We start from the raw sequence: 72,089 nt of genomic DNA, 5'->3' as shown, positions 1-72,089 counted from the left end.
ATGATGCTGCAGCAGAATCCGAGTCAAACTACAAGTCCAAAGGTGTTACATCACCTCCACTTGGGCCCATTGGCCTTGTACGACCTAGATTTAGTTTTAGGCTGCCTTGGGACGTCCTCCCACCTCCTTGGCCGCCACCCCTTGCTCCTATATAAGTAGATCCATCTAGTAGCTTTTCCTGGGGATTTGTTTAGTTAAAAGTTAGCCATTGCAACTTCGTGTACTTCGTTTGTGTCCAACGACCAGACCAAGACCGCTTACGGATCCCCACCATTATCAATACCTCATATATATTTGCAATATTCAGATTGCTTTATCATATTCTTGCTCGTTCTTCGATTGCTTGCAGGAATAGACCTTCGTGGTCAGGCTGACCGTGCTTCCGGCATCATCAGTAACCTCAGGAGATTGGTTTAGCGATTGCTAAGGCGCAACGTCGTGCACGTTTGTAGTCGGATCGTCAAAGTCGTCTCCACCAAATCGATAGTTATCATCTCATCGAAAGATCGGGACACCCCCGCCTCTATCAAGTGGTATCAGTAAAAAAAAGTCAGAGAAAAAAAAAAGAAAGGAAAAGAAAAAAAGTGTGAGAAAAAAAAGAGAGAAGAAAAAAAAACAAAATTCGGATCTATCTAGACTCAATCTCGTAGTTGAATTCGGATTGGAATCTGTTTTGCGCACTGTTCAGTAAAACAGGTGTATCTTCCTCATACGAAGTCAGTTTTGGCTCCGTGAGTACTCAAATTGAAGATAGCGACGAGCCGCATCTAAATAGTTGCAGAAGCTAGTTCAATATTTGACACCTCAAAATCGGCTTCTAAATAGGTCTTTTTGCCCTCCGAAGTTCGTGAACACAACTTGTTCCAATTTTTCAGGCCAGTTTTAGAATTCTTTGACTCCTCATATCAACTCGGAATTGAGTGATTCTTTTTGCATTGGAAAGCTTGAGTTAGTAGCATTCTTTGAAAGAATTTATCAGAAAATTGTCTCAAACTTTTCAAGAGGAAAGCTGGAGAGAGAGTTGTTGTATATCTTGCTTGGCAGTTGTTTTTCATCATTATCTTCACTGCCGTTGTGATCTTCACTTATATCTTGCTGTCAAGAGCTACTTAGTATCCTTCATTGATGCTAGTTGTGCTACGCTGTGACCTCATTAGTGTTCTAGGTTCGCGTCTCTAGTCCGGTCTAGCCTAGGACCAGCACAGTACCGTCGTTGAGCATTTATTCAACATTGCATCTTTGAATTGATTATTGCTAATCTTTTGCTATCATATATAGCCAACCCAGCTGCACATATTTCTACACCGTGTATACGTACGCTCCCCTGGCAATCGCTTTACTCAATATTCGGAGTTACTTGACACCGCTGGTTGCCGATCACCACCTGCTGCATGGTAAGAACTTGTAACACATTGATATTTGCTTTACTGTGAGCGTTTTATCACCACATCCTAGTAGTTATAGGAACATTATTTTTGGGTTTTGTTTCTTGTTCTACTAATCATGACAGGATCCAGAGTCAATTCATGGGCTTTGTCGATCGCGGGAGCCGTGCCACCACCTTTGCAAATACCACAACCGTCACGAGAGGTGCACAAACATCCAAATGCACATGATCAGGTTAATGTATCTATACCACCATTTAATGGCCGTTTTAAACCTGCTTTATATATTGAATGGGAGTTCGACATAAAAAATATATTTGCTTCCCATAATTTCGATGAACATAAAAAGGTTAAGGTTGCGGTTGGTTCTTTCACTGGTTATGCTTTGGTTTGGTGCAGTGAATATTGTCGGTTACACCCTGATTATATACCTACTACTTGGGATGATTTGAAACTTGCCATGCGACATACTTTCGTCCCTGCTTATTATACTCGTGACATGATTAAGAAGTTGCAACACTTAAAACAAGGTAGTGAACTGTAACAAAATATTATGATGATTTACAAACTACCTTGTTGCATTCCTCTTTAGAAGAAAGTGAAGATGATTTTATGGATAGATTTTGGGGAGGATTAAACCGTGATATTCAAGAGATACCAATTCATGAAGAGTGTTATCCTATGGACCATTTGTTTCATCTTGCTTGCAAAGCTGAACAGGAAATAAAACGACGTGTTGGCCACGAGGAGAACAAGCGCACGGTGCACATTCCAAGAGTTGATATGATTGTTCCTTCAACTACTAGGCATACTATGACAACCACATCCGTTGTTGTCAGGACTACACCACCTCCACCATGTGACACATCGCCCCCGAGAGTGGCTACATCATCTGAGTTGATCATAAGAGGTAATGACAAAGGTACTGATCTTCCATCTCTACATGAGAATCATGAATGCCTTGTCAATTTGAATGCACCATCTGATGAGCTACCCACTACTTTGATCACACCACCTATTTTAGAGGACTACGTTGATAATTTGACTTTGCCATGTGATCAAACAACTGAAATACCAACAATTTTGAGTGCACCCATTGAATTAACTATTGATGCAAAAGAACCAATGTTTAATCATTTTGATATGACCTCTAATCTTGGTGATGATTCTGTGTTGAATGACTTATTGCATGTTTGCTTATTTAAGCATGTTGTAGCATGTAAATTTGATGCAAGTAAGGTTTATTCACCAATGTTGGGATGGTTTAATGATGAACATTGTCAATCTTTTGAAATGAATAAGAGCTTCACTTATATGTGCAAACTGAGTTGCAATATTTTCATGCCTTCTACTTCTTGTGCTAATTTTTTGGCTTTAGATTTTATGAACTATGCAAGTTACTCATCTATTCATGTGTCATATATGCAAAAATCAAGGGAAGTAAAAATTGATGACATATACATATACACCATGTACACCTTGTCTCTTTTGTTAGCCACATTTCAGATTAAGCAACGCCGAGGACGGCTTTATTTTCAAGAAGGGGAGGATGATGAGGACATGACTACCTTGGATATGACCAAAAATATTGCATATATGCATATTTGTCAGGTGATTTCTAGTGCAAACTATTCAATAATCTATTTGTGTTATCCAGAACAAAAATACTTCACACACTTTTGTGTTTTGTCTAATTGCAGGTGTATGGGACATTTGTACAATCCACATATGAAGATAAGGAAGAAAGAGATGTTTATTTGCTGTCCAAAAAGTTCTCTCACGTCACTTTTGGCCCAAGAGAAGATAGAGTCCAAGTCTCTCACGTTCTGGATTCAGATTCGGACTGCACAGACATACCTGACTCAAAACGCACACAAGTTTTTCATACGGACTCCGAATTGGGTGATTCTTTTTTTGTTGGAAACTAGATTTCGTGCACTTTCCAACCCAATTAGAATCACCTTCAAATTCGTCCGGAGCGTTAAGTTGTGGACGAAACAATATGATGCTGCAGCAGAATCCGAGTCAAACTACAAGTCCAAAGGTGTTACATCACCTCCACTTGGGCCCATTGGCCTTGTACGACCTAGATTTAGTTTTAGGCTGTCTTGGGACGTCCTCCCACCTCCTTGGCCGCCACCCCTTGCTCCTATATAAGTAGATCCATCTAGTAGCTTTTCCTGGGGATTTGTTTAGTTAAAAGTTAGCCATTGCAACTTCGTGTACTTCGTTTGTGTCCAACGGCCAGACCAAGACCGCTTACGGATCCCCACCATTATCAATACCTTATATATATTTGCAATATTCAGATTGCTTTATCATATTCTTGCTCGTTCTTCGATTGCTTGCAGGAATAGACCTTCGTGGTCAGGCTGACCGTGCTTCCGGCATCATCAGTAACCTCAGGAGATTGGTTTAGCGGTTGCTAAGGCGCAACGTCGTGCACGTTTGTAGTCGGATCGTCAAAGTCGTCTCCACCAAATCGATAGTTATCATCTCATCGAAAGATCGGGACACCCCCGCCTCTATCACTCCTGAGGGGAGGGACAAGAAAGGGATTATGGGCATCTTATATTTTTTTAGTCTGTAAGCCTTCGGGCCTTCATTAAATTCAGAACTTGTAATCCCCTTGCTCATGTTTTTCATTTTGTATGAACTGTACCTGTACGGGATGTTTTTAATGAAAAAAGGATGTTTGCTGGGTTTTTCTTTCGTGGGGAACCTGCGACAAGGAGCGAATCCTCGTTATTATTTAAGATAAATGTTTTTTGCCCGGCAACAGGCCTTGCTGTCCCCCCACTTTGCTCGACCATTATCGCGCCCTTGGCGGAGGCAGGGATGAAGTGGGCTTAGGCTCCTCGTTCCATTTCCTTGCTGTCGCGACTACAACCAAATCCGGACCTAGGGGATAATACTTGGGTACAGAACAAGGGGAGCATGGTAGCCTAGAAATAAAACGAGGTTTCACATATCCCAGATCCATATCGAAATGCATGATAGAGGATAAAAGACTTATCTGGATCTGCAGCCCCCGGCAACCTTGGCTTGCCGCGGTTGGATCCTTGTACTTGCAGCCCCCGGCAACTTTGGTTTGCCGGGGTCGGGACGCCGATCCGTTCCCTTTCTTCCAAATAGCTCGGCAGAAGTGCTCATGTGCCCTGCGAACCAAAGAGGACGGAAAAGAACAGAGAGACTAGCACTCTACCTCCAAGCTAGGGCCGCTAAGCACTATCAACCCTAACCGAGGGAGAGACTCGACCTAGCATGCATGCTATAACTTAGGGCGCCAGCGCTTCGTTTATTTATGCTTAGGGTCTGCGCCTAGCTTTGTACAAAGGGTTACATGACGATGTAGGGCGGATCCCTATGGGGCCGATCTTTCACGTTTGGAGTGGATCCTATTGGGAAACATGAAGAATGCGCGGAAAACACAAGGGAAAACACGGGGAAAAACGAGAGAATCACTCAACTGACAAGTAATCGATCACACAAGGGCTAGATCACCGAACAAATAAGGTAGCACAAGATTCAAAATCAACAAAGGAAAGATACAAAGGTAGTCGTTCTTCTCCGCTAGGAGGTCTTGATTGTCTTCCCTTGAAGGGGTCTTGAATCCGCTTGGGGGATCTTCTCCGAAGAGGTCGTGAGCTCCGAGGAGAAGTAACCAAGTGGATGAGCAAGGCTCTCACACAAAATATGAGCTAAACCAATGCTAACCCTAAAACGTACGGGATGAGGGAGTATATATAGTCAAAGGGGCAAAGGGGTACATGGGTCACGGCCCAAAGGAGCTGCGCGCAGGCAGAGGGCGTCGGATGTCCGGGCGACGGGCCGGATGTCGAGCGCTCACGAGGTGCCGGATGTCCAGGCTAGAGGGGCCGGATGTTCGGGCCAGTGGAGTTGACTCTTTTGTTCACTGGATGGGCGACGCCGGATGTCCTCTCGGAGGGGCCGGATGTCCGCGGCTTAAGGAGGCGCTGGATGTCCGGGGCGAACGCCGGATGTCTAGGCTGACGGGGCAAGCTTCTGTGCTCCCTGGACACTAGTGCCCGATGTTCGGGATTTAGGCTGGATTTCCGGTGGGAGCCGAATGTCCGGGCGGGGCGCCGGATGTCCGGTTCCTGTAGCTTTTTCTGCAGATGCCGGGCCTTGTGGATCTCCAGGGGCCGGATGTCCGGTGCCTGGAGGCTGTTCTTTCCTTCTTCAATTGGTTCTCTTCTTCCATGGACTTGGGGTCTTGACCATCTTCATGTACATCCTCGGGAGGGTCCTATCTCGATTGAGGTAGTAGCCATATCTCGAGAGGATCATATGAGATATCATTAAGGAGAGAAGTCACCTCGGTCTTGAGAGCTCTAGCTCGTGCTCTAGTCATGGATCCTCTTGGTGCTTGGTGAGATGATGGAAGGTCCATGGGGATGACCGAAGGATGCTCCGCATCATCTCTCCCCCCCCCTTGGGAAAGATCCGACCTCGGATCAAAATCCTCATCACCATGGTATGGGGAGAGATCGAAGACGTTGAAGATGTCGCTCACGTTGTACTTGTCGCGTGGTAGATCGATCTTGTAAGTGTTGTTGTTGTAGCGTGCTAGCACCTTGAAGGGTCCGTCGGCTCGAGGGAGAAGCTTGGACTTGCGTTTGTTGGGGAAGCGATCCTTGCGAAGGTGTAGCCAGACGAGGTCTCCAATGTTGAATATCATGGGATGCTTGTTGACGTTGACCTTGGTCGCGAGTCGTTGTACTTGGCGCTCGATGGTGTGCCTTGTATCTTCATGCATCTTCTTGATGTAGCTTGCACGGGCGCTTGCGTCGAGGTTGGTGCGCTCTTGTATAGGAAGAGGTAGAATGTCCAATGGGGACAACGGGTTGAAGCCGTAGACGACCTCGAAGGGGGACTTGCCGGTCGCCAAATGTCTTGCACGGTTGTAGGCGTACTCGGTGATGGGTAGACACTCCTCCCACTCCTTGATGTTCTTCTTGATCAACACGCGAAGTAGAGTGGAGAGTGTACGGTTCGTCACCTCCGTTTGGCCGTCGGTTTGAGGATGGTATGCGGATGAGAACAAGAGCTTGATTCCGAGCTTCGCGCATAGGGTCTTCCAAAAGTAACTCAAGAGCTTGATGTCGCGGTTGGAGACGATTGTCTTTGGTACTCCATGGAGATGCAAGATTTCTCTACAAAAGAGATTTGCAACGTGTGAAGCATCGTTTATCTTGTTGCAAGGGATGAAATGTGCCATCTTAGAAAATTGGTCCACAACAACAAACACGGAATCCTTGCCATTTTGAGTTCTAGGCAAACCAAGTACAAAATCCATGCTAATGTCTTCCCAAGGTTGATAAGTAATAGGAAGAGGCGTGTAAAGACCATGGGATTGAGCTTTAGACTTAGCTTTGCGACATGTAGAGCATCGAGTGGTGAAGCATGAGACGTCACGGAACAGCTTGGGCCAAAAGTAGTTCTTGGAGAGCATGGCGAATGTCTTGTCGCGTCTGAAATGTCCCATGAGTCCGCCTCCATGAGCCTCTTGCAAAAGGAGAAAACGAAGAGAAGACTCGGGAATGCATAGTTTGTTAGCTCTCATAAGATAACCATCCGTGATGTAATATTGCTCCCAAGATGTATGCGTCAAACATTTAGCATAAGGAGTCGTAAAAGACGGATCATTAGCATACAAGTCTTTTATGTGCTCAAAGCCAATAATATTCAACTCAAGTTTAGTGACAAGCGTGCATATGCGTGAAAGTGCATCCGCAACTACATTTTCCTTACCCTTAATGTACTTGATCACATAGGGGAAAGATTCAATAAATTCACTCCATTTGGCATTACACTTGTTTAACTTAGTTTGACCTTTTAAGTACTTAAGCGTTTCGTGATCGGTATGGATGAAAAACTCATGAGGTCTAAGATAATGTTCCCAAACATGTAGCACACGCACTAAAGCACACAATTCTTTGTCATAGATGGGATAGTTAAGTTGAGCACCGGAGAGTTTTCACTAAAATATGCAATGGCTCGTTTTTCTTGCATCAAAACTCCGCCAATTCGGGTACCACTTGCATCACAATGAACCTCAAAAGTTTTGTCAAAATTAGGCAAAGAAGGAATTAGAGCATGAGTAAGCAAAGACTTGAGCTCATGAAAAGCGATGGATTGCAAAGATCCCCAAACAAAAGGAGCATTCTCCTTACTCAAGGCATGCAAAGGAGCGGCAATAGTGCTAAAATCTTTGACAAAGCGACGATAAAAACCTGCTAGACCAAGAAAACTACGCACTTGTTGCAAATTGGTGGGTTGGGGCCAAGTTTTAATTGCTTCAATTTTAGATTCATCAACGTGGACACCCTTGGAAGATACAACAAAACCCAAGAAAACCACTTTGTCAACACCAAATGTGCACTTTTTCATGTTTGCATAAAGACTTTCCTTGCGAAGGGTTTGTAAAACAGCCCTAACATGGTTAAGATGTTCTTTCATGGTTTTGCTAAACACAAGAATATCATCGAAGTAAACCACAACAAAGACTCCAATATAAGGGCGAAGCACGTAATGCATGAGACGCACGAAAGTACCGAGAGCCTCCGATAAACCCATAGGCATAACTAACCACTCATATAAGCCAAATTTGGTTTTGAAAGCAGTTTTCCACTCATCACCCTCTTGTATGCGGATTTGATAATAGCCACTTTTAAGATCAATTTTTGAGAAAAAGTTGGCTCCACTAGGTTCATCAAGCATATCATCTAAGAGAGGAATGGGATGCCTATATCGAACGGTAATAGCATTTATAGGTCTACAATCGGAACACAAGCAGAAACTTCCAACGGGCTTAGGCACAAGTATAACCGGAACGGCACAAGGGCTTAAGCTTTCACGTACATGACTGTTGTCGATAAGTTGTTGTACTTGCCGTTGAATCTCCTTGATTTCTTCGGGATTGACACGGTATGGGGCTTTGTTTGGAAGTGGCGCGCCGGGCATGAGGTCGATTCGATGCTCAATGCCTCGTTGAGGAGGTAGACCCGGAGGTAGCTCATCGGGGAAAACATCCTGGAATTCCTGCAAAAGAGATTGAAACACTAAAGGTAGCTCGTGAGAGGTGTTAGTTCTTGGTTCTCCATCCTTGCACACAAGGACAAAGTGCATCACACTCGATGGGTTCTCACACACTTCTCTCATCTCACTTTTTGTTGCAAATAGTATTAGGTTTTTCTCTCTAGGCGAAGAGGCGCTCAAGTTTGGCTTGTGGCTCTCACTCACTTTTTGGTGGATCACTTTCTCACTCTTCTCTTCACGATGGGTGGCTTGCTTGTCGGCTATTACTTGACTAGGAGACATAGGTCGTAGCACATATTCCTTCCCTTTGATCTTGAAGCTATAGTGATTGGTACGCCCATTGTGGATGACACCACGGTCGAATTGCCATGATCGACCAAGAAGGAGGTGGCAAACGGTCATTGGGACCACATCACACTCCAAAGTGTCCTCATATGCACCAATTTTGAAGGAGACTTGGACCGTATGCTCAACTCGTATAGTGCTGGAGTCACTTAGCCATTGAACATTGTAGGGGTGCGAGTGCTTCCTCTTTACCAATTGAAGCTTGGAGCATACTTCTTCACTTGCCAAGTTGTGGCAACTACCTCCATCGATGATGACCTTGACGGACCTTCCATTGATGTCGGCCTTGGTGTGGAAGATATGGCATCGTTGGTCTTCCTCTTGTTGATGTTGAAGAGTCAAGACCTTGGGGACAACAAGAGCGGGGCTCGTATCTTCATCACAAAAGACTTGATCATCTTCATCCTCGTTGACGCGCCGGTGCATGGCCACTTGCTCAAGAGCTTCCATCTCCTCATCACTCATGGAGTCATATGTGCCATCGTCGTTGAGGATCATGGTGCGCTTGTTTGTGCATTCATAGGACTTGTGGCCTCGGCCGCCGCAAGTGAAACACTTGAAGGAGCTTGTCTTGATGGTCTCATCGGTCGGAGTAGATGATGAAGCACACAGCTTGAAGTTGCTTGTAGTAGGAGGAAGACGACTTGAACTTGCCGAAGTTTTCTTGTAACTTGACTTTTCATCGTTTCTTGGAGAAGGCTTGGTTGATGTCGAAGTTGGAGTAGTTGTTGAAGCTTGGTTATTGGAGAAACCATAGGTCTTGGATGAGTACTTGGCGTACTTGAGGTCATCTTGCACTTGACGTTCCGCCTTTGTAGCTTGATGCACGAGCTCAATGAGGTTGGAGTAGGGTTGGAAGTCGGCGATCTTCTTGATGGGATGATTGAGTCCATTCAAGAATCGTGCCATTGTTTGCTCATCATCCTCCGTGACATTGGCTCGAATCATGGCAATCTCCATTTCATTGTAGTATTCTCCAACACTCTTTGTTCCTTGCTTGGTAATGAGGCAAAGGTGTCCCATCTTTCGATGAGATGATGGATATCGCTTTGGTGGAAGTCAACTTTGACGATCCGACTACGAACGTGCGAGAACGTCGCGCCTTAGCAATCGCTAAACCAACTCCGAGAGGTTATTGACCACGCCGGAGCACGATCAACCTGACCACGAGGGTCTGTTTCCTGCGAGCAAACAAAGAACAAGCAAGAAACTGAGATTGCAATCTAGATATTGCGAATATAAGATGAAAGCTTTATTGATCAAAGGTGGGGTTCTGTGACGCCTTTGTCTGGTCGTTGAACACAAACGAAGTACGCGAAGTTGCAGCTATGGCGAACTTTAATCTAAACAAATCCCAAAGTCTAAACGGTGCCCTAAGGGCTGTATATATGGAGGAAGAGAGGGGGAATTTCGTGGCCCTTGGTGGAGGGGTCCGAAATCAACCCTATCTCTTGTTTCCCCACACATACGGACTCTAAAAATAGCCTATACTAATGTATTTCAAAATTACATGGGCCTGGCCCAATAAAAATGTGACGCAGCACCTATAATAGCCTCTGGACGAAATTTATGAAGTGGCATCTTGTATATTTCGTCCAAGGCTTCATGCACTCGTTATGGTGGCTTCAAAGACCTGAAATCATCACTTGTAACTTCGTTCTTGTTCCCCTTGCGCATGCCATCATCTCCATGCTTTCTCTTGCTCCAATGTTCTTCCTTCTCCAAGCTAGGCCCTTCATTTGTAATCAAAACAAATGTATCCAATTTAGGCAGCATCATATTCTCATGAACATTAGAATCATTACCAAGAAACGAAAGTACCTGGTAATTTAGTTGGCGTGCGCGAGCTCTAGTAATTGGTCCAGTGTATGTTTAGCATCAAAATTAACGTTCTCCGAAGATGGAAGAGGCAACAAATCAATAGTTGCACGAGGTAGGAAACCATACACAACTTCAAAAGGGCACATCTTAGTAGTAGAATGCAATGAACGATTATAAGCAAATTCAATATGTGGAAAGCATTCCTCCCACATTTTCTTATTATTCTTCAAAACAGCCCTAAGCATAGTAGACAATGTTCTATTGAGTACTTCAGTTTGTCCATCAGTTTGGGGGTGACAAGTAGTACTAAAAAGCAGTTTAGTCCCCAACTTAGCCCATAAACATCTCCAAAAGTGGCTAAGAAATTTAGTATCACGATCTGAAACAATAGTATTTGGCACACCTTGCAAGCGAATAATTTCACGAAAGAACAAATCAGCAACATTAACATCATCATCGCTTTTATGACATGGTATAAAGTGTGCCATTTTCGAGAATCTATCCACGACAACAAATATGCTATCCCTCCCCTTCTTTGTTCGAGGTAAACCTAAAACAAAGTCCATAGATATATCCTCCCAAGGAACACTAGGTACAGGCAAAGGCATATATAAACAATGAGGATTGAGTCATGACTTAGCTTTTTGACATGTAGTGCAGCGAGCAATAAAATGCTCAACATCCCGTCTCATCTTTGGCCAAAAGAAATGTGTAGCAAGTACGTCCTCCGTCTTCTTCATGCCAAAGTGTCCCATTAATCCTCCTCCATGCGCCTCCTGCAACAACAAAAGATGAATAGTGCTAGCTGGAATACATAGCTTGTTAGAAACACAAATCCATCATTAACGATGAACTTGTTCCACATTCTTCCTTCTTTATAATTCTGCATTACATCTTTAAAATCAGCATCATGCACATATTGATCTTTGATGGTCTCGAAACCAAATATTTTGAAATCAAGTTGTGAAAGTATAGTATAGCGACGAGACAATGCATCAGCAATAACATTTTCTTTTCCCTTCTTGTGTTTAATGACATAAGGGAAAGTCTCAATGATATCGTCATCAATATCAGATTTGGTGGCAAATAAACATGCACTTTTCAATTTAATTTCAGAAGCAACACTAGATGGTTTATTATTAGGCTTCATTTGTTGCTCAAATTCTTTTGCCACAATCTGATTTTCACTCTTATTCTTCTCCTGTTTTGCTTTATTAGCTCTATTAATATCATCTTTCAAAATAGAATCAGGAGTCATAGGAAGCAAAGTAATATTTTTATCCTTATGAACAAGAGTATACTGATTGTTTCTACCATGGTGTACAGAATTTTTATCAAATTGCCATGGTCTACCAAGTAATAAGGAACATGCTTGCATAGGTACCACATCACAATCAACATAATCAGCATATGTAGAGATACTAAAATGAACATGAACAATACGTGTTACCTTAACCTTGCCGCTGTTGTTGAACCATTGGATGTAGTAAGGATGTGGATGTGTCTTGTGGTGAGAGAAAGCTTCTCCACCATCTCCATGCTAGCCAAGTTGTTGCAGCTACCTCCGTCTATGATGACGCGCACAGAACGTTCCTTCACAACTCCCTTGGTATGGAACAAATTGTGCCTCTGATTTTGCTCAGCTTGTGTGACCTGCACACTCAAAACACATTGAGAAACTAAACATTCATACATGTCAGCGTCTTCAGGAGCCATGTATTGCGTCTCATGATCAGAATAATCTCCACCATGTTCTTCACGTGTAATAAGAGCCAAAGTCTCCTCATCATAGTCACTAGCAGACTCATATCCACCATCCTCCGTAGCAATCATCACACGCTGAGATTTGCATTCTCTCGCATAATGACCTCCTCCCTTACAACGACGACAAATAATATCACTTGTGTGCCCTGTTGATGCCATGGAAGAAGAAGAACTCTATGCAGGCCTGGCAGGTGCGCTCTTGGCAAATAATGGTGGTTGTGCCTGTTTTCTTGTATCACGGCTGGAGGAGGCACCTGATTGAGGTTCTGGTGCAGTTGAAGTAGAAGATGCACGCGGTGTCCCTGATGAAGGTCGGCCTGCAAAAAAGTTAGTTCGCACCAATGCTTGTCGATCCTGCACTTCACGTTCAGCTTTACAAGCAAGATGGAATAAACGAGTGATATTAGTATACTCCTTATAGTCTAGAATGGTATGAATCTCTCTATTTAATCCACCCAGAAAACGTGCAAGCATAGCTTCATTCTCCTCAACAATACCACATCTAATCATGCCAGTTTGTAATTCCTGATAATATTCTTCTACAGAATTTTTCCCTTGTCTTAAACACTGCAATTTTTGAAGAAATTCACGTTGATAATATGGTGGAACCCAACGCGTACGCACAACAGTTTTCAAAGTAGCCCAAGTAGTTGGAATAGGATATAATCTACAATATTCAGACCACCATACACATGCAAAACTAGTGAATGCACAAACAGCAGCAGCAACCCGTCTCTCCTCGGGATATTGTAAACATGTAAATCGTTGTTCAGTTTCTAACTCCCAAGTAAGATATATATCAGGAACATATCTACCCTCAAATGGTGGAATATTCAATTTCAGTTTAGGAATATGGACATCATCTCGTACCTGAGGTGGTGGTGCAGGCCTACCATTGCAAATATTTGCATGTGGACGACCTGGTGGTTGTGGTGCAGGTGGTTGCACGTAGTTCTGATTTTGATCAACCTCATCCTCGTAATCTCCCACACAATCATCCTCCTCTGCATCAGCAGCAGGAGCCATAGAAGTATCAACAGCAGCACCAACAGTTTGGCCAAGCGCAAGAGGGACACGGCTCGCTCGGCGGAGGTCTGTTTCGTGACGTGGAGGTAGTCGTTGTTGTTGTTGTTGGAGAGGTGCGTTAGGTGCAGCAGGTGGTGGTGGTGGAAGATGCCGAGCAATTCATTAAACTTGTTATCGAGCTTTGTTTCGAACGTCTTCTCCATGCCATCTATCTTCTCCATGGCCTCTTCAAATCTGTTTAACACATCTTGCACCCGTCCACTCATCATTTGCTGAAATTTATCATGCAAATCCTTATTCCTCATGTTCTCCCAGTCAGTCTCGTCGGCTTGTGATCCTGGCATGGTTAGCAGCAATAGAAATACACAGAATATGATCCTACAGACTACTAACAAGAGGTGGTGGTGGGTGTCACAAATCTGTCAAGCAAATCTCAAATTCTTACGAGTTCTTACCCAGCAGCAGGCGGTGATCGGGAACAGTTGTAGTCAATACTCTCAAAGCTTGGATAGAGCGATTACCAGGGAGAGTCAAACGCACGACGTAGATGTATGTGGAGCTGGGAAGGCTTATAATATGGTAGCAAAAAGGGTCAGCAATAATCAATTTGGAGATGCAAAGTTGAATAAACGCTCAACGACGGTACTGTGCTGGTCCTAGGCTAGACCGTGCTAGAGACGCGAGCCTAGAACACTAACAAAATCACGGTGCTGCACATAAACAAGGGAAAAGCACACTCTAGAAAAAAAATTCGTATTTTTTTTCGCTGCTCTTTTTTTGCGAAAAATCAATATAATGGTGAGTGTCTCAAAACTCTTCCCAGGTCAACCTGACAGGATGGGCACGAAATTTTTTCGACCAATTTTTTTTTTGACTGTCCGGACCCAAAAACTTGAAACGGGTCAAAAAAACTTTCTATAACGGCGACTGTCTCAATACGCTTAGAAACACCTAAAAATAGGATAGCCAGAAATTTTTTCGACAAGTGCGTTTTCGGAAAATTTTGGGCCTAAACGGAGGGTGGTTTCCGGAAAGTGCGTTTTTCGACAAGTGCGTTTTTCGACAAGTGCGTTTTCCGAAACCTACTCCGGCAAGGAAACATGAATCGGAAACTAGATGAATCTCGAAAACAAACCTAATATGCAAGGAACTCGGATTGGTGGTGGTATATGGACACGGATTGGTGGAGGTATATGGATACTGACTCGGAGCGGTGGTTGTAGGTGGCAGGGGCGATGATAATGGTGCAGTGGCGGTGTGACAACTTATGACCAGAACTCGAAACTCTAAAAGACTAGACGCTAAGACCAGCAACTAGACACGATGATGCAACCGCAAATTCAACAAAGCAAAACCCTAAAAATATTATGCAAAGGCTCAGATTGGTTCGGATATGATAAACTAACCCTAATTTTATTTTGTGGCTTTTTTGTGGACTATAGGTATGAAGAACAGACTCGATCTAAACTACGAAAAACTGTAAAATCTCACCGAGCAACCTAGATATCTGATACCACTTAATAGAGGCAAAGGTGTCCCGTCTTTCAATGAGATGATGGATATCGCTTTGGTGGAAGTCGACTTTGACGATCCGACTACGAACGTGCGAGGACGTCGCGCCTTAGCAATCGCTAAATCAACTCCGAGAGGTTATTGACCACGCCGGAGCACGATCAACCTCACCACGAGGGTCTGTTTCCTGCGAGCAAACAAAGAACAAGCAAGAAACTGAGATTGCAATCTGGATATTGCGAATATAAGATGAAAGCTTTATTGATCAAAGGTGGGGTTCTGTGACGCCTTTGTCTGGTCGTTGAACACAAACAAAGTACGCGAAGTTGCAGCTATGGCGAACTTCAATCTAAACAAAACCCAAAGTCTAAACGGTGCCCTAAGGGCTGTATATATGGAGGAAGAGAGGGGGAATTTCGTGGCCCTTGGTGGAGGGGTCCGAAATCAACCCTATCTCTTGTTTCCCCACACATACGGACTCTAAAAATAGCCTATACTAATGTATTTCGATATTACATGGGCCTGGCCCAATAAAAAGGTGGCGCAGCACCTATAACAGCCTCTGGACGAAATTTATGAAGTGGCATCTTGTATATTTCGTCCAAGGCTTCATGCACTCGTTATGGTGGCTTCAAAGACCTGAAATCATCACTCGTAACTCCGTTCTTGTTCCCCTTGCGCATGCCATCATCTCCATGCTTTCTTTTGCTCCAATGTTCATCCTTCTCCAAGCTAGGCCCTTCATTTGTAAGCAAAACAAATGTATCCAATTTAGCCAGCATCATATTCTCATGAACATTAGAATCATTACCAAGAAACGAAAGTACCTGGTAATTTAGTTGGCGTGCGCGAGCTCTAGTAATTGGTCCAGTATGTATAGCAGCAGGGGCTGTGGGTGTAACAATGGTATTGATGTCCTCATCACTTGGGGAGTTGTAGCTTCTTGAACAGATCGCGGTTGTAGTAGGTTGGCACAAAACATGCTCGCATGACATCCTTCATTTGAGCCCAAGTGGTGATTGGAGGTTCACCTCTTGCTTGTCGGCGCTCAAGGACTTGTTCCCACCATATGAGCACATAGTCTTGGAACTCAAGTGATGCCATAGCGATCTTCTTCTCTTCCTCATTGTTGTGCAAACGAAAGATTTTGTCGACCTTCAATGCCCATGAGAGGTATTCTTCGGGATCATTGCTTCCATTGAACTTGGGCATTGTGAATTTGAGCTCGCCATAGCGTTGCTCTTCATTGTGTTGTTGGCGATGGTGATGATGACGCCCTTGACGCGGAGGGTAATAATCCTCATGTTGCTCTTGGCGTGGAGGAAGTCCATGATCCACATGCTCTTGTTGAACTTGAGGTTGAGGTGGGGCTTGACGAGCTTGTGGAGGAGCTTGAGGGACTTAACGTTGCATGCTCGGTTGATAGTTCCTGATGCGGAGCATCCGTCCATCATCCCCATGGACTCTACATCGACACATCCAACCCCACGAGGACCCATGACAAGAGCTAGAGCATGTGCTTTGGAAACCGAGGTGAACTCCTTCCTACTAGACTTGCTTATGGACACAAATGGAAAAAGTCTACTACCTCACAAAAATACGCTATGCCTCCTTAGGTATGAAGAGGAACATCACCAAGGAGCTCAGGAGCATCACCAAGAAGAGGGAGAACCACCCAAAGGCCACGTGGACCAAGAACAAGGAGAACAGCAGCTGCACAGGAGGCTCCAGGCGACCCTGTGCGCACGGGCCCCCGAGACCCCGTGCCCACAGGCTACACAGGAAACTGACGCTGGAGCACCCCGTGCCCACGGGACCCCCGTGCGCACGGGCCCAACTTACCCTATGCGCACGGGCCTCCCAGGATGGACGGCTGAGATTGGATCTTCGGCTCCCCTTCTTCTCCTTCGACCCCAAGGCTATATATTTCGTAACTAGGACCATGTTTAGGGTTAGCAAAGTATTAGATGAGATCTTGGTGAGCTTTGCTCCATTACCTTCCCTCTTTGAGGATCAAGACCCCATAGGGAAGAATCCTTGAGGATTTCAAGACCTCCATTGGGAGAAGACTACCTTCAAGACCCCTCTTCCTTTGGATTTGGGATGAACTTTGCCATTATATCTTTCCTTTGATTGTGTTTGTGACTTGTGGATCTTGTGTTGTTACCCTAGTGGATGTGTAATCGGGAATTGTTGGAGTGATTACCTCTTGTGTTCATCTTTGTGTTCTTGTTGTTCTTGTGGTTTCTCTCCCTTTTCCCCCTCCAAGTGTGAAAAGGTCCTTCCTAGGGTTCTACCCTACATCATCTTGGTATCATGAGCCACGTTGATTCACATCTTGGAGTCCCTACCTTCCACTTTCTAGCTTGATTTTGTTGTTTTTCGTCCTAATCCTAAAATCCCCACCAAAAATAGCCCCAAAAATTTTTCTTGCAATTTGTTGATCTTGTGAGATTTGGTTGATTTGATCCAAGAATTTGGTGTTTGGCAAGTGGATCTACCCATCCACCATCATCCCCACCCTTCCCCCACTGGAATTTGGCCAAAAACTTGCAATCACCACGAAATTAGATCAATTTATCCGCTCTCGCGAGACCCCGTGCACACGGGCGATCGGGACCCCGTGCACACGGGCCTCACTTTACCCCGTGCGCACGGGCTATCCAGGAAGTTTTGGCCATTTTCTGTTTTCCCCTTTTGTTCCACCACCACCTATTGTGTTCTTCCGCACCATTCCACGTGTTTGTTTGAGTGTTCGGTCGCGATTTCTCTTGTGTCCTAAGCTGTTTCGGCTACTTAGGCGCAAGTTGGTATCATCATCTCCACCAATCATCGACTCGGACAACACTTCGGCTTCGACAACATCATCTTCGACCGTAAGCAAGGACGGTAACCTCGACGACACCATGTACTCCCTTGCCATTAACTTGATAGCTTTGAGCTCTTTTGCGTAGCTTACCCATCGAGACTAGCTTGTTGAGTATTGCCGGGCCATGCCTTAGTGCACCATTTAGTGTTCCGTCCTTCACGTGCATTTACTACTTGTTACCTCGTTGTGTGGCTCGTACATCAAGCATCGTGGCATAGTTGAAAAAAAGAGAAAAATCTTTTAAGCAAAAGAGAAGAGAAGCAAAGAGCTTAGAAGCAATAGCTTCGAGCCTCTTAGCATACATGCATCATCTTGGTCACCACATACATAAGCATACTTGGGATAGTGAGACGAGTGGATTCTCTATTAGGTTGGTGCACTAGCGTATCTAGCCCATTAGTGCAATCGAGCTAGCGTCTCTCTAGTATCCGTACGACAAGAGCTTTTCCCGTGGATAGTCATCTTCGAGCTCACACCTTGGTTGTGCGGATCCCATTTATCTTCCGTGTGTGTGTTCCTCGTGTTCTATTGGAGGTTGATCTATGATAGAGGCGGGGGTGTCCCGATCTTTCGATGAGATGGTAACTATCGATTTGGTGGAGACGACTTTGACGATCCGACTATAAACGTGCACGACATTGCGCCTTAGCAATCGCTAAACCAATCTACAGAGGTTATTGACCATGCCGGTGCACGATCAACCTGACCACGAAGGTCTATTCCTGCAAGCAATCGAAGAACGAGCAAGAATATGATAAAAGCAATCTAAATATTGCAAATATGTATGAAGTATTGATAAAGGTGGGGATCCGTAAGCGGTCTTGGTCTGGTCGTTGGACACAAACGAAGTACACGAAGTTGCAATGGCTAACTTTTAACTAAACAAATCCCCAGGAAAAGCTACTAGATGGATCTACTTATATAGGAGCAAGGGGTGGCGGCCAAGGAGGTGGGAGGACGTCCCAAGGCAGCCTAAAACTAAATCTAGGTCGTACAAGGCCAATGGGCCCAAGTGGAGGTGATGTAACACCTTTGGACTTGTAGTTTGACTCGGATTCTGCTGCAGCATCAGATTGTTTCGTCCACAACTCAACGCTCCGGATGAATTTGAAGGTGATTCCAATTGGGTTGGAAAGTGCACGAAATCTAGTTTCCAACAAAAAAAGAATCACCCAATTTGGAGTCCGTATGAAAAACTTGTGTGCGTTTTGAGTCAGGTATGTCTGTGCAGTCCAAATCTGAATCCAGAACGTGAGAGACTTGAACTCTATCTTCTCTTGGGCCAAAAGTGACGTGAGAGAACTTTTTGGACAACAAATAAACATCTCTTTCTTCCTTATCTTCATATGTGGATTGTACAAATGTCCCATACACCTGTAATTAGACAAAACACAAAAGTGTGTGAAGTATTTTTGTTCTGGATAACATAAATAGATTATTGAATAGTTTGCACTAGAAATCACCTGACAAATATGCATATATGCAATATTTTTGGTCATATTCAAGGTAGTCATGTCCTCATCATCCTCCCCTTCTTGAAAATAAAGCCGTCCTCGGCGTTGCTTAATCTGAAATGTGGCTAACAAAAGAGACAAGGTGTACATGTTGTATATGTATATGTCATCCATTTTTACTTCCCTTGATTTTTGCATATATGACACATGAATAGATGAGTAACTTGCATAGTTCATAAAATCTAAAGCCAAAAAATTAGCACAAGAAGTAGAAGGCATGAAAATATTGCAACTCAGTTTGCACATATAAGTGAAGCTCTTATTCATTTCAAAAGATTGACAATGTTCATCATTAAACCATCCCAACATTGGTGAATAAACCTTACTTGCATCAAATTTACATGCTACAACATGCTTAAATAAGCAAACATGCAATAAGTCATTCAACACAGAATCATCACCAAGATTAGAGGTCATATCAAAATGATTAAACATTGGTTCTTTTGCATCAATAGTGATGAGGACATGACTACCTTGGATATGACCAAAAATATTGCATATATGCATATTTGTCAGGTGATTTCTAGTGCAAACTATTCAATAATCTATTTATGTTATCCAGAACAAAAATACTTCACACACTTTTGTGTTTTGTCTAATTGCAGGTGTATGGGACATTTGTACAATCCACATATGAAGATAAGGAAGAAAGAGATGTTTATTTGCTGTCCAAAAAGTTCTCTCACGTCACTTTTGGCCCAAGAGAAGATAGAGTCCAAGTCTCTCACGTTCTGGATTCAGATTCGGACTGCACAGACACACCTGACTCAAAACGCACACAAGTTTTTCATACGGACTCCGAATTGGGTTATTCTTTTTTTGTTGGAAACTAGATTTCGTGCACTTTCCAACCCAATTGGAATCACCTTCAAATTCGTCCGGAGCGTTGAGTTGTGGACGAAACAATCTGATGCTGCAGCAGAATCCGAGTCAAACTACAAGTCCAAAGGTGTTACATCACCTCCACTTGGGCCCATTGGCCTTGTACGACCTAGATTTAGTTTTAGGCTGCCTTGGGACGTCCTCCAACCTCCTTGGCCGCCACCCCTTGCTCCTATATAAGTAGATCCATCTAGTAGCTTTTCCTTGGGATTTGTTTAGTTAAAAGTTAGCCATTGCAACTTCGTGTACTTCGTTTGTGTCCAACGACCAGACCAAGACCGCTTCCGGATCCCCACCATTATCAATACTTCATATATATTTGCAATATTCAGATTGCTTTATCATATTCTTGCTCGTTCTTCGATTGCTTGCAGGAATAGACCTTCGTGGTCAGGCTGACCGTGCTTCCAGCATCGTCAGTAACCTCAGGAGATTGGTTTAGCGATTGCTAAGGCGCAACGTCGTGCACGTTTGTAGTCGGATCGTCAAAGTCGTCTCCACCAAATCGATAGTTATCATCTCATCGAAAGATCGGGACCCTCGCCTCTATCACTTGTTGCATTCCTCTTTAGAAGAAAGTGAAGATGATTTTATGGATAGATTTTGGGGAGGATTAAACCGTGATATTCAAGAGATACTAATTCATGAAGAGTGTTATCCTATGGACCATTTGTTTCATCTTGCTTGCAAAGCTGAACAGGAAATAAAACGACGTGTTGGCCACGAGGAGAACAAGCGCACGGTGCACATTCCAAGAGTTGATATGATTGTTCCTTCAACTACTAGGCATACTATGACAACCAGATCCGTTGTTGTCAGGACTACATCACCTCCACCATGTGACACATCGGCCCCGAGAGTGGCTACATCATCTGAGTTGATCATAAGAGGTAGTGACAAAGGTACTGATCTTCCATCTCTACATGAGAATGATGAATGCCTTGTCAATTTGAATGCACCATCTGATGAGCTACCCACTACTTTGATCACACCACCTATTTTAGAGGACTACGTTGATAATTTGACTTTGCCATGTGATCAAACAACTGAAATACCAACAATTTTGAGTGCACCCATTGAATTAACTATTGATGCAAAAGAACCAATGTTTAATCATTTTGATATGACCTCTAATCTTGGTGATGATTCTGTGTTGAATGACTTATTGCATGTTTGCTTATTTAAGCATGTTGTAGCATGTAAATTTGATGCAAGTAAGGTTTATTCACCAATGTTGGGATGGTTTAATGATGAACATTGTCAATCTTTTGAAATGAATAAGAGCTTCACTTATTTGTGCAAACTGAGTTGCAATATTTTCATGCCTTCTACTTCTTGTGCTAATTTTTTGGCTTTAGATTTTATGAACTATGCAAGTTACTCATCTATTCATGTGTCATATATGCAAAAATCAAGGGAAGTAAAAATGGATGACATATACATATACAACATGTACACCTTGTCTCTTTTATTAGCCACATTTCAGATTAAGCAACGCCGAGGACGGCTTTATTTTCATGAAGGGGAGGATGATGAGGACATGACTACCTTGGATATGACCAAAAATATTGCATATATGCATATTTGTCAGGTGATTTCTAGTGCAAACTATTCAATAATCTATTTATGTTATCCAGAACAAAAATACTTCACACACTTTTGTGTTTTGTCTAATTGCAGGTGTATGGGACATTTGTACAATCCACATATGAAGATAAGGAAGAAAGAGATGTTTATTTGCTGTCCAAAAAGTTCTCTCACGTCACTTTTGGCCCAAGAGAAGATAGAGTCCAAGTCTCTCACGTTCTGGATTCAGATTCGGACTGCACAGACATACCTGACTCAAAACGCACACAAGTTTTTCATACGGACTCCGAATTGGGTGATTCTTTTTTTGTTGGAAACTAGATTTCGTGCACTTTCCAACCCAATTGGAATCACCTTCAAATTCGTCCGGAGCGTTGAGTTATGGACGAAACAATCTGATGCTGCAGCAGAATCCGAGTCAAACTACAAGTCCAAAGGTGTTACATCACCTCCACTTGGGCCCATTGGCCTTGTACGACCTAGATTTAGTTTTAGGCTGCCTTGGGACGTCCTCCCACCTCCTTGGCCGCCACCCCTTACTCCTATATAAGTAGATCCATCTAGTAGCTTTTTCCTTGGGTTTTGTTTAGATTAAAAGTTCGCCATAGCTGCAACTTCGCGTACTTCGTTTGTGTTCAACGACCAGACAAAGGCGTCACAGAACCCCACCTTGATCAATAAAGCTTTCATCTTATATTCGCAATATCCAGATTGCAATCTTAGTTTCTTGCTTGTTCTTCGTTTGCTCGCAGGAAACAGACCCTCGTGGTCAGGTTGATCGTGCTCCGGCGTGGTCAATAACCTCTCGGAGTTGGTTTAGCGATTGCTAAGGCGCGACGTCCTCGCACGTTCGTAGTCGGATCGTCAAAGTTGACTTCCACCAAAGCGATATCCATCATCTCATCGAAAGATCGGGACCCTCGCCTCTATCAATGTAGCCACTCTCGGGGGCGATGTGTCACATGGTGGAGGTGATGTAGTCCTAACAACAACGGATGTGGTTGTCATAGTATGCCTAGTAGTTGAAGGAACAATCATATCAACTCTTGGAATGTGCACCGTGCGCTTGTTCTCCTCGTGGCCAACACGTCGTTTTATTTCCTGTTCAGCTTTGCAAGCAAGATGAAACAAATGGTCCATAGGATAACACTCTTCATGAATTAGTATCTCTTGAATATCACGGTTTAATCCTCCCCAAAATCTATCCATAAAATCATCTTCACTTTCTTCTAAAGAGGAATGCAACAAGGTAGTTTGTAAATCATCATAATATTTTGTTACAGTTTCACTACCTTGTTTTAAGTGTTGCAACTTCTTAATCATGTCACGAGTATAATAAGCAGGGACGAAAGTATGTCGCATGGCAAGTTTCAAATCATCCCAAGTAGTAGGTATATAATCAGGGTGTAACTGACAATATTCACTCCACCAAACCAAAGCATAACCAGTGAAAGAACCAACCACAACCTTAACCTTTTTATGTTCATCGAAATTATGGGAAGCAAATATATTTTTTACGTCGAACTCCCATTCAATATATAAAGCAGGTTTAAAACGGCCATTAAATGGTGGTATAGATACATTAACCTGATCATGTGCATTTGGATGTTTGTGCACCTCTCGTGACGGTTGTGGTATTTGCAAAGGTGGTGGCACGTCTCCCACGATCGACAAAGCCCATGAATTGACTCTGGATCCTGTCATGATTAGTAGAACAAGAAACAAAACCCCAAAATAATGTTCCTATAACTACTAGGATGTGGTGGTAAAACGCTCACAGTAAAGCAAATATCAATGTCTTACAAGTTCTTACCATGCAGCAGGCGGTGATCGGCAACCAGCGGTGTCAAGTAACTCCGAATATTGAGTAAAGCGATTGCCAGGGGAGCGTACGTATACACGGTGTAGAAATATGTGGAGCTGGGTTGGCTATATATGGTAGCAAAAGATTAGCAATAATCAATTCAAAGATGCAATGTTGAATAAACGCTCAACGACGGTACTGTGCTGGTCCTAGGCTAGACCGGACTAGAGACGCGAGCCTAGAACACTAATGAGGTCACGGCGTAGCACAACTAGCATCAATGAAGGATACTAAGTAGCTCTTGACAGCAAGATATAAGTGAAGATCACAACAGCAGTGAAGATAATGAGGTGAAACAACATCCAAGCAGGATATATCAACAACTTTGTCTCCAACTTTCCTCTGAAAAAGTTTGTGCCGATTTTTTTGTTTTTTTTTCTTCTCTCTTTGTTTTCCTCACACTTTTTTTTTCTTTCTCTCCCTTTTTTTTTCTCTGACTTTTTTTCCTTTTTTTCTCTCGTTTTTTTTCTCTCTTTTTTTCTCCCTCTTTCCAAAACAAACTAGATAAGATGCAGATTGGATCAAGTGAAGATGTGGACGGTCTCAACTATTATTATGACAATGAATGGTGGGTAGCACATAGTGGAAATTGATGGATGGGTGGTGGACAGCGGAAGAGATAATGATGCAGCGGTGGCGTGACTAATGTGAACAGAACTCCAAACTCTAAACGAACTAGACACTAAGACCAGCAACTCGACACGATGATGCAACCGATAATTCAACTATGCAAGCAATGAAAAGAAAATTGCAAAGGCTCAGACTGGCTTGGACCAAGGATGAATAGATCTAACTTTAACGTGCACGACGTTGCGCCTTAGCAATCGCTAAACCAATCTCCAGAGGTTATTGACCACGCCGGTGCACGATCAACCTGACCACGAAGGTCTATTCCTGCAAGCAATCGAAGAACGAGCAAGAATATGATAAAAGCAATCTGAATATTGCAAATATGTATGAAGTATTGATAAAGGTGGGGATCCGAAAGCGGTCTTGGTCTGGTCGTTGGACACAAACGAAGTACACGAAGTTGCAATGGCTAACTTTTGTTTTGTGGCTTTTTCTTGGACAATAGGTAAGAAAATAAATCTAATTTAGGAAAAAACTGGAAATTCTCACCGAGCAACCTGAAAACTGATACCACTTGATAGAGGCGGGGGTGTCCCGATCTTTCGATGAGATGGTAACTATCGATTTGGTGGAGACGACTTTGACGATCCGACTATAAACGTGCACGACGTTGCGCCTTAGCAATCGCTAAACCAATCTACAGAGGTTATTGACCATGCCGGTGCACGATCAACCTGACCACGAAGGTCTATTCCTGCAAGCAATCGAAGAACGAGCAAGAATATGATAAAAGCAATCTAAATATTGCAAATATGTATGAAGTATTGATAAAGGTGGGGATCCGTAAGCGGTCTTGGTCTGGTCGTTGGACACAAACGAAGTACACGAAGTTGCAATGGCTAACTTTTAACTAAACAAATCCCCAGGAAAAGCTACTAGATGGATCTACTTATATAGGAGCAAGGGGTGGCGGCCAAGGAGGTGGGAGGACGTCCCAAGGCAGCCTAAAACTAAATCTAGGTCGTACAAGGCCAATGGGCCCAAGTGGAGGTGATGTAACACCTTTGGACTTGTAGTTTGACTCGGATTCTGCTGCAGCATCAGATTGTTTCGTCCACAACTCAACGCTCCGGATGAATTTGAAGGTGATTCCAATTGGGTTGGAAAGTGCACGAAATCTAGTTTCCAACAAAAAAAGAATCACCCAATTTGGAGTCCGTATGAAAAACTTGTGTGCGTTTTGAGTCAGGTATGTCTATGCAGTCCAAATCTGAATCCAGAACGTGAGAGACTTGAACTCTATCTTCTCTTGGGCCAAAAGTGACGTGAGAGAACTTTTTGGACAACAAATAAACATCTCTTTCTTCCTTATCTTCATATGTGGATTGTACAAATGTCCCATACACCTGTAATTAGACAAAACACAAAAGTGTGTGAAGTATTTTTGTTCTGGATAACATAAATAGATTATTGAATAGTTTGCACTAGAAATCACCTGACAAATATGCATATATGCAATATTTTTGGTCATATCCAAGGTAGTCATGTCCTCATCAATCTATTTGTCTTATTTGCCATTTGTGAATCTTCTCAACTTTATCAACCTCTTGACTAACATTTGCTTGAATTATTTGTGCCTTTCCTAACCAAGCTCCTCCATAGACCATTTACTTGTAGGTGTGAGAAACAATTCCCGGTACCAATTCCACTATTGTAACATCACGTGGGATCGTACTTGTTACATCCACAATCTTCGGCAAAGGTAACTTTGGTTTTGTTCTCTCATTTTCCTACTCACCACCACTTTGATATGATGGATAGACCAAGTTCCTCTACCAACCCACTCTTCATCGAGCAAGACGACGACATGTCATCATTCGTCACCAAGAGCCACCTCTTTGGCGCACAACGAGCGCTACATCAAGAGCAACAAGCAATGAACGACCACATCGACAACCTCGCCACCGACTTGCGACTCTCCGAGCAACATACACGAGACTACTTCGACAACAAGCTCGACGTGCACAAGCAAGAGAACGATGCAAGAATGGATGAGATCCGAGCTTTGTTGGTCAACCGGCCTCCTTCAACTTCTTCCTACTCAAGACGGAGCCACTCAAGTCGACACTCCGATGACACCTTCTCTGGCTCAAGTACACCGTCATCGACCATTCTTCGATGAGCTGTGCGTCAAGACCATCATGCATCTCGCAACCCGCTACACGTCAAGTATTCACAAGAGCAAGTCGATGAGCAAGTTCCTCGTCCTCAATCAAACCAAGTCGCTTTTGGTCAAGCTCAAGAACGACAACGACTATGGCGCCAAGAGGAAGAACGAGCGCGTCTACACCAAGAGGAAGAACGAGCGTGTCTACACCAAGAGGAACAAGACGTCGAGGCTCAACGTCTTCAACAACAACAACGAGAAGCACAAGCTCTTGAGGCGGAACGTGCCTTCAAGAATCAAGTCGAGCCATCGCCAACCGCAATCGCGAATGGTGCAATCAAGAGGAAGCCCTTCGAGAAGAAATCCAAGAGAGGAACTACCAACCACGTGTGCAACGTCAAGCTCCTCAAGCTCCCCCACAAGCTCGTCAAGCTCCACCTCAACCTCAAGTTCAACAAGAGCAAGTTGGGCATGGATTTCCTTCACGCCAAGAGCGACACCAAGTGGAACAAGTTCTTCAAGACCCTCCTCCACGCCAAGAGCGACATCATGAGGAACGAGCATTCGAGGACTTTTCAAGGCAAGAGCGATATCGCAACCGCTATCAAGATGAAGAGCAACGCTATGGAAAGCTCAAATTCACAATGCCCAAGTTCAATGGAAGAAATGATCCGGAAGAATACCTCTCATGGGCATTGAAGGTCGACAAAATCTTTCGTTTGCACAACTATGAGGAAGAGAAGAAGATCGCAATGGCATCACTTGAGTTCCAAGCCTATGTCCTCATATGGTGGGAACAAGTCCTTGAGCGCCGAGACGCGAGAGGTGACCCTCCAATCACCACTTGGGCTCAAATGAAGAATGTCATGCGAGCACGATTTGTGCCGACCTACTACAACCGTGATCTCTTCAAGAAGCTACAACTCCTCAAGAAAGGTACAAAGAGTGTTGAAGAATACTACAAGGAAATGGAGATAGCCATGATTCGAGCCAATGTCAAAGAATATGATGAGCAAACAATGGCACGTTTCTTGAATGGACTGAATCATACCATCAAGAAGATCACCAACTTCCAACCCTACTCCAACCTCATCGAGCTCGTGCATCAAGCGACCAAGGCGGAACGTCAAGTGCAAGATGACTTCAAGTACGCCAAGTACTCATCCAAGACATACGGCTTCTCCAACAATCAAGCTTCAACAACTCCTCCAACATCTACATCAACCAAGCCTTCTCCAAGCAACGATGACAAGACAAGCTACAAGAAACCTTCGTCAAGTTCAAGTCGTCTTCCTCCTACTACAAGCAACTACAAGCCACGTGCTTCTTCCTCTACTCCGACCGATGAGACCGTCAAGACAAGTTCAATCAAGTGCTTCACATGTGGCGGCCGAGGCCACAAGTCCTTCCAATGCACCAACAAGCGCACCATGATCCTCAACGACGATGGCACCTACGACTCAATGACTGAAGATGAAATGGAAGCTCTTGAGCAAGTGGCCATGCATCGACGCGTGAATGAGGATGAAGATGATAGAGTCTTTTGTGATGAGGATTCGAGCCCCGCTCTTGTTGTCTCCAAGGTCTTGACACTTCAACATCAACAAGAAGAAGACCGACGATGCCATATCTTCCACACCAAGGCCGGCATCAATGGAAGGTCCATCAAGGTCATCATCGATGGAGGTAGTTGCCACAACTTGGCAAGTGAAGAACTATGCTCCAAGCTTCAATTGGTCAAGAGGAAGCATCCGCACCCCTACAAGGTTCAATGGCTAAGTGACTCCTGCACTATACAAGTTGAGCATACGGTCCAAGTCTCCTTCAAAATTGGTGCATATGAAGACACTTTGGAGTGTGATGTGGTCCCAATGACCGTTTGCCACCTCCTTCTTGGTCGACCATGGCAATTCGACGTGGTGTCATCCACAATGGGCGTACCAATCACTATAGCTTCAAGATGAAATGGAAGGAATATGTGCTAGGACCTATGTCTCCTAGTCAAGTGATAGCCGACAAGCAAGCCACCCACCGTAGAGAGAAGAGTGAGAAAGTGAGCCACCACAACATGAGTGAGAGCAACAAGCCAAACTTGAGCGCCTCTTCGCCTAGAGAGAAAAACCTCATACTATTCACCACAAAAAGTGAGATGAGAGAAGTGTGTGAGAACCCATCGAGTGTGATGCACTTTGTCCTTGTGTGCAAGGATGGAGAACCAAAAACTAACACCATTCACGAGCTACCTTTGGTGTTTCAATCTCTTTTGCAGGAATTTCAAGATGTTTTCCCCAATGAGCTACCTCCGGGTCTACCTCCTCTACGAGGCATTGAGCATCGAATCGACCTCATCCCCGGAGCGCCACTTCCAAACAAAGCTCCATACCGTGTCAATCCTGAAGAAACCAAGGAGATTCAACGGCAAGTACAACAACTAATCGACAACGGTCATGTACGTGAAAGCTTAAGCCCTTGTGCCGTTCCAGTTATACTTGTGCCTAAGCCCGACGGAAGTTTCCGCTTGTGTTCAGATTGTAGACCTATAAATGCTATCACCAATCGCTATAGGCATCCCATTCCTCGCTTAGATGATATGCTTGATGAACTTAGTGGAGCCAACTTTTTCTCAAAAATTGATCTTAAAAGTGGCTATTATCAAATCTGCATACAAGAAGGTGATGAATGGAAAACTGCTTTCAAATCAAAATTTGGCTTATATGAGTGGTTACTCATGCCTATGGGTTTATCGGAGGCTCCCTGTACTTTCATGCGTCTCATGCATCATGTACTTTGCCCTTATATTGGAGTCTTTGTTGTGGTTTACTTCGATGATATTCTTGTGTTTAGCAAAACCATGAAAGAGCATCTTGATCATGTTAGGGTTGTTTTGCAAACACCTCGCAAGGAAAGTCTTTATGCCAACATGAAAAAGTGCACATTTGGTGTTGACAAAGTGGTTTTCTTGGGTTTTGTTGTCTCTTCGAAGGGCGTCCGTGATGATGAAACTAAAATTGAAGCAATTAAAACTTGGCCCCAACCCACCAATTTGCAACAAGTGCATAGTTTTCTTGGTCTTGCGGGTTTTTATCGTCGCTTTGTGAAAGACTTTAGCACTATTGCCGCTCCTTTGCATGCTTTGAGTAAGAAGAATGCTCCTTTTGTTTGGGGATCTTTGCAATCCACCGCTTTTGATGAGCTCCAGTATTTGCTTACTCATGCCCCGATTCTTGCTTTGCCCAATTTTGACAAAACTTTTGAGGTTCATTGTGATGCAAGTGGTACCAGAATTGGCGGAGTTTTGATGCAAGAAAAACGAGCAATTGCATATTTTAGTGAAAAACTCTCCGGTGCTCAACTTAACTATCCCATCTATGACAAAGAATTGTATGCTTTAGTGCGTGTGCTACATGTTTGGGAACATTATCTTAGACCTCATGAGTTTGTCATCCATACCGATCATGAAGCTCTTAAGTACTTAAAAGGTCAAACTAAGTTGAAGAAGCATCATGCTAAATGGAGTGAATTTATTGAATCTTTTCCCTATGTGATCAAGTACATTAAGGGTAATGTAGTTGTCGATGCACTTTCACGCATATGCACGCTTGTCACTAAACTTGAGTTGAATGTTATTGGATTTGAGCACATAAAAGACTTGTATGCTAATGATCCGTCTTTTGGAACTCATTATGCTAAATGTTTGACGCATACATCTTGGGAACAATATTACATCAAGGATGGTTATCTTATGAGAGCTAACAAACTATGCATTCCCGAGTCTTCTCTTCGTTTGCTCCTTTTGCAAGAGGTTCATGGAGGCGGACTCATGGGACACTTTGGACGCGACAAGACTTTCGCCACGCTCTCCAAGAACTACTTTTGGCCCAAGATGTTCCGTGATGTCTCACGCTTCACCACCCGATGCTCTACATGCCGCAAAGCTAAGTCTAAAGCTCAATCCCATGGTCTTTACATGCCTCTTCCTATTCCTTATCAACCTTGGGAGGATATTAGCATGGATTTTGTACTTGGTTTTCCTAGAACCCAAAGTGGAAAGGATTCCGTATTTGTTGTTGTGGAACGATTTTCCAAGATGGCACATTTCATTCCTTGCAACAAGATAGACGATGCTTCACATGTTGCCAATCTCTTTTGTAGGGAAATCTTGCGCCTCCATGGAGTACCAAAGACAATCGTCTCCGACCGCGACGTCAAGTTCTTGAGTTACTTTTGTAAGATGCTATGCTCCAAGCTCGGATTCAAGCTCTTGTTCTCATCCGCATACCATCCTCAAACCGACGGCCAAACGGAGGTGACGAACCGGACACTATCCACTCTACTTCGGGTGTTGATCAAGAAGAACATCAAGGAGTGGGAGGCATGTCTACCCATCACCAAGTACGCCTACAACCGTGCAAGACATTCGACTACCGGCAAGTCCCCCTTCGAGATCGTCTACGGCTTCAACCCGTTGTCCCCATTGGACATTCTACCTCTTCCTCTACAAGAGCGCACCAACATGGATGCGAGTGCACGAGCAAGCTACATCAAGAAGATGCATGAAGATACAAGAAACATCATCGAGCACCAAGTACATCGACTAGCGACCAAGCTCAACGTCAACAAGCAACCCATGATCTTCAACATAGCTGATCTCGTGTGGCTACACCATCGCAAGGACCGCTTCCCCAACGAACGCAAGTCCAGACTACTACCTCGAGTCGATGGACCCTTCAAGGTGCTAGCGCGCTACACCGACAACGCCTACAAGATTGAACTCCCACGCGACAAGTACAACGTGAGCGACAACTTCAACGTCAAAGATCTCTAGCCTTTCCATGGTGATGAAGATTTTGATCCGAGGTCATGATAAGAGGCAAAGGTGTCCCGTCTTTCGATGAGATGATGGATTTCCCTTCCGTGGAAGTCCACTTTGACGATCCGACTACGAACATGCAAGGACGTCGCGCCTTAGCAATCGCTAAACCAACTCTGAGAGGTTATTGACTACGCCGGAGCACGATCAACCTAACCACGAGGGTCTGTTTCCTGCGAGCAAACGAAGAACAAGCAAGAAACTGAGATTGCAATCTGGATATTGCGAATATAAGATGAAAGCTTTATTGATCAAGGTGGGGTTCTGTGACGGCTTTGTCTGGTTGTTGAACACAAACGAAGTACGTGAAGTTGCAGCTATGGAGAAGTTTAATCTAAACAAAACCCAAAGTCTAAACGGTGCCCTAAGGGCTGTATATATGGAGGAAGAGGGGGAAATTTCGTGGCCCTTGGTGGAGGGGTTCGAAATCAACCCTATCTCTTGTTTCCCCACACATACGGACTCTAAAAATAGCCTATACTTATGTATTTCGAAATTACAAGGGCCTGGCCTAATAATAAGGTGACGCAACACCTAAAATAGCCTCGGGACGAAATTTATGAAGCGACATCTTGTATATTTCGTCCAAGGCTTCATGCACCCATTATGGTGGCTTCAAAGTCCTGGAATCATCACTTGTAACTCCATTCTTGTTCCCCTCGCGCATGGCATCATCTCCATGCTTGTTCTTGCTCCAATGTCCATCCTTCTCCAAGCTAGGCCCTTCATTTGTAAGCAAAACAAATGTATCCAATTTAGGCAGCATCATATTCTCATGAACATTAGAATCATTACCAAGAAACAAAAGTACCTGGTAATTTAGTTGGCGTGCGCGAGCTCTAGTAATTGGTCCAGTGTATGTGGCAGTAGGGGCTGTGGGTGTAACAATGGTATTGATGTCCTCATCATCCTCCCCTTCTTGAAATGAAGTCGTCCTCGATGGAAGCTCATCTTCCTCACGCAAATAAGGCTTCAAATCTGCAATGTTAAAAGTGGGACTAACCCCAAAATCTGCAGGCAGCTCAAGTTTATATGCATTATCATTTATTTTCTCTAACACCTTAAAGGGACCATCAGCACGTGGCGTTATCTTTGATTTGCGCAAATCAGGAAATCTATCCTTACGCAAATGTAACCAAACAAGATCTCCAGGTGCAAACACAACATGTTTTCTACCCTTATCTCCAGCAAGTTTATATTTAGCATTCATATGCTCAATGTTTTCCTTAGTTAACTCATGCATTTTTAAAATCAATTCAGCATGTTGTTTAGCATCAAAATTAACCTTCTCCAAAGATGGAAGAGGCAACAAATCAATAGGCACACGAGGTAGCAAACCATACACAACTTCAAAAGGGCACATCTTAGTAGTAGAATGCAATGAACGATTATAAGCAAATTCAATATGAGGCAAGCATTCCTCCCACATTTTCTTATTATTCTTCAAAACAGCTCTAAGCATAGTAGACAAAGTTCTATTGACTACTTCAGTTTGTCCATTAGTTTGGGGGTGACAAGTAGTACTAAAAAGCAACTTAGTCCCCAACTTAGCCCATAAACATCTCCAAAAGTGGCTAAGAAATTTAGTATCACGATCTGAAACAATAGTATTTCGCACACCATGCAAGCGAATAATTTCACGAAAGAACAAATCAGCAACATTAACAGCATCATCGCTTTTATGACATGGTATAAAGTGTGCCATTTTTGAGAATCTATCCACGACAACAAATATGCTATCCCTCCCCTTCTTTGTTCGAGGTAAACCTAAAACAAAGTCCATAGATAAATCCTCCCAAGGAACACTAGGTACAGGCAAAGGCATATATAAACCATGAGTATTGAGTCATGACTTAGCTTTTTGACATGTAGTGCAACGAGCAATAAAATGCTCAACATCCCGTCTCATGTTTGGCCAAAAGAAATATGTAGCAAGTACGTCCTCCATCTTCTTCACGCCAAAGTGTCCTATTAATCCTCCTCCATGCGCCTCCTGCAACAACAAAAGACGAACGGAGCTAGCTGGAATGCATAGCTTGTTAGCACGAAACACAAATCCATCGTTAATGACAAACTTGTTCCACATTCTTCCTTCTTTACAATTCTACATTACATCTTTAAAATCAACATCATGCACATATTGATCTTTGATGGTCTCCAAACCAAATATTTTGAAGTCAAGTTGTGAAAGCATAGTATAGCGACGAGACAATGCATCAGCTATAACATTTTCTTTTCCCTTCTTGTGTTTAATGACATAAGGGAAAGTCTCAATGAATTCAACCCATTTAGCATGTCTACGATTCAGTTTAGCTTGACTTTTAATATGTTTAAAAGATTCATGATCAGAATGTATAACAAATTCTTTGGGCCATAAATAAGGTTGCCATGTTTCTAAAGTCCGAACAAGAGCATATAATTCTTTATCATAAGTAGAATAATTCAGACTAGGCCCACTCAATTTTTCAGAAAAATATGCAACAGGTTTGCCATCTTGTAATAACACACCTCCTAATCCAATTCCACTAGCATCACATTCAAGCTCAAAAGTCTTATTGAAATCAGGAAGTCGGAGTAAAGGAGCATGTGTTAACTTATCTTTCAATACCGTGAAGGCTTCTTCCTGTGTGGTACCACAAAGAAAAGGCACATCTTTCTTTGTAAGCTCATTGAGAGGTGCCGAAATGGTGCTAAAATCTCTCACAAAACGCCTATAGAATCCAGCGAGGCCAAGAAAACTCCTCACTTGTGTGACCGTTTTGGGCTGCGGCCAACTCTCAATAGCTTCAATCTTGGCTTTATCAACTTCAATTCCCTGTGGAGTAACAACATAGCCAAGAAAAGATACTCGGTCGGTGCAAAAGGTGCACTTCCCAAGGTTACCAAACAAACGTGCATCACGTAGAGCAATAAAAACAACACGTAAATGTTCCAAATGTTCTTCCAAAGATCTGCTATAAATCAATATGTCATCAAAGTAACTACCACAAATCGTCCAATGAAAGCACATAAAACTTCGTTCATTAATCTCATGAAAGTACTAGTTGCATTAGTTAACCCAAAAGGCATGACTAACCACTCGTATAATCCAAACTAGTTTTAAATGTTGTTTTCCATTCATCTCCCAATTTCATACGAATTTGATGGTATCCACTACGCAAATCAACTTTGGAGAATATTGTAGAGCCACTCAATTCATCAAGCATATCATCTAGCCTAGGAATAGGATGACGATAACGAATAGTAATATTAATAATGCCTCTACAATGAACACACATACGTGATGTACCATCCTTTTTCGGCACTAGAATAATAGGAACAACACAAGGACTAAGGGATTCGCGTATATAACCTTTGTCGAGAAGCTCTTGTACTTGACGCATATATAATCTCTTTCATCTCCTCTAGATTGGTACGGTATGGCGCACGGTTTGGCAGTGAAGCACTGGGTATTAAGTCAATCTGATGCTCAATCCCTCGAATAGGCGGTAATCTAGGTGGCACGTGTTGTGGAAAGACGTCAGCGAACTCCTGCAAAATGTTAGTGACAGCAGGAGGCAAAGAGGAAGGCATGTCCTCGAATGAAAATAACGCCTCTTTGCACACAAAAGCATAGCAAACAGACTTGCTGAAATCTAGCTCATCAATATCAGATTTGGTGGCAAATAAACATGCACTTTTCAATTTAATTTCAGAAGCAACACTAGATGGTTTATTATTAGGCTTCATTTGTTGCTCAAATTCTTTTGCCACAATCTGATTTTCACTCTTATTCTTCTCCTGTTTTCCTTTATTAGCTCTATTAATATCATCTTTCAAAATGGAATTAGGAGTCATAGGAAGCAAAGTAATATTTTATCCTTATGAACAAGAGTATACTGATTGTTTCTACCATGGTGTACAGAATTTTTATCAAATTTCCATGGTCTACCAAGTAATAAGGAACATGCTTGCATAGGTACCACATCACAATCAACATAATCAGCATATGTAGAGATACTAAAATGCACACGAACAGTACGTGTTACCTTAACCTTGCCGTTGTTTTTGAACCATGGATGTAGTAAGGATGTGGATGTGGTTTTGTGGTGAGAGAAAGCTTCTCCACCATCTCCATGCTAGCCAAGTTGTTACAGCTCCCTCCGTCCATGATGACGCGCACAGAACGTTCCTTCACAACTCCCTTGGTATGGAACAAATTGTGCCTCTGATTTAGCTCAGCTTGTGTGACCTGCACACTCAAAACACGTTGAGCAACTAAACATTCATACCTGTCAGTGTCTTCAGGAGCCATGTATTGCGTCTCATGATTTTAATCATCTCCACCATGTTCTTCACGTGTAATAAGAGCCAAAGTCTCCTCATCATAGTCACTAGCGGACTCATACCCACCATCCTCAGTAGCAATCATCACACGCTGAGATTTGCATTCTCGCGCATAATGACCTCTTCCTTTACAATGACGACAAATAATATCACTTGTGTGCCCTGTTGATGCCATGGAAGAAGAAGAGCTCTATGTAGGTCCGGCGGGTGCGCTCTTGGCAGATAGTGGTGGTTGTGCCTGCTTTCTTGTATCACGGCTGGAGGTGGCACCTGATGGAGATGCTGGTGTAGTGGAAGTAGAAGATGCACGCGGTGTCCATGAGGAAGGTCGACCTGCAGAAAAGTTAGTGCGCGCCATTGCTTCTCGATCCTGCACTTCACGTTCAGCTTTACAAGCAAGATGGAATAAATGAGTGATATTAGTATACTCCTTATACTCTAGAATGGTGTGAATCTCTCTATTTAATCCACCCATAAAACGTGCAAGCATAGCTTCATTCTCCTCAACAATACCACATCTAATCATGCCAGTTTGTAATTCCTGATAATATTCTTCTACAAAAAATTTTCCTTGTCTTAAACGCTGCAATTTTTGAAGCAATTCACGTTGATAATATGGTGGAACCCAACGAGTACGCATAGCAGTTTTCAAAGCAGCCCAAGTAGCTGGAATAGCATATAATCTACAATGTTCAAACCACCATACACATGCAAAACTAGTGAAAGCACAAACAGCAGCAGCAACCCGTCTCTCCTCGGGATATTGTAAACATGTAAAACGTTGTTCAGTTTCTAACTCCCAAGTAAGATATATATCAGGAACATATCTACCCTCAAATGGTGGAATATTCAATTTCAGTTTAGGAATATGGACATCATCTCGTACCTGAGGTGGTGGTGCAGGCCTACATTACGAATATATACCTGAGGTCGACCTGCTGGTGGTGGTGCTGGTGGATGCACGTAGTTCTGATTTTGATCAACCTCATCCTCATAATCGCCCGCATACTCATCATCCTCCTGGGTACCAGCAGCAGCAGTAGCAGGAACCAAAGAAGCATCAACAACAGGAACAGCAACACCAGAAGTTTGGCCATCCTCAATAGGAACACGCTTCGCTCGTCCATACTGATTCGGAAGGAGGCGTTGTTGTTGTTGTTGCAGAGGTGCGATAGGTGCAGCCGGCGGTGGTTGTGGAAAACGCGCGGGCAATTCATTAAACTTGCTATCAAGCTTTGTTTCGAACGTCTTGTCAATGCCATCTATCTTCTCCATGGCCTCGTCAAATATGTTTAGCACATCTTGCACCTGTCCACTCATCATTAGCTGAAATTTATCATGTAGTTGTTTGTTCGTCAGGTTCTCCCAATCAGTCTCATCAGCTTGTGATCCTACCATGGTTAGCAGCAAATAGAAACACACAAGAATATGATCCTACAGACTACTAAGAAGTGGTGGTGGTGTATCACAAACCCGTCAAGCAAATCTCAAATTCTTACCAGTTCTTACCCAGCAGCAGGTGGTGATCGGCAACCGTTGTAGTCAAAACTCTCAAAGCTTGGATAGAGCGATTACCAGGGAGAGTCAAACGCACGACATAGATGTATGTGGAGCTGGGAAGGCTTATAATATGGTAGCAAAAAGGGTCAGCAATAATCAATTCAGAGATGCAAAGTTGAATAAACGCTCAATGATGGTACTGTGCTGGTCCTAGGCTAGACCGTGGTAGAGACGCGAGCCTAGAACACTAAGAAAATCACGGCGCTGCACGTAAACAAGGGAAAAGCACACTCTGGAATTTTTTTTCCGCTCTTTTTTTTGCGCTGCTTTTTTTTTGGCGCTGCTATTTTTTTTTGCGAAAAATCACTATAATGGCGAGTGTCTCAAAACTCTTCCCAGGTCAAACTGACGGGATGGGCACGAAAAAAATTTCGACCAATTTTTTTTTCAACTGCCCGAACCCAAAAACTGGAAACGGGTCAAAAAAAACTTTCTATAACGGCGGCTGTCTGAATACGCTTAGAAACACCTAAAAATAGGATAGCAAGAATTTTTTTTGTCAAGTGCGTTTTTGAATTTTTTTTCCCGAAACCTACTCCGGCAAGGAAACACGAATCGGAAACTAGATGAATCTCGAAAACAAACCTAATATGCAAGGAACTCGGATTGGTGGTGGATATATGGTGGTGGTATATGGCAGGGGTGGTGGTAGCGGTGGTAGTATATGGATATGGAGCGGTGGTGGTATATGGACACGTATTGGTGGTGGTATATTGATACGGATTCGTCGCGGTGGTGGTAGATGGCAGGGGCGATGATGATGGTGCGGTGGCGGCGTGACAACTTATGACCAGAACTCGAAACTCTAAAAGACTAGACGCTAAGACCAGCAACTAGACACGATGATGCAACCGCAAATTCAACAAAGCAAAACCCTAAAAAGATTATGCAAAGGCTCAGATTGGTTTGGATATGATGAACTAACCCTAATTTTTTTGTGGCTTTTTTCGTGGACTATAGGTATGAAGAACAGACTCGATCTAAACTACGAAAAACTGTAAAATCTCACCGAGCAACCTGCAAATCTGATACCACTTGATAGAGGCAAAGGTGTCCCGTCTTTCGATGAGATGATGGATTTCGCTTTCGTGGAAGTCGACTTTGACGATCCGACTATGAACGTGCGAGGACGTCGTGCCTTAGCAATCGCTAAACCAACTCCGAGAGGTTATTGACTACGCCGGAACACGATCAACCTGACCACGAGGGTCTATTTCCTGCGAGCAAACGAAGAACAAGCAAGAAACTGAGACTGCAATCAGGATATTGTGAATATAAGATGAAAGCTTTATTGATCAAGGTGGGGTTCTGTGACGCCTTTGTCTGGTCGTTGAACACAAACGAAGTACGCGAAGTTGCAGCTATGGCGAACTTTAATCTAAACAAAACCCAAAGTCTAAACGGTGCCCTAAGGGCTGTATATATGGAGGAAGAGAGGGGAAATTTCGTGGCCCTTGGTGGAGGGGTCCGAAATCAACCCCATCTCTTGTTTCCCCACACATACGGACTCTAAAAATAGCCTATACTTATGTATTTCGAAATTACAAGGGCCTGGCCCAATAATAATGTGACGCAGCACCTAGAATAGCCTCAGGACAAAATTTATGAAGTGGCATCTTGTATATTTCGTCCAAGGCTTCGTGCACCCATTATGGTGGCTTCAAAGTCCTGAAATCATCACTTGTAACTCCGTTCTTGTTCCCCTTGCGCATGGCATCATCTCCATGCTTGTTCTTGCTCCAATGTCCATCCTTCTCCAAGCTAGGCCCTTCATTTGTAAGCAAAACAAATGTATCCAATTTAGGCAGCATCATATTCTCATGAACATTAGAATCATTACCAAGAAACGAAAGTACCTGATAATTTAATTGGCGTGTGCGAGCTCTAGTAATTGGTCCAGTATATGTAGCAGTAGGGGCTGTGGGTGTAACAATGGTATTGATGTCCTCATCAAGTCAGATCTTTCCCAAGGGAGGGAGATAATGTGGAGAATCCTTCCATCATCCCCATGGACTCTACATTGACACATCCAACCCCACGAGGACCCATGACAAGAGCTAGAGCACGTGCTTTGGAAACCGAGGTGAACTCCTTCCTACTAGACTTGCTTATGGAGACAAATGGAACATGTCTACTACCTCACCAAAATACGCTATGCCTCCTTAGGTATGAAGAGGAACATCACCAAGCAGCTCAGGAGCATCACCAAGAAGAGGGAGAACCACCCCAAGGCCACATGGACCAAGAACAAGGAGAACAGCAGCTGCACAGGAGGCTCCAGGCGACCCCGTGCGCACGGGCCCCCGAGACCCCGTGCCCACGGGCTACATAGGAAACTGACGCTGGAGAAACCCGTGCGCTCGGGCCTGTACCATGGCCATGGGACCCCCGTGCGCACGGGCCCAACTTACCCCGTGCGCATGGGCCTCCCAGGATGGCCGGCTGAGATTGCATCTTCGGCTCCCCTTCTTCTCCTTCGACCCCAAGGCTATATATTCTGTACCTAGGACCATGTTTAGGGTTAGCAAAGTATTAGATGAGATCTTGGTGAGCTTTGCTCCATCACCTTCCCACTTTGAGGATCAAGACCCCATAGGGAAGAATCCTTGAGGATTTCAAGACCTCCATTGGGAGAAGACTACCTTCAAGACCCCTCTTCCTTTAGATTTGGGATGAACTTTGCCATTGTATCTTTCCTTTGATTGTGTTTGTGACTTGTGGATCTTGTGTTGTTACCCTAGTGGATGTGTAATCGGGAATTGTTGGAGTGATTACCTCTTGTGTTCATCTTTGTGTTCTTGTTGTTCTTGTGGTTTCTCTCCCTTTTCCCCCTCCAAGTGTGAAAAGGTCCTTCCTAGGGTTCTACCCTACATCAGTTCCTCTCTTGGATTTCTTCTCGAAGGGCTTCCTCTTGATTGCGCCATTCGCGATTGCGGTTGGCGATGGCTCGACTTGATTCTTGAAGGGCACGTTGCGCCTCAAGAGCTTGCGCTTCACGTAGTTGTTGTTGAAGACGTTGAGCCTCGGCGTATTTTTGCTCTTGGTGTAGACGTGCTCGTTCTTCTTCTTGGCGACGAAGACGTTGTCGTTCTTGAGCTTGAGCAAACCTGACTTGGTTTGATTGATGATGAGGGACTTGCTCATTGGATTGCTCTTGTGAATGCTTGACGTGTAGCGGGTTGCGAGATGCATGACGGTCTTAACGCGCGGCTCGTCAAAGAGTGTTCGATGACGGTGTACTTGAGCCAGAGAAGGAGTCGTCGGAGTGTCGACTTGAGTGGCTCTGTCTTGAGTATGACGATGTAGAAGGAGGCCGGTTCACCAACAAGGCGCGAATATCGTTCATTCTTGCATCATTCTCTTGCTTGTGCGCGTCGAGCTTGTTGTCGAAGTAGTCTCTTGTACGTTGCTCGGAGAGTCGCAAGTCGGTTGCGAGGTTGTCGATGCGGTCGTTCATTGCTTGTTACTCTTGATGCAATGCTCGTTGTGCACCAAAGAGGTGGCTCTTGGTGACGTATGATGACATGTCATTGTCTTGCTCGATGAAGAGTGGGTTGGTAGAAGTACTTGGCCTATCCATCATTCCAAGCAAAATGTGAGTGGTAGAAGGAGAAGAACTTATACCAATGTACCTTTGACCGATGTTGATGATGAATCAAGTTCACTCAAATGCGGACAATGAAATAGCACTATTGGTACCAATTCTTGTCGGTTCTCACACCTACACAAGTAAAAGCTTATGGTGGAGCTTGGTTAGGATGGTGGCATAAAATTTGAAGTAATTTAAAGTGAGATTCAATAATGTTGGAAAAGATTCACAAATTTGCAAATGCAACAAGTAGACCAAGAAACTAGGTGTACACGGAAACACACACGCAAATAGATAAATGGGATTGTGCAAACCAAAAGTGAGCCAAAATGTGGAATCCACGAAAATGCTCTTGTTGCACAATACTAGAGAGACGCTAGCACGATTGCACAACAGGCGGATACGGAGCTTGTTCACAACCTACTAGGCAAAAATGCAACGATCTCTATCCCAAGTATGCTATATGTATGGTATTCGGTGCTATGATCCAGGATGATCTTATATGACAATCTCAATGTAGTATGATGCTATGTTTCTTGCTTATAAGCTCTTTGCTTATCTTTCCTCTTTTCTTAAAAGCTTGGGTGGCTCTTTCACTTTTGAGCTCTTTTCTCATGCAAAATTTCACGAACCAAGATAGCAATTGTGTGTGCTATGACAACTTTGTGACACACAAGTTGATTCCAAGATATGCACCACGGTGGTATGGTATGTATGCTATGGAGTATGATCACTAATGTGCACAAGTCACGTTGCCGGCAATACTGAATGGCTACTCTTGATGGGTAAGCTACGCAAAAGTAAGGCCATGTGCGGTATCAATGCAATTGCAAGGTATGACAAAGATGTCGTCGAAGTTACCGTCCTTGGCGATGTTGAGTAGTCGATGGAGATGAGCGGTGGTGATGGTGACGTCGAACCGTACCTATATAGCCGAAACACAATAGGACACGGGAACCACAACTCAAAATCTCAAAGACCAAAACGTGTGAAAATCGACATAGGAGGTAGCAGTGAACGGTGGTGGTGTTTGTGGAAACGTTGGGAGTTTGCGGAAGTAAGCGTGGGCACCGGGGCAAAATTGGGCGAAAGTATGCAGAAATGGGCATGCGGGATGGAGTTGCTGCTCCCAGGGGCCGGATGTCCGGGCCAACGGCCGGATGTCTGGGACACCGGATGTCCGGTGGACACGGGGCGGATGTCCGAGCGCTGGATCGGGGATGAACACGATGAACTCCACGGGAAAAATTGCAACTCCGGGGCAAAATTCGGACAAATTGGTGGATGGAAATCGCGGGAGAGGTGGGGAAAAGCTAGATCAACTCGATGGAAAATAGATCCTGATGAGGACATCAATACCATTCTTACACCCACAGCCCCTGCTACTATACATACTGGACCAATTGCTAGAGCTCGCGCACGCCAACTAAATTACCAGGTACTTTCGTTTCTTGGTAATGATTCTAATGTTCATGAGAATATGATGCTGCCTAAATTGGATACATTTGTTTTGCTTACAAATGAAGGGCCTAGCTTGGAAAAGGATGAACATTGGAGCAAGAGAAAGCATGGAGATGATGGCATGCGCAAGGTGAACAAGAACGGAGTTACGAGTGATGATTTCAGGTCTTTGAAGCCACCATAACGAGTGCATGAAGCCTTGGACGAAATATACAAGATGCCACTTCACAAATTTCGTCTAGAGGCTATTATAGGTGTTGCGTCACCTTTTTATTGGGCCAGTCCCATGTAATTTCGAAATACATTAGTATAGGCTATTTTTAGAGTCCGTATGTGTGGGGAAACAAGAGATAGGGTTGATTTCGGACCCCTCCACCAAGGGCCACAAAACTCCCCCTCTCTTCCTCCATATATGCAGCCCTTAGGGCACCGTTTAGACTTTGGGTTTTGTTTAGATTAAAGTTCGCCATAGCTGCAACTTCGCGTACTTCATTTGTGTTCAACGACCAGACAAAGGCGTCACAGAATCCCACCTTGATCAATAAAGCTTTCATCTTATATTCGCAATATCCAGATTGCAATCTCAGTTTCTTGCTTGTTCTTCGTTTGCTCGCAGGAAACAGACCCTCGTGGTCAGGTTGATCGTGCTCCAGCGTGGTCAATAACCTCTCGGAGTTGGTTTAGCGATTGCTAAGGTGCGACGTCCTCGCACGTTCGTAGTCCGATTGTCAAAATCAACTTCCACCAAAGCGAAATCCATCATCTCATCGAAAGACGGGACACCTTTGCCTCTATCAAGTGGTATCAGATTTCCAGGTTGCTCGGTGAGATTTTACAATTTTTCGTAGTTTAGATCGAGTCTGTTCTTCATACCTATAGTCCACGAAAAAGCCACAAAATAAAATTAGGGTTAGTTCATCATATCCGAACCAATTTGAGCCTTTGCATAATATTTTTATGGTTTTACTTTGTTGAATTTGCGGTTGCATCATCGTGTCTAGTTGCTGGTCTTAGCGTCTAGTCTTTTAGAGTTTCGAGTTCTGGTCATAAGTTGTCACGCCGCCACCGCACCATCATCATCGCCCCTGCCACCTACCACCACCGCTCCGAATCCGTATCCATATACCACCACCAATCCGTGTCCATATACCACCACCGATCCATATCCATATACTACCACCGCTACCACCACCGCTGCAATATACCACCACCGATCCATATCCATATACTACCACCGCTACCACCACCGCTGCAATATACCACCACCATATATCCGCCACCAATCCGAGTTCCTTGCATATTAGGTTTGTTTTCGAGCTTCATCTAGTTTCCGATTCGTGTTTCCTTGCCGGAGTAGGTTTCGTAAAAAAAACGCACTTGTCGAAAAACACACTTTCTGGAAACCACCCTCCGTTTAGGCCCAAAATTTTCCGAAAATGCACTTGTCGAAATTTTTTCTGGCTATCCTATTTTTAGGTGTTTCTAAGCGCATTGAGACAGTCGCCGTTATAGGAAGCTTTTTAACCCGTTTCCAGTTTTTGGGTCCGGGCAGTCGAAAAAAAAATTGGTCGAAAACATTTCGTGCCCATCCTGTCAGTTTGACCTGGGAAGAGTTTTGAGACACTCGCCATTATATTGATTTTTCACAAAAAAAATGAGCAGCGCAAAAGAAAAGAGCGATTTTTTTTCCAGAGTGTGCTTTTCCCTTGTTTACGTGCAGCGCCGTGATTTTGTTAGTGTTCTAGGCTCGCGTCTCTAGCACGGTCTAGCCTAGGACCAGCACAGTATCGTCGTTGAGCGTTTATTCAACTTTGCCTCTCTGAATTGATTATTGCTGACCCTTTTTGCTACCATATTATAAGCCTTCCCAGCTCCACATACATCTATGTCGTGCGTTTGACTCTCCCTGGTAATCGCTCTATCCAAGCTTTGAGAGTTTTGATTACAACGGTTCCCGCTCACCACCTGTTGCTGGGTAAGAACTCGTAAGAATTTGAGATTTGATTGGCGGATTTGTGACACCCACCACCACCTCTTGTTAGTAGTCTATAGGATCATATGTTGTGTGTTTCTATTCCTGCTAACCATGCCAGGATCACAAGCTGACGAGACTGACTGGGAGAACATGACGAATAAGGATTTGCATGATAAATTTCAGCAAATGATGAGTGGACAGGTGCAAGATGTGTTAAACAGATTTGAAGAGGCCATGGAGAAGATAGATGGCATGGAGAAGACGTTCGAAACAAAGCTCGATAACAAGTTTAATGAATTGCTCGTGCGTCTTCCACCACCACCACCCGCTGCCCCTAACGCACCTCTCCAACAACAACAACAACAACGACTACCTCTACATCGTGAAACAGACCTCCGCCGAGCGAGCCTTGTCCCTCTTGCGTTTGGCCAAACTGTTGGTGTTGCTGTTGATACTTCTGTGGCTCCTGCTGCTGATGCGGAGGAGGATGATTATGTGGGAGATTACGAGGATGAGGTTGATCAAAATCATAACTAATGTGCAACCACCTGCACCAGAACCACCAGGTCGTCCACATGCAAATATTCGCAATGGTAGGCCTGCACCACCACCTCAGGTACGAGATGATGTCCATATTCCTAAACTGAAATTGAATATTCCACCATTTGAGGGTAGATATGTTCCTGATATATATCTTACTTGGGAGTTAGAAACTGAACAACGATTTACATGTTTACAATATCCTGAGGAGAGACGGGTTGCTGCTGCTGTTTGTGGTTTCACTACTTTTGCATGTGTATGGTGGTCTGAACATTGCAGATTATATCCTATTCCAACTACTTGGGCTGCTTTGAAAACTTCTATGCGTACGCGTTGGGTTCCACCATATTATCAACGTGAATTGCATCAAAAATTGCAGCGTTTAAGACAAGGGAAAATTTTTGTAGAAGAATATTATCAGGAATTACAAACTTGCATGATTAGATGTGGTATTGTTGAGGAGAATGAAGCTATGCTTGCACATTTTCTGGGTGGATTAAATAGAGAGATTTAGACCATTCTAGACTATAAGGAGTATACTAATATCACTCGTTTATTCCATCTTGCTTGTAAAGCTGAACGTGAAGTGCAGGATCGACAAGCATTGGCGCGAACTAACTTTTATGCAGGATGACCTTCATCATGGACACCGCATGCATCTTCTACTTCAACTGCACCAGCACCTCAATCAGGTGCCTCCTCCAGCCGTGATACCAGAAAACAGGCACAACCACCATTATCTGCCAAGAGGGCAACTGCCGGGCCTACACAGAGTTCTTCTTCTTCCATGGCATCAACAGGGCACACAAGTGATATTATTTGTCGTCGTTGTAAGGGAGGAGGTCATTATGCGGGAGAATGCAAATCTCAGCGTGTGATGATTGCTACCGAGGATGGTGGATATGAGTCCGCTAGTGACTATGATGAGGAGACTTGGGCTCTTATTACGCGTGAAGAACATGGTGGAGATGATTCTGATCATGAGACGCAATACATGGCTCCTGAAGACGCTGACAGGTATGAATGTTTAGTTGATCAACGTGTTTTGAGTGTGCAGGTCACACAAGCTGAGCAAAATCAGAGGTACAATTTGTTCCATACCAAGGGAGTTGTGAAGGAACGTTCTGTGCGCGTCATCATAGATGGAGGTAGCTGCAACAACTTGGCTAGCATGGAGATGGTGGAGAAGCTTTCTCTCACCACAAGACCACATCCACATCCTTACTACATCCAATGGTTCAACAACAGCGGCAAGGTTAAGGTAACACGTACTGTTCGTGTGCATTTTAGTATCTCTACATATGCTGATTATGTTGATTGTGATGTGATACCTATGCAAGCATGTTCCTTATTACTTGGTAGACCATGGCAATTTGATAAAAATTCTGTACACCATGGTAGAAACAATAAGTATACTCTTGTTCATAAGGATGAAAATATTACTTTGCTTCCTATGACTCCTGATTCTATTTTGAAAGATGATATTAATAGAGCTAAGAAAGCAAAACAGGAGAAGAATAAGAGTGAAAATCAGATTGTGGCAAAAGAATTTAAGCAACAAATGAAGCCTAATAATAAACCATCTAGTGTTGCTTCTGAAATTAAATTGAAAAGTGCATGTTTATTTGCCACCAAATCTGATATTGATGAGCTAGATTTCAGCAAATCTGTTTGCTATGCTTTTGTGTGCAAAGAGGCATTATTTTCATTCGAGGACGTGCCTTCCTCTTTGCCTCATGCTGTCACTAACATTTTGCAGGAGTTCGCTGACGTCTTTCCACAAGACGTCCCACCGGGATTACCGCCTATTCGAGGGATTGAGCATCAGATTGACTTAATTCCCGGTGCTTCACTGCCAAACTATGCGCCATACCGTACCAATCCAGAGGAGATGAAGGAGATTATGCGTCAAGTACAAGAGTTTCTCGACAAAGGTTATATACGTGAATCCCTTAGTCCTTGTGTTGTTCCTATTATTCTAGTGCCAAAAAAGGATGGTACATCACGTATGTGTGTTGATTGTAGAGGCATTAATAATATTACTATTCGTTATCGTCATCCTATTCCTAGGCTACATGATATGCTTGATGAATTGAGTGGCTCTACAATAATCTCCAAAGTTGATTTGCGTAGTGGATACCATCAAATTCGTATGAAATTGGCAGATGAATGGAAAACAGCATTTAAAACTAAGTTTGGATTATATGAGTGGTTAGTCATGCCTTTTGGGTTAACTAATGCACCTAGTACTTTCATGAGATTAATGAATGAAGTTTTACGTGCTTTCATTGGACGATTTGTGGAAGTTTACTTTGATGACATATTGATTTATAGCAGATCTTTGGAAGAACATTTGGAACATTTACGTGCTGTTTTTATTGCTCTACGTGATGCACGTTTGTTTGGTAACCTTGGGAAGTGCACCTTTTGCGCCGACCGAGTATCTTTTCTTGGCTATGTTGTTACTCCACAGGGAATTGAAGTTGATAAAGCCTAGATTGACGCTATTGAGAGTTGGCCGCAGCCCAAAACGGTCACACAAGTTAGGAGTTTTCTTGGCCTCGCTGGATTCTATAGGCGTTTTGTGAGAGATTTCAACACCATTGCTGCACCTCTCAATTAGCTTACAAAGAAAGATGTGCCTTTTCTTTGGGGTACCCACAGGAAGAAGCCTTCACGGTATTGAAAGATAAGTTGACACATGCTCCTTTACTCCAACTTCCTGATTTTAATAAGACTTTTGAGCTTGAATATGATGCTAGTGGAATTGGATTAGGAGGTGTGTTATTACAAGATGCCAAACCTGTTGCATATTTTTCTGAAAAATTGAGTGGGCCTAGTCTGAATTATTCTACTTATGATAAAGAATTATATGCTCTTGTTCGGACTTTAGAAACATGGCAACATTATTTATGGCCCAAAGAATTTGTTATACATTCTGATCATGAATCTTTGAAACATATTAAAAGTCAAGCTAAACTGAATCGTAGACATGATAAATGGGTTGAATTCATTGAGACTTTTCCTTATGTCATTAAACACAAGAAGGGAAAAGAAAATGTTATTGTTGATGCATTGTCTCGTCGCTATAATATGCTTTCACAACTTGACTTCAAAATATTTGGTTTGGAGACCATCAAAGATCAATATGTGCATGATGCTGATTTTAAAGTTGTAATGCAGAATTGTAAAGAAGGAAAAATGTGGAACAAGTTCGTCGTTAACGTTGGATTTGTGTTTCGAGCTAACAAGCTATGCATTCCAGCTAGCTCTGTTCATCTTTTGTTGTTGGAGGAGGCACATGGAGGAGGATTAATGGGACACTTTGGCGTGAAGAAGACGGAGAACGTACTTGCTACACATTTCTTTTGGCCAAAGATGAGACGGGATGTTGAGCGTTTTATTGCTCGCTGCACTACATGTCAAAAAGCTAAGTCACGACTATATCCTCATGGTTTATATATGCCTTTGCCTGTACCTAGTGTTCCTTGGGAAGATATATCTATGGACTTTGTTTTAGGTTTGCCTCGAACAAAGAAGGGGAGGGATAGCATATTTGTTGTCGTGGATAGAGTCTCGAAAATGGCACACTTTATACCATGTCATAAAAGCGATGATGTTGTTAATGTTGCTGATTTGTTCTTTCATGAAATTATTCGCTTGCATGGTGTTCCACATACTATTGTTTCAGATTGTGATACTAAATTTCTTAGCCACTTTTGGAGATGTTTATGGGCTAAGTTGGGGACTAAGCTGCTTTTTAGTACTACTTGTCACCCCAAACTGATGGACAAACTGAAGTAGTCAATAGAACATTGTCTACTATGCTTAGGGCTGTTTTGAAGAATAATAAGAAAATGTGGGAGGAATGCTTGCCTCATATTGAATTTGCTTATAATCGTTCATTGCATTCTACTACTAAGATGTGCCCTTTTGAAGTTTTGTATGGTTTCCTACCTCGTGCACCTATTGATTTGTTGCCTGTTCCATCTTCGGAGAAGGTTAATTTTGATGCTAAACAACGTGCTGAATTGATTTTAAAAATGCATGAGTTAACTAAGGAAAACATTGAGCGTATGAATGCTAAATATAAACTTGCTGGAGATAAGGGTAGAAAACATGTTGTGTTTGCACCTGGAGATCTTGTTTGGTTACATTTGCGTAAAGATAGATTTCCTGATTTGTGCAAATCAAAGCTAATGCCACGTGCTGATGGTCCCTTTAAGGTGTTGGAGAAAATAAATGATAATGCATATAAACTTGAGCTGCCTGCAGATTTTGGGGTTAGTCCAACTTTTAACATTGCAGATTTGAAGCCTTATTTGGATGAGGAAGATGAACTTCCGTCGAGGACGACTTCATTTCAAGAAGGGGAGGATGATGAGGTCATCAATACCATTGTTACACCCACAGCCCCTGCTGCTATACATACTGGACCAATTGCTAGAGCTCGCGCACGCCAACTAAATTACCAGGTACTTTCGTTTCTTGGTAATGATTCTAATGTTCATGAGAATATGCTGCTGCCTAAATTGGATACATTTGTTTTGCTTACAGGTGAAGGGCCTAGCTTGGAGAAGGATGAACATTGGAGCAAGAACAAGCATGGAGATGATGGCATGCGCAAGGGGAACAAGAACGGAATTACAAGTGATGATTTCAGGACTTTGAAGCCACCATAATGGGTGCATGAAGCCTTGGACGAAATATACAAGATGCCACTTCACAAATTTCGACCCAAGGCTATTCTAGGTGCTATGTCACCTTATTATTGGGCTAGGCCCATGTAATTTCGAAATACATAAGTATAGGCTATTTTTAGAGTCAGTATGTGTTGGGAAACAAGATATAGGGTTGATTTCGGACCCCTCCACCAAGGGCCACGAAATCCCCCCCCCCTCTTCCTCCATATATATAGCCCTTAGGGCACCATTTAGACTTTGGGTTTGGTTTAGATTAAAAGTTCTCCATAGCTGCAACTTCGCGTACTTCATTTGTGTAACGACTAGACAAAGGCGTCACAGAACCCCACCTTGATCAATAAAGCTTTCATCTTATATTCGCAATATCCAGATTGCAATCTCAGTTTCTTGCTTGTTCTTCATTTGCTCGCAGGAAACAGACCCTCGTGGTTAGGTTGATCGTGCTCCGGCATGGTCAATAACCTCTCGGAGTTGGTTTAGCGGTTCCTAAGGCGCGATGTCCTCGCACGTACGTAGTCGGATTGTCAAAGTCGACTTCCACCAAAGCGATATCCATCATCTCATTGAAAGATGGGACACCTTTGCCTCTATCATACCCTGTTGATGATATGACATGCAGTATCAATAGCATCAGGCCAGAAATGAGGAGGTGTCTTGTATTCATCAAGCATAGTGCGAGCCATCTCAACAAGTCGGTTCTTGCGCTCCACGACGCCATTCTGCTGAGGAGTATAAGGGCAGATAAGTCATGAGTAAGACCAAGTTCATCAAGATAGTCATCAAGACCAGTATTCTTGAACTCAGTCCCATTATGACTCCTAATATGCTTGATCTTCACATCGAAGTTCGTAGATTCTCTTGAGGAAAATCGTTTGAAGACTTCCTGCACTTCAGTTTTGTAAGTGATGGTATGCACCCATGTGTAACAGGAATAATCATCAACAATGACAAAGCCATATAAAGATGCAGTATTAGTGAATGTGGCATAATGAGTAGGGCCAAAGAGATCCATGTGAAGTAGTTCAAAAGGATGAGAAGTGGTCATGATAGTCTTCGAGGGATGCTTGGCTCTAGTGATCTTTCCAGCCTCACAAGCCCCACAAAGATTGACATGCTTAATGCGAATGACATGCTTCTCATTCGCGAGAATATGCAAGTTCCTCATGCCAGCATGACCAAGTCATCGATGCCATAACCAGCCTTAAGCTTTTGCAAGTAGACATGTGGCAGGTTGTGGTCCTGCAGAGAAATCAACAATATACAAGTCTCCTTTCCTAAAGCCTTCGAAGACTTTGGAATTATCAGATTCCATTAGCACGATGCAACGTTATTTGCCAAAGGCAGCAACCATATCAAGATCACAAAGCATTGAGACAGACATGAGGTTGAATCCTAAGGACTCGACAAGCATGACTTTGTCCATGTGTCTTTCCTTTGAGATTGCATCTCTACCTAGACCCAATACCTTGTTTTTGCCTTTGTCAGTGTAGGTGATATGCTTCAGATGAGACAGAGATAAAGCAGTGGCCATCAATAAGTTCCAGTCACTGGTCATGTGATTTGTACATCCACTGTCGAGGACCCACTCAGTAGCTTTGGGTTGTTCATTCTGCAGATGAATTAGTGCAACTTACGAACCCATATACTTCATCAGTGAAGAATATGACATCAATTTCATCAGATTGAATTTCATCAACAGTATAACAGATATAGCAATATGAGGACGTGAGAAATGAGTAATTCATTTCTTCATGATTAGCTTGCGTCCATTCAAGCATATTCACGTCTCCAATAAATTCTTCAGACGATTAAGTTCGTTTGGAGACCTAACCCTGCATAAGAGATTTGTTATTTTTCATCACCACCCACATTTGGAGGGGTGGCAAAGAGATCATCATTCTGCGAGCTCCATAAGAGAAAGATGGCATTGAAGCCAGTGCACTTTGTTTCAGAGGAGAGGGATTAGAGTAAGCATATGAATAAGCAGAGAAATTCTTTGAGGACTTATGAACATAATGATTTGAATAACAATGCACGATGATGTTCATATGAGGATTTGGATCCACGTGAGGAATTTGATCCAGATGAAGAATTTGGTCCAGATGAGGACTTGGGTCCATATGAAGATTTTAACCCATATGAAGAATTTGATCTGGGGTTCCTATTCTTCACAGGTGGTGTCATGATGACATTCACCTGAAGACTTTCAAGGGACGTTTTGGGAACCCGGATTTTCTTCATAAGGGTACCGTTCCTGTAGTTAGTTCCAACATATCATGCAAATACTTCACCATTCTGATTTTTGAATAGTTTATAGCTGGAGTCAAATGACTCAATAGAGGAATATGAAGATTCACAAGTAAAGCCAGATAAAGTGGAAGGGTCTACAGGAGGTCCTTTCATAGCAACCCGTGAGGTTTTGGGATACTGCTCAGGTTTCCAGTAGGTCCCATCAGCATTGACTTTCCTCTCAAAGGCAATACCCTATTTCCTAGGGTTCCTCTTCAAGATCTGCTTTTTTAACACATCGCAAAGAGTCTGATGCCCTTTGAGGCTTTTGTATATGCCTGTCACATACAATTCCTTCAACCCTGCATTATAGTCAGTGATACTTGTGGTATCCTCAGATGAGGAATTTGTGACCACAACGATAGTTGAAGAATTTGCAGCAATAGAAGCATTTGAACATTCAGGTGAAGAATTAGTAGTTTCATGCTCAATGCATTTCAAAAATGGTGGAATAAATTCGTACTAAGCGGAATTGATCTGTTGAGCAAGCAATGAATCGTTTTCTTTCTAAAGATCTTCATAACTCACCTTTAACTTGTCAAGATCTTGCTTTCTCTGAAGAAATTCATAAGAATGCTTCTCATGATCGGTTAAGAGAGAGTTATGATGACCCTGAAGATTATTAAACTAAACTAAAGTCTCTGAAGATTATCAGTCAAAGTTTGAGTTCGATTCAGTTCCTCACCCAACAAGTCATCGCTTTTTTCTAGCAGATTTTGAACCTTTTCCATAGCTTTTTGTTGTTTGATAGCAATCTTAGCAAGTTTGGAATAGCTATGTTTGAGTTTTTCATCAGATTCATCCTCACTAGATTTAGAGGGGAAATGTTGGAGTACCTTGGCACCTTTTGCCATGAAGCAATAGGTGGGAGTATAGTCATCGACGCTCTTGTCAGCAGTGTTGGGGAGGTCATTTTCTTCAGCATTAAAGATGGACTTGCTGACGTAAGCAGTAGCGAGGGCTAGGCTCACCACACCAGAGTCTGACTCCTCAGATTCCTCCTCTTCCACATTTTCCTGAGATTCAACTTCAGAGTCCATTTGCTTGCCAATAAATGCCCGAGCCTTCTTGGAACTGCTCTTCTTTTGAGATGAAGACTTTGATGATTTTGATGATGAGGACTTTGAAGACTTCTTCTTCTTATTCTTTGAGTCATTGTACTTCTTCTTCTTTGATTCCTTCTCTCACTGAGGACAATCAGACATGTAGTGACCAGGTTTCTTGCATTTGTGGCAAGTCCTCTTCTTGTAGTCACGGGATGAAGAATCATCACTTCTTGAAGATTTTCCAAAGTGACCACGCCGAGGGAACTTCTGGAATTTCTTTAAGAGCATTGCTAGCTCCTGGCTCAGTTCTTCAGGATCACCAAGGCTGCTACCGGAATCTTCACCTTTAGATTCAGAGACTGCCTTGGCCTTCAGTGTGCGTGATCTTCGATAGCTCCGCCCATAGAGGTCTCTCTTCTCAGTAAGATGGAACGCATGAGTATTTAGCCTCTCGAGGATATCAGTAGGATCTAGTGACTTGTAATCTCCTCGTTCTTGAATCATCAGTGCAAGAGTATTGAATGAGGAATCAAGTAATTGCAGCAATTTCTTAACCACCTCACGTTCGGTGATGTTACTGGCACCAGGTGCTTGAAGCTCATATGAGATGTCAGTGAGGGGATTGAGGGTTTGCGGAACATTTTCATTGTCGAGTCTTTTGAAGTGGTTGAAGAGATTGCGAAGAACATCAACTCGGGAGTTACGTTGAGTGGAAATTCCTTTGTTTTCCTTGGACAACCTATCCCAGATCAGCTTTGTTGTTTCCAAATCACCCACTCTGCCATACTGTCCTTTGCTCAGATGACCACATATGATATTATTCGCTTGATAATTGAGTTGCTTGAATCTCTTCACCATTTTCCACACCATACCAGAGAGCGTTATCAATTGCCTCAAGATGCATGTGCATCTTATTCTTCTAGTTAGGGTAGTCCGACCCATCGAAGATAGGACACCCAGCTGTGACAACCTGATTTTCATGCCGCAACACTTGAGCTAATAAATCATGATAAAATATGGTTTAACAAAAACTTTTGAGTGTTTTGGACTTTGCTTGATTTGATTTTTGTCTGCTGTTTGCAAGTGCTCTAAAAATCAAATAAATCCTCCAACTCTTATACTCCTTCTCCTTGATCCAAAACCTTGCCCAATGATCATGCCATGTGTGTAGGACATAAAAACAATTTCTTGCAAAAATATTTTGGCCAAAAAGTATTTTCTAAATTAGGTTTTCCAAAACCCCCTCAATTGAGACTTGAACTACAAGTACTTAATTAAGGGTGTGAAAAATCTTTAAAAATTGTATTTGACTCCTATTAGATATAGTACTGCCAAAAACCAGAAAAATATAATTTTAAAAGTCATTTTGCTATTTTATTTAAAGGCCTTTTCTTAAGGCCAGAAATGGTCTTTAATAAGTTAAAACTATTTTAAAGTTTCAAATATAATTGAGAAAATTTAGGGAAGCTCATTGGACATATATTGTCCATATATAAGAGTTTCAACACATGGTCATGTTCAAAATATTGGACAAAACCCTCCAAAACCATTTCTTCTCATTTCAAGAATTTGAGATATTTCTACAAGAAATATTTTCAAATAAATCCAGGAAAATTCTAGCAAGTCACATATGCATAATGTGATGATCTTGAAAAAATTAATTATAATAAAAAATAGTTTGGGTTGACAAAAGTGCCCCAAAACCCTCTCTGTCCAGAAACAAATTTGAGAAACTCTGCATTACCAACTGTCTCCTTTTCATATATATTATTGTGGACATATTCGAATATCCAAATTATGACACTACACAAAGTGGTGAATCAAGGAGAAAAGATTTGCATGACTAAATCTTGGAAAACCCATTGTCGGTGTCAAAACCGGCGGATCTCGGGTAGGGGGTCCCAAACTGTGCGTCTAAGGCTAATGGTAACAGGAGGCAGGGGACACGATGTTTTACCCAGGTTCGGGCCCTCTCGATGGAGGTAATACCCTACTTCCTTCTTGATTGATCTTGATGATATGAGTATTACAAGAGTAGATCTACCACGAGATCGTAGAGGCTAAACCCTAGGAGCTAGTCTATGATGATTATGATTGTTCTTCTCCTACGGACTAGACCCTCCGGTTTATATAGACACCGGAGGGGGCTAGGGTTATACAGAGTCGGTTACAAAGAAGGAGATCTAACATCCAGATCCCCAAGCTTGTCTTCCACGCAAAGGAGAGCCCCATCCGGACATGGGACAAATTCTTGAGTGTTGTATCTTCATAGTCCAACAGTCCGGCCAAAGTATATAGTCCGGCTATCCGGATACCCCCTAATCCAGGACTCCCTCAGTAGCCCCTGAACCAGGCTTACATGACGACGAGTCCGGCGCGCAGATTGTCTTTGGCATTGCAAGGCGGGTTCAATCTCCGAGTACTCCAAAGTAGATTAAGGATCGTGTCCGGCTCTGTAAGATAGTTTCCGCACACCACCGTAGAGAACATAACACTTTGCAAATCTAATCTGCTAACGATTTTTCATGGTGTGCCCTTACGCTGCGGTCTGGCTTAATACAAACCGGTTTTTCTCGGCCTGCCATGACACGTACTGCAAGGCGGTTTTATTGGCATGCCTCATCGAAGTAGAGATCGTGTTCCCCTTATTGCGGGATTCCCATCAATACGGGCGCGGGCAACCCCACTACGCCCGTTGGTATGACTCCGTGTTTTTAGGCAAGTCCCAGACGGTCACGCTGAGGACGCTTGATATTCACCCCCTTTATAGAGGGGTCGAGGCCTATCCCTCTTTCCTACCACGCTTGCGCCTTTCCGCATCTCGAGTTCCAACACCCGAAGCCCAAGCTTAGGCACTTCGGATCCTCAATCATGTCCGGATCCAACCTTCAAGGCCGGTGGATGGCCTCTTCTGTCACAGTGGAGGACATTGCGAAGCTTAGGGAGGTCAGATATCTGACCGCCGACATCAAGCACAGGCTTCCTGCTCCAGGGCAGGTCATCCCTACTCCCGAGCCCAACGAGAGCGTCGTATTTGTTTCTCACCTCCTCCATGGCTTAGGTTTCACCCTCGATCCCTTTGTGAGGGGGCTCATGTTCTATTACGGACTAGATTTTCATGATCTGGCCCCGGACTCCATCCTTCACATCTCGTCGTTTATCGTCGTGTGCGAAGCCTTCCTCCACATTGCCCCGCACTTCGGCTTATGGCTCAAGACCTTCAATGTAGAACCGAAGGTGATCGAGGGGCAACACGCGGAGTGCGGAGGCGCTGCAATAAGAAGAAACGCCGATGCGCCATGGCCGGAGGGCTTCTTCCCGGAGGTGTCCGATCTATGGCAGCGGAGGTGGTTTTACATCACGGCTCCCAGAGGCACAAAGTGGGTGGCTGACCCCGACTTCCGCTCAGGCCCTCCGCCTCAACTGGCATCATGGGCCAACGTGGGACTGGATTAGGGGCCTGCTAATGATGTAACGACATTGCAGAGCCGCATTCAGGAGCTTCTTGAGAGGGACATCAGTCTTGTTAGCGTAATTCAGGTAATGCTAGTCCGACAGATCTTGCCGTGTAAGCGTCGGCCTCTCCGGATGTGGGAGTTCAACCCGAAGGGTCCGCTAACTATTCAGCACTTCTTCGGCATGATGCTCGAAGGGATGTGTAAGTTATTCTTCGGACCACAAGTAAAGTGTCCAAACATCACCAAGGATGCGGGCCTGAGTTGCAACCGCCCAGATACCCAAGTAAGCGACCTAGAAACCGAACACCTCATTTATATTTATCACAACATTATTCTAAAAACCATCCGCAGCCAGGATTGGCTCAGCAAGGCGGAGAGAATCAGGTGTCCGGCACCACTTCCCGAAGGCTCGCCTAGTCCTGTAATAGCCAGGATGCTTAGTCGTGTGGTAAGTCAAGTGCCCTCGGGGGAAGATGAAGGGAAGAACAGGGAAGCAGAGCTTCACACATTGCACATCCAAACCGGGGGAAATACTATTTCCATGAAGGAGGATAGTCGGGGTGGGGAATCTAAGGCCTCCTCCCCTGCGGGAAGAAGAGGGCCGCCTCCGAAGACTCGGACACGGAGGTGCCTAGACAAGGGAATAAAACTTCACCAGGGGGGCCTACCCCGGAGGGCGTCCTCACCGTGCCACGCCCGCAAACAGGCCAGCTCTCCACTGAGCTGTAAGTTAATTGTAAATACAAAGCTACTGCTTCCTCCTCTGAGAAGCATAACCAGGATCCATTCTTTGTAGTCCAGCTAGTAGCTCTTCTCGACAGAGTTCACCTTCGGGGGATCTTCTTCCGGAGATGATGGAGAGTGAAACCCCACCTACCTCTCCACCTCACGGGGCAGGAAACCCCGAGGTGTTGTCACGGAGGAGTCCAGATTCGCCGAGGCCAGAAGCTAATACTCCGGCCGCCCTGAGCCCGGAGCGTCCGGTTCCCACGGGGGGCAATAGGAAGGGTCCGGCATAGTTCGGCGACTGGCCGGACACGCTGACGGGCCTTCTGGAGCAAGCTGCTCTTTCGGAGGATCACCGTTCATTAATGGGCATGGTGCTTGAGAAGATTTCATCCGCCATAAGCAGGTTGAATGAAGCTTTTACGAGCCTGCTCAAAGACTTTGAGGTACGTAATGAAATAGGTAATTTTTTGGTTTGTAGCGCACGCGCTAGGTGTGCTCCATATAGATAGTAGCTCCTGAGACTCTGGTTGCCAGCCCTAGGCGGCAAACGGAGGATCACACTCTTAAGTAATGATCGTACTGCATTCATGCGCACGTGGCGAAGGGTCCAGCGGCAGGCCGGACCACTGAAGTCACCGAGCTGAGGTGACAGATTGAAGTTGTGGACGCCGACATTACGCTTGTGAACAAACGGCTTAACGAGTCACAGAGTATGTGCTCTGTTTTCCTTATTTCTTATAGGAAATATTAAGAGGAGCATAATGTTCGTGTGATATGCTTCGGCTGCAGGCAGAGCTGCTACCATGGAGGCCCTGAGGGCAGAGCTTGCCATAGCCAAGGAACAAGCCCAGGCTAGCAATGCGGCTGCCCTCAAGGCGGCCGAAGATTTGAGAGCCGAACAGGCTGCTCATCGCCGAAGCGAAAATAAAATAGCTGAGATGGCCGTGGAGCTGAAAAATGCTGCCAGCCGGTATGAGTTCCTTGAAAAGGAGAATCAGGCAAAGTCGGCTGACCTGAAGAGGGCCCTTGATGCGGCCAAGGAGACGCGTTCCGAAATTAGGGATGCGTGGGAGGAGCTTCAACAGGCCGAAGAAATCACAGCCCGAAGCCCCTATTTGTTGCGGATGAAGTTCTTAGATCCAAAGTACGCTCCTCTGGATCGGCCCTGGAGCCCTGCAGATGCGTATGCGGATCTAGCAAAGAGTACGGCTGATGCGGCCAAGTTTTTCGAGGATCAAAAAGATAGTGAAGTAGAAAGGCTATTCTGGTCGCAATTTAGTGCTCCAACGCGCCCGTTGCCATTGAGTGAAAGGATGGACGCTGTGGCCGCGCTCCATAGGTTGTCCGATCTTGCAATGAGGTATGTAATAGACCATTTATGGCCGAAGGGGCCGAAGTCGGACAGTTATTTTGGTTTAGTGCAACAATTCCTTGGTACCGTATCACGAATCGATGCCATAAAGAGGTCGGCGTGCATAGAGGGTGCGCAGATGGCTCTTGCCCGTGTTAAAACATATTGGGCAGATATGGAGGCCACCATCATTGCAACCCAGAATCCGGCAGGAAGCCAGGATCCAGCCGAGCACGACTTGGAGCAGGTAACAGAAGGTGCTCGTTTAATAGAGGCTCAGTGCTCGAAGAGTGTAATGTTCGAGTGACAAATCGTTCCGTTGTAAAAACAATTGTATTTTAGTTATAGAGGCTATGTTTATACTTTCGCCCGAAAGTGTTATTGTGCCTCCTGTGCGGCTGTTTGATGTATATATAACCTGAATGTTAGCAGTCGTTGGCTTCATCCCCCACGCATAAAATGCGGGGGTGTTCGCAAAAATATGTGTAATCACACTTGATCCAATGTCTTGGTCCATTAAGGAGGTGATCGCATGTCAAACCAGGCAACTGGACTATATAGCTTTAACACTTTCAATTAGCCATAGGAGTTTGACGGTGGGGCTACTATGTAGCCCCTGGTACCTTCATGTGCATCCGGATATGGGCGCGTGTGTACATGACCGGGAAACCGCCCTTCGTTAATGCGGAGGAATCCTAAAGACGATGAGTCCTCGAGTGGTTGACCAGTCTCTCGCTATATCATGACAGTCAGTTTTTGGATTTCTCTACTGAGGTGCTCATCCGGAATAACCAGGGAACAATCACAGTAGTTGTCCTTTGGCCGCCTTAGCCGATAGCAGCAAACCGAGGAGCCGGGCAAACCCAACATTTGACCATAGATATGATTCGGAGCTGATGCATATAAGGCCAAACTCGCGACGTCGAACACTCCCGAGGGTATTCAGACTTTATAACATATGTTGGGCTGAGTAGCACCCTTGATTATGAACCCTGTATTTCCAGGTACGTGTGGTAGTCTGTCGTGGCGAAATGCCAATCACGCCAGTATCCCCTGTCGGTGTATAGAATACCCATGGGATGTCAAGCAATAAGAGACAATAAAGAAGGTTTCCACAGGGGCTTAATCTAAAAAGAAACCTTTGAGCGGGGCCCTGCTGCATGTCTGCGCCTTTGTCTCCGTTGTGCCGTGTCCTGGTAGGGTGTCGCACGAATGGTGTATGCAAAGAGGAAAACTCATGTAAAAGAGTACGGAATAATCGTGCGAAGAGTTGATTATTATCAATGGATAGTAGAGGTGTAAGATATTGGCCTGTTAGTAAGGTCAACCAAAAAGGTGGGCTTTATTGCATGTTTGCAGCCCCTGGTGCCCTCTATGGGGTTACATGTATAGCGCCCAGCTCAGGTTTATCTGGGTTGTTTCCGAGGGTGGTGTGACGGACTCGTCTAACCGTGTCCGTGGTCTTAACGACCGATCATGCATTCTGATAGGAGAGGACGCTTAGTGTCCGGCTGCCAGGGCCGCCGCATACTCTTCCGCACATAAGGAATGCTCTGTATTTCTGCTGACGGTGATGACGCCATGTGGGCCGGGCATCTTGAGTTTAAGTTAGGCGTAGTGTGGTACTGCGTTGAAGCGAGCGAAGGCTGTTCTTCCGAGCAATGCATGATAACCACTTCGGATGGGAGCGATGGTGAAGAGTAATTCTTAGCTTCTGAAGTTGTCTGGAGAACCGAATATCACCTCTAATATGAGGGAGCCCCTGCAGCGGGCCTCAACGCCTGGTATCACCCATTTAAAGGTGGTGTTACTTTGGCTGATTCTAGATTGGTCTATCCCCATCCTGCGGACAGTGTCCTGATATATTAGATTGAGACCACTGCCGCCGTCCATGAGGACACGAGTGAGATGGTATCCGTCGATTATTGGGTCGAGCACCAAGGCGGCCGATCCTCCATGCCGCATACTAGTTGGGTGGTCCCTGTGATAAAAGGTGATCGGGCAGGCCGACCAGGGGTTGAGTTTGGGGGAGACGAGCTCTACAACATATGTGTGTCTGAGCGCGCGTTTGTGCCTTCTCTTTGGTATGCGAGTCGCGTAGATCATGTTTACTGTTTTTACCTCTGGTGAGAATTTTTTCTGTCCCCGAGTGTTCGACTGGCGAGGCTCATCCTCGTCTTCACTTGGTGTTTCCCTTCCCTTGTGTTCGGCATTTAACTTGTCGGCCTGCTTAAAGACCCAGCATTCTCTGTGAGTGTGGTTCACATGTTTTTTGGGGGTGCCATGAATTTGGCACAGTCTGTCCAGGACTTTGTTCAGGTCGGACGGCCCCTCTTTGCTGCCTTTAAATGGCTTCTTTTGTTGACCGGGTCGAGAGCCCCTGAATCCAGCGTTGACTGTCGTGTTGTCCGAACTTTCTTCCTTGTTTCGACGCTTGTTTTTATTGCGCCGTGGCTTTCCGTTGCCATCCCTGATTTCGGATGTGCCCGGGTCGCTGGTGCCTCTGCGGGCCAATCAGCTGTCTTCACCCGTGCAGAAGCAGGTCATAAAGCTTGTTAAGGCTGCCATTGTCCTTGGCTTTTCTTGGCCGAGGTGTCTGGCGAGCCACTCATCTCGGATACTGTGTTTGAAGGCCGCTAGGGCTTCGGCATCCGGACAATCGACAATTTGATTCTTCTTAGTGAGGAATCTATTCCAAAGCTTGCGGGCGGACTCTCCGGGCTGTTATATTATGTGACTTAAATCGTCAGCGTCCGGAGGTTGGACATAGGTCCCTTGAAAATTGGCCCTGAAAGCGTCCTCAAGTTCTTCCCAGCTTCCGATTGAATTTTCGGGGAGGCTTTTCAACCAGTGCCGAGCTGGGCCCTTCAACTTGAGGGGAAGGTATTTGATGGCGTGGAGGCCGTCCCCACAAGCCATGTGGATATGAAGGATAAAATCCTCAATCCAGACCCCAGGGTTTGTCGTTCCGTCATATGCCTCTATGTTCACGGGTTTAAAACCCTGTGGAAATTCATGATCCAGTACCTCTTCGGTGAAGCATAGAGGGTGCACAGCCCCTCTGTATCTGGACATGTTGTGGCATGCTGTCAACTGTTGTTGTGTCCGGTGTTGATTCCGAACTGGTATTCGATCAATCTGATCGTTTTGGTGTCCATAATCCTGCACTGGAGCATGTCCTCTAGATCCATAGATGGACCTGGTCGCCCTGGCCTTTTTGTCCAGGAGCTCACGTAAATCGTGCGCGGTGTCAGTAGCAGCTATTTTTACTGTGGCTGGACTTAGAGCGGCGTCTGCGCCGTCGTGTTGGCTTTTGTCCGGGGGTTTTATCCTCTATTGTGTCCTTTTTGTCGCCGCTGTCCCCCTTAGGCTTGTCCACCATGTATATATCATATGATGAGGTGGCCGTACAGCGCCCCATGGGTGGTGGTTCCAAATCGTCCCCTGCACCGACGTCCATACCTTCGGTGTCGTCGGAGTTGAAATCAAGCATGTCTGTTATGTCATCAACAGTGGCTATGAAGTGGGTGGTGGGTGGGCAACTAATTTCCTCGTCGCCTGCTTCCAACTCGAGCCGGACATAGTTCGGCCAAGAGTCCCCTAACAAACAGAGGGACTTTAATGAATTCAGCATGTCGCCAAAGGGCGAGTGCTGGAAGATACCCACAGCGGTGAACTCCATTACCGGAGCCCAACCAGATTCGGCGGGCTCGGGGGCACGCGGTCTGGAACCTACGGCCGGGCACAAGTCTGGGGGCCCAGTGACACAGACTTCCTTCGGGATGGAGTCCGTGTTCGGCTCTACCGCCGATAAGGATGCGTCCTCCGGGGCGGGGTCCATCCACCCATCCTCGGACGACGCAATCTGCCTTGGATTTAGGTCCGGAGCTCTTGCAGGTGCGATATCCCGAGTATTGTCTGACAGCAGGTCTAAGCCGTGCTCGTCGCGACTGTTCGGCGCTCCTGGCATAGGCCCGAATCCGTCGAAGATCCAGTCTCCACGGATATCAGTCGTGTAGTTCAAGTTTCCGAACTTGACCTGATGGCCAGGGGCGTAGCTGTCGATCTGCTCCAGATGGCCAAGCAAATTGGCCCGCAGTACGAAGCTGCCAAACATGAAGATCTGTCCGGGGAGAAAAGTCTCACCCTGGACCGCGTTGTTGATGATTGAAGGAGCCATCGAGCCTTGCAGCGACGACACAGAGGAACTCTAAATGAAAGCACCAATGCCGGTGTCTAAACCGACGGATCCCGGGTAGGGGGTCCCGAACTGTGCGTCTAAGGCTAATGGTAACAGGAGGCAGGTGACACGATGTTTTACCCAGGTTCGGGCCCTCTCGATGGAGGTAATACCCTACTTCCTGCTTGATTGATCTTGATGATATGAGTATTACAAGAGTAGATCTACCACGAGATCGTAGAGGCTAAACCCTAGGAGCTAGCCTATGATGATTATGTTTGTTCTTCTCCTACTGACTAAACCCTCCGGTTTATATAGACACTGGAGGGGGCTAGGGTTATACAGAGTCGGTTACAAAGAAGGAGATCTAACATGCAGATCCCCAAGCTTGTCTTCCACGCAAAGGAGAGTCCCATCCGGACACGGGATGAAGTCTTGAGTCTTGTATATTCATAGTCCAACAGTCCGGCCAAAGTATATAGTCCGGATGTCCGGATACCGCCTAATCCAGGACTCCCCAACCCACTTCTATTGATTTCTAGGGTTAATAGAATTTGCATTGGCCACTCACTCCTGTTAATTCTCAGGTCAAGTTGAACTCATTTGCTTGCCCAAAACTCTATCAAACACCTTATCGCATTTTGCCAAAAACATCATTTAGACCCTTTTTATTATTCTTCTTTGCTGCAACTTTTTACCACAACCCCTTCTAGTCCCCTTCTACCTCCAGTAACAATGGGAAGTCTTCAGATCAATTATTGAGGGTGGGGTAAAACCCCAGTTTCTCTCTCTAGACAGCTCAGTTCTCTCTCTCTCAACCCCACTCCTCTCTTACTGGCCCTCATGGGCATCCAATACCCCTCCCCTCTTCTTTACTTCCGCTAGAGCCCCCAGACACTAGAGGCCAAGCCTGGAGCGCCAGAAAAATGACCATGCCGGCCAAAGATGCGCTCTGGATCATGCTACAGTGCACCAGGGCACTGTAGCGGCTCCCTGCCCAACACCTCCGACCACCTCGGCACTCCCCCCGCGTGCCCGACGATGCGCCTCGACATCCACAACACGCAAGGATGTCGGGCCCCTCCTCCCTTGCCCTCCTTCTCCCTCCACGGGCTTACCCAAGCGCGTCCATGGATGCTGTCCATGGTGCACCCGCGCCTCCCCTATATAGAGTCACCCCCAAGCTCCCTCTCGCCTCTGCTGATTCGCCTCCCTCTCATGCATCCCCTATATAACCTCGCCCTCTCTCCCGTGCCCTCCTTGCACGCCCATGGTCGAAGCCTTGCCGACTACTTCCGGCCAAATTCGTACAACCAGGGCCCCTCCTCTCCACCTCCTTGTTCTAGAGTATCGCCACAACCACCGCTGACTTGCCCCGTGCCCCTTTTTCGTCTCCCCGTACTTGCCTTGTTGTGCCCAAACCTTGCCTGACACTCCGTCCGCCGTCGTCAAGGCAACCGTTGCCTCGGTCCTCCCCCGCCTGCGTGAGGCCCATGGATGGCGCAGCTCGGCCTCCTGAGTCCGTCGGTAGGCCGGACGTCGCCTGGGACGGCCAGAGTCGCCGGGAAGGGTGCCGGCAGCTTGCTCGGTCGGCCTCCTCTGCCCTAGGCGTCAGGAAGAGACGATGTACAGGCAGGGCCCGCGTGTCAATGACCGGTGGGCCAGGCCTAGCCGGTAAGTGAAAAAGGCTTTCGCCTTCCCCGCCTCTCCGCGGCGAAGGCGCCTAGCCAGATGCCGCCTTCGACGTGGCCTCCCAGCGGGCAACAGGCTGGGCAAGATCCAGTGCGCTACCCCGCTAAGTCTCGCCCAATGCACGCCGTTGCCGCCCAGATCCGGCCTGTTCGGGTAAAAATCTTTTCCTTTTCCTTTTCTATAAAATTTGTAAAATCCACTAATAATTCAAATGAACTCCAAATCTAGTAATTCAAAATTCTAGTAGTTCCTATATTCATGATATATCACATGGTGATATTTGCACATTTTTCCAGAAACATTTCCTTCACAAATTACTTATCTAACCCCAATTTTCCATTTATGTGATAAACTTTAGAAAATCAAAGAGAGCCCAGTTTTGATCCAACTGCCATGATTCAAATTCTTAGATACTTATAAGTTCAAAACTTGGTTTTTGAACATTTTTCCCGATACTTTATATGCCACATGTAATATTGGTCCATTTCTCCATATATTTCCAACTTTGCAAATTCATAGGAAAATCATTTGAACTCCAAATCCAGTGAAACCAACTCCTAAATTCTTCAAAAATCATTCCTTGTTAAATGGGTGCCTTTGCTAATTTTTCAAAATGATTTTTCTGTACACTTCTTGGAAATTCACAAATTCCTTGATTCCATCATACTGAAATGTTCAGATATCCATTGGTTAAATCCCAATGAAACCACCTTGGTCATTCCTAATATAACCAAAGGTATCCTAGAAAAGTCCAACTCACGTTTTTAGAGCACTTTTATTTTTGCCTTGTATTGTTTCTTATTGTGATTATTTCCAACGTTAATTGATGAAGTAGACGGAGTACTTGTAGAAGGACCAGAAGACCTGAAGACTCTAATGAACCAGGCAAGCAGCCCTTTGACCATGATGAACCATTTTACATCATAATAGCATTTTCGTTGCTTCACTGAGTGCATGATATACCTTGAATGGCAACCTTGGTAGGCTTGCCTCCGTTGCATACCCCGTTGATACTTGCATTGTTCATGACTCTATCCTTGTTTAGAGTTGTGGTGGTGGGTTGTAGAAATATGCTACAGTAAGTGGCTACGCAAATGGGTCAGGGTTATGGATGGAAAGAAACAAGTGTGGTTTGACATACTTGCAAATAGCCCTAGTGCGTGTCACTGTTGCCCCTGGGAGATGACGATGAATTAGGTCACTACTTGGTGGATAGGTAGTGTACTGAGTGATAGAGGCAAAGGTGTCCCGTCTTTCGATGAGATGGTGGCTGTCATTTCGGAGGAAGTCAACTTTGACGATCCGACTACGAACGTGCGAGGACGTCGCGCCTTAGCAATCGCTAAACAAACTCCGAGAGGTTATTGACCACGCCGGAGCACGATCAACCTAACCACGAAGGTATGTTTCCTGCAGGCAAACGAAGAACAAGCAAGAAACTAAGAATGCAATCTAGATATTCCGAATATAAGAGGAAAGCTTTATTGATCAAGGTGGGGTTCTGTGACGCCTTTGTCTGGTCGTTGAACACAAACGAAGTACGCGAAGTTGCAGCTAAAAATATCCTATACTTACGTATTTCGAAATTACATGGGCCTGGCCCAATAATAAGGTGACGCAGCACCTAGAATAGCCTCGGGACGAAATTTATGAAGTGGCATCTTCTATATTTTGTCCAAGGCTTCATGCACCCATTATGGTGGCTTCAAAGTCCTGAAATCATCACTTGTAACTCTGTTCTTGTTTCCCTTGCGCATGCCATCATCTCCATGCTTGTTCTTGCTCCAATGTTCATCCTTCTCCAAGCTAGGCCCTTCATTTGTAAGCAAAACAAATGTATCCAATTTAGGCAGCATCATATTCTCATGAACATTAGAATCATTACCAAGAAACGAAAGTACCTGCTAATTGGTCCAGTATGTATAGCAGCAGGGGCTGTGGGTGTAACAATGGTATTGATGTCCTCGTCATCCTCCCCTTCTTGAAATGAAGTCATCCTCGACGGAAGTTCATCTTCCTCACCCAAATAAGGCTTCAAATCTGCAATGTTAAAAGTGGGACTAACCCCAAAATCTGCAGGCAGCTCAAGTTTATATGCATTATCATTTATTTTCTCCAACACCTTAAAGGGACGATCAGCACGTGGCATTAGCTTTGATTTGCGCAAATCAGGAAATCTATCCTTACGCAAATGTAACCAAACAAGATCTCCAGGTGCAAACACAACATGTTTTCTACCCTTATCTCCAGCAAGTTTATATTTAGCATTCATACGCTCAATGTTTTCCTTAGTTAACTCATGAATTTTTAAAATTAATTCAGCACGTTTTTAGCATCAAAATTAACCTTCTCCGAAGAAGGAAGAGGCAACAAATCAATAGGTGCACGAGGTAGGAAACGATACACAACTTCAAAAGGGCACATCTTAGTAGTAGAATGCAATGAACGATTATAAGCAAATTCAATATGAGGCAAGCATTCCTCCCACATTTTCTTATTATTCTTCAAAACAGCCCTAAGCATAGTAGACAATGTTCTATTGACTACTTCAGTTTGTCCATCAGTTTGGGGGTGACAAGTAGTACTAAAAAGCAGTTTAGTCCCCAACTTAGCCCATAAACATCTCCAAAAGTGGCTAAGAAATTTAGTATCATGATCTGAAACAATAGTATTTGGCACACCATAGAAGCGAATAATTTCACAAAAGAACAAATCAGCAACATTAACAACATCATCGCTTTTATGACATGGTATAAAGTGTGCCATTTTCGAGAATCTATCCACGACAACAAATATGCTATCCCTCCTCTTCTTTGTTCTAGGTAAACCTAAAACAAAGTCCATAGATATATCCTCCCAAGGAACACTAGGTACAGGCAAAGGCATATATAAACCATGAGGATTGAGTCGTGACTTAGCTTTTTGACATGTAGTGCAGCGAGCAATAAAACGCTCAACATCCCGTCTCATCTTTGGACAAAAGAAATGTGTAGCAAGTACGTCCTCCGTCTTCTTCACGCCAAAGTGTCCCATTAGTCCTCCTCCATGCGCCTCCTGCAACAACAAAAGACGAACGGAGCTAGCTGGAATGCATAGCTTGTTAGCAGGGAACACAAATCCATCATTAACGACGAACTTGTTCCATGTTCTTCCTTCTTTACAATTCTGCAATACATCTTTAAAATCAGCATGATGCACATATTGATCTTTGATGGTCTCCAAACCAAATATTTTGAATTCAAGTTGTGCAAGCATAGTATACGGACGAGACAATGCATCAGCAATAACATTTTCTTTACCCTTCTTGTATTTAATGACGTAAGGGAAATTCTCAATGAATTCAACCCATTTAGCATGTCTACGATTTAGTTTAGCTTGACTTTTAATATGTTTCAAAGATTTATGATCAGAATGTATAACAAATTCTTTGGGCCATAAATAATGTTGCCATGTTTCTGAAGTTCGGACAAGAGCATATAATTCTTTATCATAAGTAGAATAATTCAGACTAGGCCCACTCAATTTTTCAGAAAAGTATGCAACAGGTTTGCCATCTTGTAATAACACACCTCCTAATCCAATTCAAATAGCATCACATTCAAGCTCAAAAGTCTTAATTAAATCAGGAAGTTGGAGTAAAGGAGCATGTGTGAACTTATCTTTCAATACCGTGAAGGCTTCTTCCTGTGTGGTACCCCAAACAAAAGGCACATCCTTCTTTGTAAGCTCGTTGAGAGGTGCAGCAATGGTGCTGAAATCTCTCACAAAACGCCTATAGAATCCAGCGGGGCCAAGAAAACTCCTCACTTGTGTGACCGTTTTGGGCTGCGGCCAAGTCTCAATAGCTTCAATCTTGGTTTGTCAACTTCAATTCCCTGTGGAGTAACAACATAGCCAAGAAAAGATACTCGGTCGGTGCAAAAGGTGCACTTCCCATGATAGAGGCAAAGGTGTCCCGTCTTTCGATGAGATGATGGATATCGCTTTGGTGGAAATCGACTTTGACGATCTGACTACGAATGTGTGAGGACGTCGCGCCTAAGCAATCGCTAAACCAACTCCGAGAGGTAATTGACCATGCCGGAGCACGATCAACCTGACCACGAGGGTCTGTTTCCTGCGAGCAAACGAAGAACAAGCATGAAACTGAGATTGCAATCTGGATATTGCGAATATAAGATGAAAGCTTTATTTATCAAGGTGGGGTTCTGAGACATCTTTGTCTGGTCGTTGAACACAAACAAAGTACGCAAAGTTGCAGCTATTGGAAACTTTAATCTAAATGAAACCCAAAGTATAAATGGTGCCCTAAGGGTTGTATATATGGAGGAAGAGGGGGTGAATTTCGTGGCCCTTGGTGGAGGGTTCCGAAATTAACCCTATCTCTTGTTTCCCCACACATACTGACTCTAAAAATAGCCTATACTTATGTATTTCGAAATTACTTATGTAACTAGAAATGATTTTTGGAAAAATTAAATAGCAAACAATAGGGCAGCTGCAGTTCAAATTTGACCCACTTCGAGCTGAATCGACGGAAATTTGTCTTTTCCACGAGAGGTGGATCAAAACTTTTGACAACCAACCATTTTGTCAATTGTGCATTAAATATGTCCTAGTATTTTAGAAAATTGATTTGGTCCAATTTTGCAACAAATATATGGTAGGTCCTTCACAAAAAAACATTTTGGGCACTCAGAAAATGGAAAATGAATTTTTTGTCCAAGGAAAATGGAAACTTCCTTAGGCAACATTGTTTTCTCATTCCAATATGCACCCTTATGCACAATATAAGATCATTTGAACAAACTATGTCATGAATGTGGCCATAAGATTGAGCATTTGGGTTGAAACCATGCATCTTCACACTTGATAGCTCGGTCCTGAGAACACTTTTTTAAAATAATTGCCGTATTACAAGTTTATAATTTTTGCTGGTAACTTGGTCACATATAATGACAGAATGCGAAGGTTTTCCAATTTTTGATTTTTTTTGAATTTTTTATGCCCGTTTCAGAATGTGGTCAAAACAGCGGGCTTGATCGTTCCTAGCTAGTGGTTGAATGTTGGAACAATTTTTATGTTTCTCTAATAAAATATATACTTATGTACCTAGAAATGATTTTTGGAAAAAATAAAGAATAGACTATGAGGCAGCTACAGTTCAAATTTGACCCACTTCCAACTGAATCGGCGGAAAATTTTCTTTTTCACGAGAGGTGGATCAAGACTTTTGATACCCAACAATTTGGTCAATTGTGCATTAAATATGTCCTAGTATTTTATAAAATTGATTTGGTCCAATTTCGCAACAAATATATGGTAGGTCCTTCACAAAAAAACTCATTTTGGGCACTCAAATAGTGGAAAAATGAATTTTCCGTGCAAAGTAAATCAAAACTCCCTTAGGCAACATTGTTTGTAATTCCAATATGCACCCTTGTGCACAATATGATATCATTTGAACAAACTATGCCATGAATGTGGCCATAAGATTGATCATTTGCCTTGAAAGCCATGAATCTTCATGCAAGATAACTCATTTCTGAGAACACTTTTTTAAAATAATTGCCGTATTACTAGTTTATTATTTTTCCTGGAAACTTGGTCACATATAATGACACAATGCAAAGATTTTCCAATTTTTTGATTTTTTGATTTTTTTATGCCCGTTTCAAAATGCGGTCAAAACGGCGGGCTTGACCGTTCCTAGCTAAATGTTGAATCTTGTAAAACTTTTGATGTTTCTCTAATTAAATTGGTACTTATGTACCTAGAAATGATTTTTGGAAAAAATAAAGAGCAAACTATGAGTCAGTCGCAGTTCAAATTTGATCCGCTTCCTACTGAATCGGCGGAAATTTGTCTTTTTCACCAGAGGTGGGTCGAAACTTTTGACACCCAACCATTTGGTAAAATTTGCATTAAATATGTCCTAATATTTTTTATGAAATTAATTTGATCCAATTTTACAACAAATATATGGTAGATCCTTCACAAAAAAAACTCATTTTGGGCATTCAAAAAATGGAAAATGAATTTTTTTTGTCCAAAGAAAATCAAAACTCCCTTAGGCAATATTGTTTGCCATTCCAATATGCACCCTTGTGCACAATATGAGATCATTTGAACGAACTATGTCATGAATGTGGCCATAAGATTGATCATCTGGCTTGGAAGCCATGAATCTTCACACATGATAGCTCATTTATGAGAACACTTTTTAAAAATAATTACCGTATTACAATTTTATTATTTTTTCTGGCAACTTGGTCACATATAATGACACAATGTGAATGTTTTCCAATTTTTTGATTTTTTTTGAATTTTTTATGCCCGTTCCAAAATGCGGTCAAAACGGCGGGCATGACCATTCCTAGCTAGTGGTTGAATCTTGGAAAACTTTTGGTGTTTCTCTGATTAAATAGATACTTTTGCACCTAAAAATAATTTTTGGGAAAAATAAAGAGCAAACTATGAGGCAGCTGCTGTTCAAATTTGACCCGTTTCCTCCTAAATCGATAGAAACTTGTGTTTTTCACGAGAGGTGGATAAAAGATTTTGACACCCAACCATTTGATCAATTGTGCATTAAATATGGCCTAATATTTTAGAAAATTGATTTGGTACAATTTTGCAACAAATATATGGTAGGTCCTTCACAAAAAAACTCGTTTTGGGCACTCAAAAAATGGAAAATAATTTTTTTGTGCAAAGAAAATGAAAACTCCCTTTAGCAACATTGTTTGTCATTCCAATATGCACACTTATGCAAAACATGAGATCATTTGGACAAACTTTGCTATAAATTTTGACATAACATTGGACATTTGCCTTATGAGAGAAAAAAGAAAAAAAACTACATAAACTTAATTCTGATTGGTGGAATTACTTGTGGCTTGGATTGATGACATGGCATCCATCTGACCGTCCATCCGTCCATCCATCCAATCCACGGCAGCAAACCCCCCTCTCTCTCTCTCTCTCTCGAACCCCACCCAACCCCATCCCTCGTGACCTCCTCTCTCTCGCGCGAACCCTAGCGCTGCACTCCTCCCTTGCTGCCGCCACCTCCGGTGCTCGATCCTGGCAACCTCAAGCGGGAATCCTGCCATCCTCCTCTCACCCCCACCGTCGTCGATCGTTCCCCGGCCACCACTCTATACCGCACCTCTCCCTCTCTCCCATGGCACCAGATCGAGCACACGAGGCCAGATCCGCCACCGCCACAGCAACCTCTCTCTCTTCCTCTCCCTGATCCAGATCGAAGACGGCGGCTCCTCGCATCGCTCTTCCATCATCCACCCCACCACATCGTCTCCCACCGTCCACCCACACCATCCGTTTCACTCTCTCTCTCGCACCCAATCCAGATCCCAACCTCCGGCTCTCCGTCCTATATCCAGATCCTGATCCCGATCCACAGCAGCGCCCTCCGATCCCACCCCTCCCTTCTTCTCCAACCGCACGCGCCCGCGTCCAGCGCCCAGATGCCCAAGACTCGATCTCCTCCTCGCGACCAGCTCCGTCCTCACCTCCGGCCAGATCCGCCCACCCGCAACACAACCTTCCCCCGTGGCGTCTCTAGTTCGTCCTTCCCGAACCCATCTCCGAGATCCACCATGACCCACACCTCCTCACCTCGTCTCTTCTCCTTCCAAGATCCACCACGCCACGGTCGCCATGGGCCTGGACGGCGCGTCGGCCTGCTCCATCCCCACTCAAAATCTTGAGCAGCTGTGCGTGGGGAGACGGCTGCAAGAATGACCGGATTCGCGCCATCATCAAGGGCACCCGATGCCATGGAGTGGAGCTTCCCGGGATGCTGCTCCTTTGTCAAGGACAAGCAGCAGCAGCCGACGCCATCTAGGTCCACCCCCGCCCTCTGAATGTGCTCCATTCCCTTCCCTGACCTGATGCATTGTCACGGTTTTTTCATGGATGGGATGGGT

Source organism: Triticum dicoccoides, chromosome 4B (assembly GCF_002162155.2).
Source record: "Triticum dicoccoides isolate Atlit2015 ecotype Zavitan chromosome 4B, WEW_v2.0, whole genome shotgun sequence".
In the NCBI taxonomy this organism is placed as follows: Eukaryota; Viridiplantae; Streptophyta; class Magnoliopsida; order Poales; family Poaceae; genus Triticum; species Triticum dicoccoides.
Note: the sequence above shows the minus strand (reverse complement) of the source record.